General features: G+C 43.1%; 1 protein-coding gene across 1 annotated transcript; it reads left to right on the top strand.

The window, feature by feature from the left end:
* Positions 1–22,611: 22,611 nt before the first annotated feature.
* Positions 22,612–43,905, top strand: cxcl12a (chemokine (C-X-C motif) ligand 12a (stromal cell-derived factor 1)). Its single transcript, XM_046359106.1, has 4 exons — positions 22,612–22,765; positions 29,890–30,007; positions 31,134–31,217; positions 40,999–43,905. The coding sequence occupies exons 1-4, from the start codon at positions 22,699–22,701 to the stop codon at positions 41,024–41,026; spliced, it is 297 nt and encodes a 98-aa protein (XP_046215062.1). The 5' UTR covers positions 22,612–22,698; the 3' UTR covers positions 41,027–43,905.
* The last annotated feature ends 28,184 nt before the right edge of the window (positions 43,906–72,089 follow it).

Genomic DNA, 72,089 nt, shown 5'->3' with positions numbered 1-72,089 from the left:
TGTACCTAGATTATCTTCAGATTTGTTAACAAATGCTGCAAAAAAAATACAGGAAATGTAAATTACACATAAAATCAACAGTGTAATGTTTGGATTCGGTCTTGTCGGGTGAAATGTTGTTTCCTCACCTTAGGTCTAATAATCTCTAAACTATTCAATTTAAACTGCTACCATGGTTATGCATATGCTTTCCATATATCTTCTGTCAGAAACATTTCAATTTAGCCCTAATCATTTAAGCCAATTCCAATGAGTGTAAGGGGACTGTAACGGTTTTCTAGGTGTGGTGAAGGAGAGTCGGACCAAAATGCAGCGTGTAGATTGCGATCCATGTTTAATGGAAAAAACACACGTAAAACACGAATCAATACAAAACACTACAAAAACAATAAACGTAACAAAAACCGAAAACAGCCTATACTTGTGTCAACTAACACAGAACAAGGACATCAGGAAAACTAAGGACAATCACCCACAACACAACCAAAGAATATGGCTGCCTAAATATGGTTCCCAATCAGAGACAACGATAAACACCTGACTGATTGAGAACCACTCCAGACAGCCATAGACTCTGCTAGATCACCCCACTAGCTACAATCCCACTATATACCAAAACCCCAAGACAAAACACACCACAATACAAAAACCCCATGCCACACCCTGGCCTGACCCAATACATAAAGATAAACAAAATACTTTGACCAGGGCGTGACAGAACCCCCCTAAGGTGCAGACTCCCGAACGCACCTCAAAACAACAGGGAGGGTCCGGGTGGGCGTCTGTCCATGGTGGCGGCTCCGGCGCAGGACGCGGACCCCACTCAAACAGTGTCTTAGTCCCTCCTCCTCGCGTCCCTGGATAGTCCACCCTCGCCGCCGACCATGGCCTAGTAGTCCTCACCCAGAACTCCACTGGACTGAGGAGCAGATCGGGACTGAGGGGCAGCTCGGGACTGAAGCTCGGGACTGAGGGGCAGCTCAGGAGTGAAAGGAAGCTCAGGAGTCAAAGGAAGCTCAGGAGTGAAAGGAAGCTCAGGCAGGTAGATAGATCTACCAGATCCTGGCTGGCTGGTGGTCTCAGCAGATCCTGGCTGACTGGCAGATACTGGCTGACTGGCGGATCTGGCAGATCCTGGCCGACTTACAGTTCTGGCAGATCTGGAAGAGTCTGGTTGACTGGCAGATCTGGAAGAGCCTGGTTGACTGGCAGATCTGGAAGAGCCTGGTTGACTGGCAGATCTGGAAGAGCCTGGTGACTGATCTGGCAGATCTGGAAAGATTCTGGAAGAGCCTGGTTGACTGGCAGATCTGGAAGAATCTGGCTGACTGGCAGATCTGGAAGAATCTGGCTGACTGGCAGATCTGGAAGAATCTGGCTGACTGGCAGATCTGGAAGAATCTGGCTGACTGGCAGATCTGGAAGATCCTGGCTGACTGGTAGATCCTGGCTGACTGGCGGATCCTGGCTGACTGGCGGATCCTGGCTGACTGGCGGATCCTGGCTGACTGGCGGATCCTGGCTGACTGGCGGATCCTGGCGGATCCTGGCAGACTGGCGGATCCTGGCAGACTGGCGGATCCTGGCCTGGCAGTTCAGGCGGCGCTGGGCAGACTGGCGGCACTGACGGCGCTGGGCAGACTGGCGGCGCTGGGCAGACGGGGGGCACTGGCGGCGCTGGGCAGACGGGGGGCACTGGGCAGACTGGGGGCACTGGCGGCGCTGGGCAGACTGGGGGCACTGGCGGCGCTGGGCAGACGGGGGCACTGGGCAGACTGGGGGCTCTGGCGCTGGGCAGACTGGGGGCGCAGGGCAGACTGGGGGCACTGGCGGCGCTGGGCAGACTGGGGGCACTGGGGCAGACTGGGGCACTGGCGCGCTCATGCAGACTGGGGGCACTGGCGGCGCTGGCAGACTCCATGCAGCGCTGGGCAGACTGGGGGCTGCTCCATGCAGACTGACAGCTCTGGCTGCTCCATGCAGACTGACATCTCTGACTGCTCCATGTGGGCTGACAGCTCTGGCGGCTTCTTACCGACTGACAGCTCCTTGCAGACTGGCAGCTCCTTGCAGACTGGCAGCTCCTTGCAGACTGGCAGCTCCTTGCAGACTGGCAGCTCCTTGCAGACTGGCAGTTATGGCTGCTTCATGCAGACTGACAGTTCTGGCTGCTTCATGCAGACTGACGGCTCTGGTTGCTCCATGCAGACTGACGGCTCTGGTTGCTCCATGCAGACTGACGGCTCTGGTTGCTCCATGCAGACTGACATCTCTGGCTGCTCCATGCAGACTGACATATCTGGCTGCGCTGAACAGACAGGAGACTCCAGCAGCGCTGTAGAGGAAGAAGGCTCTAGCTGCGCTGAACAGGCGAGAGACTCCGGTAGCGCAGGAGAGGAGAAAGCACTGAACAGGCGGGAGGCTCCGGCAGCGCAGGAGAGGCGAGGCGCACTGTAGGCCTGATGCGTGGTGCTGGCACTGGTGGTACTGGGCCGAGGACACGCACAGGAAGCCTGGTGCGGGGAGCTGCTACCGGAGGGCTGGTGTGTTGAGGTGGCACAGGATGGGCTAGAACGTGAAGGTGTACTGGAGATCTTAAGAGCAGTGTTGGCACAGGACATGCAAGGCTAGGGATGTGCACAGGAAGCCTGATGCGTGAGGCTGGCACCAACTTCACCAGCCGACTAACACGCACCTCAGGACGAGTATGGAACGCTGACCCAGGTGCCATCAAATCCCTGACACGTTCCATCAGGCGAATTCCATGCAAAAAGCACCAACACAGCAACTCCCTCATTTCTCTCTCCTCCAATTTCCCCATTAACTCCTTCACGGTCTCTGCTTCGCTCACCTCCAACACCGGCTCTGGTTCTGGTCTCCTCCTTGGCTCCTCACGATAAACAGGGAGAGTTGGCTCAGGTCTGACTCCTGACTCTGCCACACCCTCCCTGAGCCCCCTCCCCCCAAATACATTTTTGGGGCTGACTCTCACGCTTCCTTGCCAACCGTGTTCCCTCTTATCGCCGGCTCCTCTCTCCGGCTGACTTTGCTCTCCTCGCTGCCTCCACCTGTTCCACCTTTGGGCGGCTACACTCCCCTGGTTTAGTTAGCCCAGGGTCCTCTCCCGTCGAGGATTTCCTCCCATGTCCAGAAATCCTTATTTCGTATCTCCTCTTTGGGCTGCTCCTGCCTGTTGACACGCTGCTTGGTCCGTTTACGGTGGGTGATTCTGTAACGGTTTTCTACGTGTGGTGAAGGAGAGTCGGACCAAAATGCAGCGTGTAGATTGTGATCCTTGTTTAAAGGAAAAAACACACGTAAAACGAATCAATACAAAACACTACAAAAACAATAAACGTAATGAAAACCGAAAACAGCCTATACTTGTGTCAACTAACACAGAACAAGGACATCAGTACACTAAGGACAATCACCCACAACAGAACCAAAGAATATGGCTGCCTAAATATGGTTCCCAATCAGAGACAACGATAAACACCTGACTCTGATTGAGAACCACTCCAGACAGCCATAGACTCTGCTAGATCACCGCACTAGCTACAATCCCACTATATACCAAAACCCCAAGACAAAACACACCACAATACAAAAACCCCATGCCACACCCTGGCCTGACCCAATACATAAAGATAAACACAAAATACTTCGACCAGGGCGTGACAGGGACAAGGTATTCTCTCTTTGATGAATTGCACACTCTAAAAAGAAAAGGTTCATGGAGTATCTGTTAGGGGTTCTTCAAATGTAAACTAATTTTGGGGGTTTGTTTTTGAACCCAATTACGCATAAAAATAACAATAACACAATATTTTAATGTTTATCTCAGTGTTTATTATGATTTTAGTGGCAAATCCCAGGACAGACCTGTGCTGGCAGGTGATAAACTTTGTAAGTCGCTCTGGATAAGAGCGTCTGCTAAATGACTTAAATGTAAATGTAAATGTAATAAACTTGGATTAGCTAACACAACGTGACATTGGATATTGGATATTATTTTAGATATTCCATAAAAGATCTGCAATTTCCAGCTACAATAGTAATTTACAACATTAACAATGTCTACACTGTATTTCTGATCAATTTCATGTTATTTTATTGGACAAAAAAAGTTTATTTTCTTTCAAAAAGAAGGACCCCAAACTTTTGAACGGTAGTATATATATATATATATATATATATATATATATATATATATATATATATATATATATATATGGGAGGCAGGCAAATACATCACTGAGTGGTGTAAAGACAGATTGACAGGGGTGAGACAAAAAATTGTAATTTAACTTTATGTTATTTTGTTATTTGCAGGTGCACTATCCGTCTGACCCTATGCAGCCAGGTCCCATCTACTTTTTAATCTTGCGGCTCGGTGTCCCGCTAGCATTCCACTATGACAACATCCGGTGAAATTGCAGAGTGGGAAATGGAAAATACAAAAATCGTAATATCAAACATTCATGAAAATACAAGTGTCTAACGTCATTTAAAAACTTAACTTCTTGTTAATCCAACTGCATTGTCAGATTAAAAAAAGGCTTTACGGCGAAAGCATACCATGTGATTAGGACAGCGCCACACATCAAAATACTTTTGCAAACCAGCACAGGGATCACAAAATCACAAATAGTGATAAAATAAATCCCTTACCTTTGAAGATCTTCCTCTGTTTGCAATCCCAAGGGTCCCAGCTACACAACGAATGGTCGTTTTGTTTGATAAAGTCCTTCTTTATATCCAAAAAAGTCAGCTTAGTTTGCGCCATTGATTTCAGTAATCCACTCGTTCAACATGCATACAAATGAATCCAAAAAGTTAAAGGTCATCCAAACAAGTCAAACGATGTTTCTAATTAATCCTCAGGTACTTTAATATCTAAATAAATTATAATATTTAAGACGGAGAATTGTATGTTCAATAGGGAAGATAAATAACGAAGAGCGCGCAACAAGACTACTTTTCTAATGAGGGACACCTTGGATAAATTGCTTGTTCATTTTTTAAAGAAACAAGCCTGAAACCCTGTCTAAAGACTGGTGACATCTAGTGAAAGCCATAGGAACTGCAAACTGGGTCCTATTTAATTGTATATCCCATAGGCTTGCATTGAAATGGCCTGTGTCCTCAAAAAATAATTTCCGGATGGATTTTCCTCAGGTTTTTGCCTGCCATATCAGTTCTGTTATACTCACAGACATTATTTTAACAGTTTTATAAACTCAGTGTTTTCTATCCAATTCTACCAATTATATGCATATCCTAGCTTCTGGGCCTGAGTAACAGGCAGTTTACTTTGGGCACGTCAGTCATCCGAACCTCGAACACTGCCCCCTAGCTCTTAACTCCTTGTTTGGTGTCTGCTGTGAAGGAATACCACAACAAGTCAACTACTTGATTGATGAAGGCAGCAGCGCAGTCATCAACTACATGCACCATTTCTTCACCAACTACAGAGTTTGGGAAACACATGTGGACCTGAATTGTGATAACTGCAGTGGCCAAAACAGGGACAAGTGTGTGCTCTGGTATTGTGCCTGGTGGACCATGGACAAGCTCCACCACAGTCTGGCCACACTAAGTTTGCTCCGGACTTGTGCTTCAGCCTCATCAAGCAGCGCTTCAGAAAAACCAGAGTGAACACTTTGTCTGAGATTGTTGGTGTTGTGAACGACAGCACTGTGATAGGGGTCAACATCCCACAGCTGGTTGGACTGGAGGATGGTATGGTGCTGGTGGAAATCTATGGCTGGCAACAACACCTGACTCCGTACTTCAGGCCGCTGCCACAGATCAGTACCAGCACTTCAGGTGAATATCATATTCACTGCATTGTATGAGGTTATTCTTCTTATCTAAACTTGGAAGGTGAATTGATGTTGTGCAAGGTTGTAATGTCTTCAAGTTGTTTTTTAATTTCCGGTTTTACAGCTTCGATGCTCTGGAGTCTGGTGTTGTTGTCGCCAAGGAGCGATCGGACTCAGTCGCGACGAGGTTTCAGCTGCTGCGCAACGCTGACATCCTTCCTCCCATAAATGGTCTGCCTGTACAAGCACCACCTGGAATGGACACAGCTAGACAAACCTTTCTTTTTGAGAAGATTAGGGAGTTTTGCGACGAAGAGGCTATGGACATCACATGCCCTGCACCAAAGTCAAGGGCAGGACAGAAACAGGCTCTCTGAATATAGATTCCTTTGTTCATGCGTGGTTTGGACAGACCAGTCATCAGCACTATCTGCAGTGCCTCTATTCAAATGACTCTCTCCTAACACGCACGCCATACGATGCTGCTACTATATATTTTTTTAATCATGCTGCTCAGCCACTTTACCCAATTGTATGCATGCAACTACCTCGTCTATCACTATCGTTATTGCACATCTGGACACTTTCCGTTTACCTGGGATGTTTCATTATTGTAGGCTTCTACAACTGTTAGTCTTAATCTTTACTGCACCACTCACTGTTTAGCACATGATCTCACATGTGAAACCTTAAAGAGATGGGTGGAGTGGGCTTAAGAGGGTGTGAACAATGCTGAATGGGTGTAGACAAAGGAGTGCTCTCCAGTAGGTACCAAACTATTCAAAGGCCCTTTTCTCAAAAGTGAGTATACATGTGTATCATACATGTGTACCATTTGGGCAGTTAAGTTCTTGCAAGAACCCCCACCAACTAAGGAGGTTCTTCGATGAACCACACCTCCTATGGGGTTCTTGGAAAAATCTTTCGTGGGCCATTTTCAGTGCCAAGAACCATACGGTTCTTCAAAGAACTTTAAGGATCGTTGAAGAACCCTTGTTAAACCTCTAATTTTTTAAGTGCAGTTTGATTACCATCATACCTTCCTTGTAGGCTAGATAGAGTCCAGATGAACTACAAGCTCAAGTCAAAATGTAACTCCAATTTTACAACATTCATTTGTTGCATGCTTCGTCAACAAGAGGTCTAGACTAACAGTGAAATACTTACTTATGGGTCCTTTTCCAACAATGCAGAGTTAAAGATAAACAATAAAACATCTATTGAAATAGTGACATGAGGAATAAATCCAAAGTGAATAACAACAAGTTTTTTAAAAACATGGCTATATACAGGGAGTACCAGTACCGAGTCGATGTGCAGGGGTACGAGGTAATTGAGGTAGCTACAAGGCCTACATTCACACCCCTTGACTTTTTTCACATTTTGTCACATTACAATGTGGGATTAAAATGGATTGAAACATATTTTTGTTGGTTAACAATATTCACAAAATATTATTTTGTGTCAAAGTGGAAGAAAAATTCTGAGATTTGCACAAAAATATGATAAATAAGACAGTAATGCTTCTTGATAAGATAAGAATTAAATTGGATTTGGATTTATTTGTATTTTTATTCTGTACAGGCTTTTCATTCTGTCAATTAGATTAGTATTGTGGAGTAACTACAATGTTGTTGATCCAGCCTCAGTTTCCTCCTATCACAGCTATTAAACACTGTAACTGTTTTAAAGTCAACATTGACCTCTCCGACAACTGAGTTAGCAAGGACGCCTGTATCTTTGTAGTGACTAGATGTATTGATCAGTGTTTAATTAGTAAATTTGGAGGTGCCAGAAGAAAAAATGATATGCAAAATATCAAATGCTTTCTTATAGAGAAGATTTGTTGTCATGCGTTCTGGTACCTCAGAGCACCCCAGGTCACTTTCCTCTAGGGCTACATTTTAGATCCGGCACCTCCAAACACGGGGAACGTTTTTTATAGCCTAGGGTTCGGGACAAATGTGGCCGTTATAAACACATTTCATGCATTTCTACATCATTTTAGATGACTGGACACTAGCAGAATATTTTTTAATACCTCACAAATTATCGAAATGACAGGCTACTTTGACATTGACAAACAGAATCTGAGATCAATAACACAACCTTGTCTTCAATCCGTCAATAGCCTAGATCTAGGTGTGTGGAGACACATATTGTACAAAGTTTGGAGGAATTTATATTCCTAAAAAACCTTTCCAGTTTCATTGACTCATCCAATGATGCTCAGCTCACTCACCGGCCTATTTTGGCTGCATAATGCTCACTGACAGATTTGCTGCGTGTTCCCGACTGTAGGCATGCCTCGTTGTTGGACCACACACAATCCACAGTAAGGCAATTATTTTTTAAATAAACTATTGATCATCTGTGGATAAATTATAGGCCTACTCCTGGTGTAGTATTCAGAATTAATTCATTTATTTATGAACAGACAGTAGTAATTCTATAACTTTGACAAATGTATTTCAATTCATCAGAAGTGCAGCAGCACCTCCAGAACCCTTCGCGGAGCTATGATTCTATAAGGGAAAAAATGATGAGAAATAAAGTGCAACGCTGGAAAGATGAGAAAAACCAACACTACATGACCAGGAGTATGTGGACACCTTCTCGTTGAACATCTCATTCCAAAATCATGGGCATTAATATGGAGCTGGTTTACCATTTGCTGTTATAACAGCCTCCACTCTTCTGGGGAGGATTTCCACTAGATTTTGGAACATTGCTGCATGGACTTACTTCCTTCCATTCAGTTATAAGAGCATTAGTGAAGTCTGGCACTGTTTTTGGGCAATTAGGCCTGGCTCACAGTCAGCATTCCAATTCATCTATAAAGTGTTCAATGGGGTTGAGTTCAGGGCTCTGTGCAGGCCAGTCAAGTTCTTCCACACCGATCGTGAAAAACCATTTCCGCTTTGTGCACGGGGGCATTGTCATTCTAAAACAGGAAAGGGCCTTCTCCAAACTGTTACCACAAAGTTGGAAGCACAGAATCATCTAGAATGTCATTGTATGGTGTAGCATTAAGATTTACCTTCACTGTAACAAAGGGGCCTAGCCGAACCATGAAAAACAGACCCAGACCATTATTCCTCCTCCACCAAACATAGTTGGCACTATGCATTGGGGCAGGTAGAGTTCTCCTGAACCCAGATTCGCTCTTTGGACTGCCAGATGGTGAAGCGTGATTCATCACTCCTGAGAATGCGTTTCCACTGCTCCAATGACGGTGAGTTTAAGACCACTCCAGCCGACGCTTGGTATTGCACATGGTGATCTTAGGCTTGTGTGTGGCTGCTCGGCCACGGAAACCCATTTCAAGAAGCTCCCGACGAACACTTCTTGACATTGCTTCCAGAGGCAGTTTTGAACTCGGCAGTGATCGTTGGAACCAAGGACAGGCGATTTTTACGCGCGACATGCTTCAGCACTCTGCGGCCCCTTTCTGTGAGCTTGTGTGGCCTAACACTTCGTGGCTGAGCCGTTGTTGCTCCTAGACGATAGGAGAGTCTCGAACAGAGCTCAATCCAGTTGGTTATCCAGTGATTGCACGTTCATCAATAGAACAGAGGGCAAAGGCGGTCTATTTGTTTGCCGACGTAGTGTCGTCAGGATGCCGGCTCGCCTGCCTCTTTCGCCGCCGCTTCCTCTTTTGAGTCGCGGGGATTCGGGCCGGGTCCAGAGTAAGGATAACATCCAGAGCTCCCAACTCTTTGAAGTAGACATGTTCATCCAAATCGAGGTTAGTGATAGGTGTTCTGATGTCCAGAAGCTGTTTTCCGTCATAGGAAATGATGGCGGAGACATTATGTAAATAAAAAGGGACGATCAGTGTAAAAAAAAAACTAATCCATGTGTTGAAGTAACCTTGCCTGAGACCTCAAGACTTGTGTTAGCTTCCATGCCAAGGTTTTAGCTCAATGGCTTAACATCGTTTCAAATCGTGCCAACGATTCAGGTTTGATACACAGTCAATCACACTACAAATAACAACATGCATCCTCAACCCCAGTCCTAACAGCTGTGGGAAAGAGTGACAGCTGCTGTCCTGAGTATGAAGCGCCTGTCACTCTGGGTTTATGTGGTTCAGTTTAAAGGCTCTTTAAATGTTTAATGGTGACTTGAACCCTGTTCACGCAGTAAAGCAAAGGCAGCTGTGATGTGTTTGTGGCTGTAGGGAAGAACTGAGCGTCAGATAGGGGACAAAGATGGGCAATAGGGATGTAAACCTCAATAACTGTCCAATATAATATAGTACACTCATAGGCAACGCAACGCAATATACCAAATAGAGGATAATACAGTGGAGAGTTTGGTTACAGTAGGTTACTCCCCCATTTCTACATTGTGGAGAAAAACCAAGAATATCTGGCATATCTGAATATTACAAATCATGTGGAAGTTGGAAAAAATATACAACAGATTTGGTTACACAATACACCAGTCGTCGGCTGGCCTTATTATACACTATTACACGCCATCTTATGAATAGATTCTTAAAAATAATGTGTCAGACTCGGCAATATAGTCCGCACAGCTAGTTTGTCTTTCTGAGGTCTCTGATCAAATCCCAAATCATGAACATGTCAATCAGATTAAACCTGCCAATAAGCCGGAGGAGGGAGTTGGTTACTGCGGATCTCAGACCAGCTAGGAGTCATGAGGAGGGAATCTACCTCCACTCACTTTCTGTCTGCTAGGGCTAATCTGAGAAAGATTGAGAGAGCGAGAGAGCGATTGTTTGTTATTGTTTGTGTCGAGGTTTTAGGTTTCAGTGACAAGATAAACTTCTGTCTTAGCAGTTAGTTGTTTATTCATACTTGAGTGGGAGAATGTGTGTGTGTGTGTGTGTGTGCGCGCGTGTGTGTGTGTGTGTGGATGCATGCAAGTGTGTGTGTGTTTGTAATGTCCCTACTTCTGTTATTACAAATATATTGGAAGTTCACCAAAAAAACTCCATTCTTCCAGATGCAAATAATCATGAAAAAGAAAACTCACACACGATGGTCTTCCTGAGAAGAACACTACTGTCGCTCTCTGCCAGACTCCTTTACTGCACATATAAATCATTCTTTACCAGATAGATTTCAACAAAACAACAAGCGACAGGCAAACAACCCACACAGACTGAGTAACAATTAGCCAAAAGGCAGAGTAGCTGTGAAACATCGGAAAATGAAAGGACACACATTTCAACATTTGCATCATTGTTTAGATATGAACTTTCTTTCAACAGGAATTGAGAAAACACGGTATACCAGTTTAACTAACGCATCATGAAAGATTAACTTTCGGTGTCTTCTACAGTCACATCAGAGCAACAGCTGATAAACACAGGGTTGTGTTCCCGTGCCCCAGTAAACACCAGAACACGAGGGTCCTGTCATACCGCTGCAACACTTACTGAGCCTAAACGATGCCTTTGACCACTGTAGTGGTGGTCCATATGGTGGTGCGTGTGTTTGTGTATTGTTCTGTAAGGTTAGGTCGCATTACTTTCCAGAGGATGCAGAGAGGAAGAGAGACAAAGACACAGCAGAGCCACTATGGAGCCCTGTAAGAGAGCCCACTGGGCCAGTTGCCTGAGTGCTCCCTAACACAGGGCTGCTCTATGGAAACTGGCCTCCCTGCTACAATATGTGCAGTCATCCATAAATCAGTCATCTGAATCACATGGGCACTTTAATTAAGAAAATACAGACAGGTATGATAAGGAATGGTTTGAAATGGTTAAGCATGAGACATTCTCTCTTTATTTGTCAGGAAATACAGAACGTTTTGATGTGACATGAAGTTCATGTGGTAAGATTGACCTCAATGAATGTTTCAAATATTTAGGCGAAGTAGTCATTTCTGAGATGAAATACAAGGAATCCACATGTCTGTTTGATGTGTGTGTGTGTGAGTCATTTGTCTGTCGATTAACGATTGGTCGGCAGTGTTTAAGCTACAAGAGGGCAGTAAATCTGTGTGTGTGTGTGTCTGCTAAGTCATTTGTTACAGTTTTCTTCAAAGACATGACAGACGCTGTACCTCTGCCCCGCTGTTAAACATGCAGAGATTTACTTCCATCTGACACACACACACACACACACACACACACACACACACACACACACACACACACACACACACACACACACACACACACACACACACACACACACACACACACACACACACACACACACACACACACACACACACACACACACACACACACACACACACACACACACACACACACACACACACACACACACACACACACACACACACACACACACACACACACACACACACACACACACACACACACACACACAATTCAGTCCCATTCAAAATCCTATTTTCCCTAACCTTAACCCTAACCCCAAAACCTAACTTTAACCATAACTCTAAACCTTACCCTAGCTCCTAACCCTAACCTTAATTCTGATCTTAACCCTAAACCCCCTAGAAATAGCATTTGAAATTGTGGGTGTAGCGGGGTAAGCGCTAATAGCGTTTCAATCGGTGACGTCACTCACTCCGAGACCTTGAAGTAGTTGTTCCCCTTGCTCTGCAAGAGCTGTGGCTTTTGTGGAGTGATGGGTAACGGTGCTTTGAGGGTGACTGTTGTCGATGTGTGTTAGAGGGTCCCTGGTTCGAGCACAGGTAGGGGCGAGGAGAGGGATGGAAGCAAAACTGTTACATGGGAACTAACAAAATGTCCCCAGTTGGTAAAAATGTTGTTCTGCTCCCCACAAGTATAGTTAAAGAATCCACACACACACACACACACACTCAAAGGAGATGTGTCTGTCATGTAATATGAAAGCACCGTGAATAACGACTCACACTAAGAGGAAGAGTTGGACCCCTGGAGTGAGAAATACCACAGAACACACATACCGACCGACCGCAAGACACACTGACACCCCATCAAACACACACCCTGATCTCTAGACAGTGACACGTGGTGCAGATAAAACACAGACCTGTAGCGTTACTCATCTGCTCAGAGTTAAGCACAGTGTGGCAAACACGTGCAGATACGCACACGCATACCCACACAAACACACGCACACACACCACACACACACCTCATTGAAACATCTGTCCTCGCTAGTAATACAAATACGTACAAATATATCCCGTCCATGAGTTTACAAGTTTAATGATGAGCTCTTGTTCCATCTTTCATCACTCTCTCCTTTTCCTCTTCTCCAGTCATCTGTTCATCTCTCTCTACTGTTCCGAAAAGCTTGTTTTATGTAAGCTTCTGGTGAACCTGGCTAACTACCAGAGACACGGCACTGACTGATGTACACATCTTGTGCCAACCTGTGTAAACGTATCATTTGTAGACCTCTATCAACATTCTCACAGAACCTTAGGGCACTAGTCTCACATCAGGGTGTGTGTGTGACACTTGTGTCACATTAGACAATGCCAGCGTGATTTCCTGGCATCGGGTCGGGTATCCACCCACTCTGCCCAGAGAGGCGATGACATTTCACTTTCTCATGCTATAAAATACATTTTACCAAGACAAATATGATTCTTCAAGTTCTGAATCGATAACATATCATAAACATTACATGAAAAAATTTGGAATTTCGTAATCTTATACATCCAATAATGACAGAGTTTAGTGAACAGAGCGGTGCCGCTTTCTCGCACGACTTTTGAGGATTTTACATGTGGTAGCGGCCTTCTTGCAAAAAAAATTCCGCAGGTCGCAAAAACCAAAACTAAAATGACATGAGCTGAGCTGAGTTAAATTTAAAATACTTTGAAAATAAAAATATTGCGGTATGCACAGTGCTCCGTTGACATTTCACACAGATACACTTGTATTTGTGGAAAAGTCTTCGAAAAAGGACAGGACTTTCGCATTGACTATGAATAGCGTATACTAAAATATGGAAATACTACATCTCAAAATCGATATCTATCTTACCTCAATATTGTCTTACGTCCTCCAGATATTTGGACAAAATATCTAATTGCGAATGTTTGTCCGGATATTGCAATTGCGATTAGGAATTGCGATTTTCAAAACTTGGTAATTCCACCAGACATGGTGAAAGATGAGTTCAACGGTGAGCATGTCAGTTAGCCTTTATTCTCTCACAGAATCCAGCCTAGCTGACGTAATGCTATTTTCCTGATTTTTGAAGAAGAAAAAAATCTGTCCCTTTCTCTCTTTTAGTCATCCTAATGTTGGCCACACTACAAGTGTAAAAACTCCAATAAACTTTTGAACAGATTATGATAGAGACATGAGGTTTGGACCATTTGTTTTCGTAGAGGAGTATCAACACCCACTGGTCAAAATATGCATTTTGTATTAGACACCCTACTGAATGTTTTGTTTTGGGAAGTATTATACCTCTAGTTACAGCACAGAAAGAATGCTCTGTAACAATTGAGTTAGGAGACAAAGTTGATAACGTAACCTATACCAAATATAATATAATAATATAATATATGCCATTTAGCAGACGCTTTTATCCAAAGCGACTTACAGTCATGTGTGCATACATTCTACGTATGGTTGGTCCCGGGGATCGAACCCACTACCCTGGCGTTACAAGCACCATGCTCTACCAACTGAGCTACAGAAGGACCACAAATATATTAAAATATATTTAAACAGAAGTCCATTCACCTTTAGGATTACACTAAATTCTAATTGCTTGGAAGATGTTGAATGATTTAGATGTGCCATTGGGAAATGTTGTCATATTTCCTCCTCATAATTTAATGAACATGTCAAGGTTTTAGAGTTCAGAACCAGCTGCATTGGGTTGAGTGGAATGTGTTATCTTAGATTAGTTTAGTGTGTGTGTTAGAGGTCGACAGATTATGATATTTCAACGCCGATACCGATAACAATTATTGGAGGACCAAAAAAGCCGATACCGATTAATCGGACGATTTTATTATTTATTTATTTGTAATAATGACAATTACAACAATACTGAATGAACACTTATTTTAACTTAATATAATGCATCAATAAAATCAATTTAGCCTCAAGTAAATAATGAAACATGTTCAATTTGGTTTAAATAACGCAAAAACAAAGTGTTGGAGAAGAAAGTAAAAGTGCAATTTGTGCTATGTAAGAAAGCTAACGTTTCAGTTCCTTGCTCAGAACATGAGAATATATGAAAGCTGGTGGTTCCTTTTAACATGAGTCTTCAACATTCCCAGGTAAGAAGTTTTAGGTTGTAGTTACTATAGGAATTATAGGACTATTTCTCTCTATTATACCATTTGTATTTCATATACCTTTGACTATTGGATGTTCTTATAGGCACTTTAGTATTGACAGTGTAACAGTATAGCTTCCGTCCCTCTCCTCGCTCCTCCCTGGACTCGAACCAGCAACACAACGACAACAGCCACCATCGAAGCAGAGTTACCCATGCAGAGCAAGGGGAACAACTACTAGAAGGCTCAGAGCGAGTGACGTTTGAAACGCTATTAGCGCGCTCTAACTAGCTAGCCATTTCATCTCGGGAGTTGATAGGCTTGAAGTCATAAACAGTGCAATGCTTGATGCACAACAAAGAGCTGCTGGCAAAACGCACGAAAGTGCTGTTTGAATGAATGTTTACACGCCTGCTTCTGCCTACCACCGCTCAGTCAGATATTTAGATACTTATATGCTTGTATGCTTAGTCAGATTATATGCAACGCAGGACACGCTAGATAATATCTAGTAATATCATCAACCATGTGTAGGAAACTAGTGATTATGATTGATTGTTCAATGCTACAAGCTATTTAGTCATTGTTAGTTTTTTTAACCTGGATAACACTCGCCAGTCCAGCTTCCCTGCCCCATCCACCGCTGCCCCCTGGACACTGATCACTTGGATACATAGCTGATGCATGCTGGACTGTCCATTAGTCACGGTACTCCATTCTGCTTGTTTATGTTTTATCTGTCGGCCCCAGCCACACTCAGGCTCTGTGTGTAGTTAATCCGACCCTCCCTGCCTAGTCAACGCCATTTTACCTGCTGTTGTTGTGCTAGCTGATTAGCTGTTGTTGTCTCACCTACTGTTTTAGCTAGCTCTCCCAATTCAACACCTGTGATTACTGTATGGCTCGCTGTATGTCTCTCTCAAATGTCAATATGCCTTGTATACTGTTGTTCAGGTTAGTTATCATTGTTTTAGTTTACAATGGAGCCCTTAGTTCCACTCTTCATACCCCTGATACCTCCTTTGTCCCACCTCCCACACATGCGGTGACCTCATCCATTACAACCAGCATGTCCAGAGATACAACCTCTCTCATCATCACCCAGTGCCTGGGCGTACCTCCGCTGTACCCGCACCCCACCATACCCCTGTCTGTGCATTATGCCCTGAATATATTCTACCATGCCCAGAAACCTGCTCCTCTTATTCTCTGTCCCCAACGCTCTAGGCGACCAGTTTTGATAGCCTTCAGCCGCACCCTCATACTACTCCTCCTCTGTTCCGCGGGTGATTTGGAGGTAAACCCAGGCCCTTCATGTCCCCAGGCACCCTCATTTGTTGACTTCTGTGATTGAAAAAGCCTTGGTTTCATGCATGTCAACATCAGAAGCCTCCTCCCTAAGTTTGTTTTACTCACTGCTTTAGCACACTCTGCTAACCCTGATGTCCTTGCCATGTCTGAATCCTGGCTCAGGAAGGCCACCAAAAATTCAGAGATTTCCATACCCAACTATAACATCTTCCGTCAAGATAGAACTGCCAAAGTGGGAGGAGTTGCAGTCTACTGCAGAGATAGCCTGCAAAGTAATGTCATACTTTCCAGGTCCATACGCAAACAGTTCAAACTACTCATTTTGAAAATGACTCTCTCCAGAAATAAGTCTCTCACTGTTGCCGCCTTTTACCGACCCCCCTCAGCTCCCAGCTGTGCCCTGGACACCATTTGTGAATGCATCGTCCCATCATCGCCCCCCATCTAGCTTCAGAGTTTGTTCTGTTAGGTGACCTATACTGGGATATGCTTAACACCCCGGCAGTCCTACAATCTAAGCTAGATGCCCTCAATCTCACACAAATCATCAAGGAACCAACCAGGTACAACCCTAACGCTGTAAACAAGGGCACCCACATAGACGTCATCCTGACCAACTGGCCCTCCAAATACACCTCCGCTGTCTTCAACCGGATCTCAGCGATCACTGCCTCATTGCCTGTATCCGCTACGGAGCCGCAGTCAAACGACCACCCCTCATCACTATCAAACGCTCCCTAAAACACTTCTGTGAGCAGGCCTTTCTAATCGACCTGGCCCGGGTATCCTGGAAGGACATTGACCTCATTCCGTCAGTTGAGGATGCCTAGTCATTCTTTAAAAGTAACTTCCTCACCATTTTAGATAAGCATGCTCCGTTCAAAAAATGCAGAACTAAGAACAGATATAGCCCTTGGTTCACTCCAGACCTGACTGCCCTCGACCAGCACAAAAACATCCTGTGGCAGACTGCAATCGAATAGTCCCCGCGATATGCAACTGTTCAGGGAAGTCAGGAACTACTGTGAAGTCCATGGAGAACAAGAGCACCTCCTCCCAGCTGTCCACTGCACTGAGGCTAGGTAACACGGTCAACACCGATAAATCCATGATTATCGAAAACTTCAACAAGCATTTCTCAACGGCTGGCCATGCCTTCCGCCTGGCTACTCCAACCTCGGCCAACAGCTCCGCCCCCCCCGCAGCTACTCGCCCAAGCCTCTCCAGGTTCTCCTTTACCCAAATCCAGATAGCAGATGTTCTGAAAGAGCTGCAAAACCTGGACCCGTACAAATCAGCTGGGCTTGACAATCTGGACCCTCTATTTCTGAAACTATCCGCCGCCATTGTCACAACCCCTATTACCAGCCTGTTCAACCTCTCTTTCATATCGTCTGAGATCCCCAAGGATTGGAAAGCTGCCGCAGTCATCCCCCTCTTCAAAGGGGGAGACACCCTGGACCCAAACTGTTACAGACCTATATCCATCCTGCCCTGCCTATCTAAGGTCTTCGAAAGCCAAGTCAACAAACAGGTCACAAACAGGTCACTGACCATCTCGAATCCCACCGTACCTTATCCGCTGTGCAATCTGGTTTCCGAGCCGGTCACGGGTGCACCTCAGCCACGCTCAAGGTACTAAACGATATCATAACCGCCATCGAAAAAAGACAGTACTGTGCAGCCGTCTTCATCGACCTTGCCAAGGCTTTCGACTCTGCCAATCACCATATTCTTAACGGCAGACTCAGTAGCCTCGGTTTTTCGGATGACTGCCTTGCCTGGTTCACCAATTACTTTGCAGACAGAGTTCAGTGTGTCAAATCGGAGGGCATGTTGTCCAGGCCTCTGGCAGTCTCTATGGGGTGCCACAGGGTTCAATTCTCGGGCCGACTCTTTTCTCTGTATATATCAATGATGTTGCTCTTGCTGCGGGCGATTCCCTGATCCACCTCTACGCAGACGACACCATTCTATATACTTCCGGCCCGTCCTTGGACACTGTGCTATCTAACCTCCAAACGAGCTTCAATGCCATACAACACTTGAAAGATTAGTGGAATCTGTGTGGGTTGCTGGACAGGTAGGATGACTGACAGTGAAGGTGAACAGGTGGTCACGTGTCAGGTGACAGAGGAATGTATGAGACTGAGGCAGGAATTCCTTTAACCATAAAGTGGTATATTTACTGAGTAGTCTGTGCTGCATCACAAAGGAAACAAATAACATGTATACAATCAAATTCATAATCAAAGATCAAATCATATCAGTCATTATTAACATAAGTTAAGGAATTCAACAGTCCAGTTCATTAAGATGTCAATAGTAATCATCCGAGAGTCATTTAGGCTCATAACTATTTATCATAAATCATGAAAGAATGCAAACAGTGAATGTTTATACAATCTATAATCCCCATGATCAAAGTCAATCAGTTAGCAAACAATGACGTTTCTCATTTCACGCTTTCAATAGTCTTCATGTGTACATATAATTAATTTCAATACACATGAACCATATCGATTGTGTAATTGGCCTATGAGGATCTGTAGGGCCGTGATCATTGACAATTCACATTACACAATATGTTTGAAGCGTGCGCTCCAAGCCGCGCTCCGCGGTGATAACTATAAACAATAATTGAATGGCCCACTCTCCCGATCACCACAGATCATTCAGATGAAAGGTAAGAGTTGGTGGACTTACGTGGATTCATGGACGCACAGAACTTCTGGATCAGATGGAGTTAGGGAAGAGAAAGCAGCGAGATCAGGCGATGGCAATTTCCTCCTTTTATGGAGTTGAGATCTGTAGGACATTTCCACCTGACCTAATTAAAGCGCCCCTGGCCCAGCTGAGTAAATGGCAATGAATTAAAGGAGTATTCCACCAACTCCATGGGCCTTTTCTACAACACTCTTTCCGTGGCCTCCAACTGCTCTTAAAAGCTAGTAAAACCAAATGCATGCTTTTCAACCATTCGCTGGCTGCACCCGCACGCCTGACCAGCATCACCACCCTGGATGGTTCCGACCTTGAATATGTGGACATCTATAAGTACCTAGGTGTCTGGCTAGACTGTAAACTCTCCTTCCAGACTCATATCAAACATCTCCAATCGAAAATCAAATCAAGAGTCGGCTTTCTATTCCGCAACAAAACCTCCTTCACTCACGGCGCCAAACTTACCCTAGTAAAACTGACTATCCTTCCGATCCTCGACTTCGGCGATGTCATCTACAAAATTGCTTCCAACACTCTACTCAGCAAACTGGATGCAGTTTATCACAGTGCCATCCGTTTTGTCACTAAAGCACCTTATACCACCCACCACTGCGACTTGTATGCTCTAGTCGGCTGGCCCTCGCTACATATTCGTCGCCAGACCCACTGGCTCCAGGTCATCTACAAGTCCATGCTAGGTAAAGCTCCGCCTTATCTCAGTTCACTGGTCACGATGGCAACACCCATCCGTAGCACGCGCTCCAGCAGGTGTATCTCACTGATCATCCCTAAAGCCAACACCTCATTTGGCTGCCTTTCGTTCCAGTTCTCTGCTGCCTATGACTGGAACGAATTGCAAAAATCGCTGAAGTTGGAGACTTTTATCTCCCTCACCAACTTCAAACATCTGCTATCTGAGCAGCTAACTGATCGCTGCAGCTGTACATAATCTATTGGTAAATAGCCCACCCATTTTCACCTACCTCATCCCCATACTGTTTTTATTTATTTACTTTTCTGCTCTTTTGCACACCAATATCTCTACCTGTACATGACCATCTGATCATTTATCACTCCAGTGTTAATCTGCAAAGTTGTAATTATTCGCCTACCTCCTCATGCCTTTTGCACAGAATGTATATTGACTCCCCTTTTTCTACTGTGTTATTGACTTGTTAATTGTTTACTCCATGTGTAACTCTGTGTTGTCTGTTCACACTGCTATGCTTTATCTTGGCCAGGTCGCAGTTGCAAATGAGAACTTGTTCTCAACTAGCCTACCTGGTTAAATAAAGGTATTATTTTTTTTTTTAATTATTATTATTTTTTTTTTTTTAAAAAATAATAATTTATCGACAAATCGCGCCCAAAAATACAGATTTCTGATTGTTATGAAAACTTTAAATGGCCCTAATTAATAAGCCATTCCGATTAATCGGTCGACCTCCAGTGTGTGTGCGTAAATGTACGTTTTTGCATAGAATGACAATACACGTTAATGTATTCAGAGAGAGATGTTAGGTCTATAACAGACACTGGTCATTATATGATAAACACAGTCACTCCAAAGAGACACAACAACAGCCCATGGACTCAGGACAGATAATGGAAAGCCCCTATCTGACATCACAGAAGTGTTCAGGTCTAGTTAGAAGCCATCAATTGCTCCTCCAATGACTGCTTCATCAATGGTCAGACATAAAAACTAAAAAGTGGTCAAACCACAAAGACATCACACACACATCACACTAACTGCACACACAGCATCTTCACACTTTACACCGCACACACACTGCACCCACTGGCTTTCACACATACCACAGTCCCTCTTGCTCAGCTCTCGCCTTTCCGTCTCCACTCAAAACTCACAGACAAACGCACATTAAATAGACATACTCTCCCCCCTCCTCTCTCCCATTCTCTCTCTCGCTCAGTGTCCATCTGTGTGAGATAAGTCAACATGAGAATGCGTGATATTGCTCTCTCTGTATTCAGATCTCAGTGTACACAGCACTCCATGGCCTCCCTGGTTCAATTTCACAGCCCAAAAAAATCTAGTGCCGATTCAGACAGGAAACCCGAGTATTGGCATAAGCTGATTTTGCAGCAATTAGATGAATCACTCTACCACTCATCATCACTCTTCATCACCATCATCATTCATCACTATTGCAGACTATTTAGTCAATCAGGTTCTGCACACACATTCCCTAATGGCTACCGTGCGCAAGCTATGCGCTGGTGTTCCTGGTGACATGATATTGCTGTGACATGCGCTACTCATCATGCATGTCTGTTTTCTGCTTCCCACCACCCACCCCAGCCTTCACCTGTTTGGTCTCTGCTTTAGTTTTGGTCAGGGGGATTTGTACAGCGTACCTTGCTCACTGCCTGTAGTTATGATGCATGAAAGAGTAGAGCCTAATGCCAAGACTAATGTATTGCAAGTATTGTAATATTTTTCTAATAAATGGTTAAACTAATACATAGTGTTTCCTTTCTGACCCTCCACATGCACACACACTCTATCACACAGATCACACACACATACTGTACATACTGCTGTCTCCATGGTACCACTGAGAGTTCTGGGGTCAAGGGAACTCAAACACACAAATAAATGTGCACACACACACACACACACACACACACACACACACACACACACACACACACACACACACACACACACACACACACACACACACACACACACACACACACACACACACACACACACACACACACACACACACACACACACACACACACACACACTTGCTCTGGTGGGCTAAAGCCAAATGTCTGAAAGTGGACTTCACATCTGCATCCTGTTAAAACTCACTAATAAAACACCTCCAAACACAACACAAGAAACACACACACACACATTCTCACCTCAACCCTAACTGGAAGTAGTTCCAGGCTGAGGTTGTTTAGGGATTGTTTAGGGATTAAATTAAACTGAGAATAGCCCAGATATTTCCTTTCTAACATGACCATGTGTTCTTTCTGTGGTTACTATATCTTCTCTGTCTATTCACTGGCACACGTGTTGTAATATAAGTCTCGGGCTTGGTGTGTTTTCCATCTCCATGTTTTGTCTGTTAGTTAAATTGGGGTGATGCAGGCCTCTGGGAGAAGTTAACTCACCATGACCAAATATAAACGTGTAGAATTAATCCTGCCATTGCTCTGAACGCAGCGACCATATAAAAGTCAGAGCAGAATGCATAGCTAATTTATGAGTCACTTTTTTAAATTCTCTGTATCCCACTAGGCTTAACAAATGCACTGTCCCACTAAACACTATCAATTCCAGTTCCCAAAGTCAAAGATCCAGAATTTGCCATCGTGCCACCGGCCTTAAGGCAGAGGAAGTTTGCCCAGATTTCCCGTACCACTTTGATTTAGATCCAGAGATCTAGAGGAAACTCGGTTTTCAGGAGGTCATATATCAAATCCACATTCATTTCCACTTAATTTGTTCATCGTCAGACACTCCCACTTTCCCGTTGTCCCCATTGCACCATACATAAATTCAACAATCCGACACACTCGCCCACTGTCACAGTGTGCTCTGGACTCTACACTGAACGGATTACCGGTATCGTTATCGTTCATCATGGATTTGAAACTCTTGGCGGTTATGTCTGTGCTTGCTGTGGCGACATACGTTCCTTTCGCACAAGGTAGGCTACTTTGGACGAGTTTAGCTATGATATATGTTATTCGTTATTCAAATAAAGCATTGTGTGGAGGTTTTCTATAGCCCCGCGGGGCGGTTCTGTGTGTGTGTCCATGTTCTGCGGCTGTTTTAGTGAGACGGTGCAGCTGCTGATTTCTGCTAAATTTGTCACTCATAATAATAATAATAATACGTTGTTCAATCGGTCTGCCTAGTTTACACCATGCTTGAGCTACATCGAATTCGATAATGCATGTTATGGGGGTGTTCACAAACGCGCTTTGGTGATGAAATGTTCCTTATGTTATCAAATTCATTTTACATATACAAATATTGTTATTCATGTTCTGAATAGTTCAGTGTGGTCTTTCTCTAACATTGCATTAACAGTGTATCCCAAAAAGTCGGATTTCGTAAGCTATTACAACCGTGCAACTTTATTACAGCAACTTCTTACGTGTTGTGGTGGTTGTCTTCAAAGTTTCACGTGTCGCAAAAAAAAAACTAAATTAGCATGACATGAGCTGAACTAAATGTATAAGTCTTTGAAAATAAAAAGCTTGCTGTACGCTCAATGCTCCGTTGACATTTCACAGAGATATTCTTGTTTTTGTGGGAGATCTTCAAAAAAGAACAGAAATTTCGCATTAATATGAAATGCATATACTAAAATATGAAAATACTACATGTCATGTCTCAAAATCGATATCTATCTTGTGCCTCTATATTGTTTTATGTCCTGCGGATTCTAGAAAAAAAGGACAAATTTAACAGGAAAGTAAAGCCTGCCAAGTAGCCTTTATTCTCGCACAGCCTCCAGCTAGGGCTCCACGATTTGGACAAAATATGTAATTACGATTTTTTTTTGGCCAGATATTGCAATTGCGATTATGAATTTGGATTTTCAAAAACTTGGGTGAAAATGTTGTAATTCCTTCAGACAAGTGTCAGGGTAGAGAACATCACTTCTAAAATTAGATCATATGAATGAATACATGCTGTGCTAACTGAATACACAACCAAATTAAACAAATCATTTCTAACATTTTTATAGGCTACATATGATAATATATAGAATTATTACACTTACATCCTAACAAACATACATTTTTAACTTGATCATCAAAATATAGAGTGCTATAAACGCAGCAGTTGTTCATTAATGAATGAATAACATTATGAGTTCCCATTTCCTATTTTACCATTTTGAGATCTTAAATAACCTAAGTGAATTATTTATTCAGGCAGCCATAGGCTGCAGATGCAACAAGAAGCTTATGATTGTGTAATTATGTAATTTCAATCATTATAATTGACATTTTAAGTCAAAGTGCCTTAAAAACATTTAACACGGAGCCTACCAATTTCAAGATGCAGCCTCTGTCCAAAACATTGGAATCTGGTCCAGTTATTTAACGGGATATGTTTCTACTTCACCCTCATTTATATTGTACATTGTTGGGATAGCTGCTTGGGAGAAATATGTGCAAGATGGAATCTTGTATCTCCTGTCTAGCTTGTTTATCATTCTTTTGACGCCCTCTTTGCAGACTGTGTAATAAGGACCATGTCTTTGGCTATGTGATAGGTATTAACCTCTGTGATTTCTAAATGTCTATCGGATGTTTCTCCCTACCTTACACTTGAAAACGCATTTGCAATCAATGCTTGTTTAAGGCAGGTGGTTGGTCGTGGCAGAGGGTCTTTGCTGCTGTCTGGCGTTTTTTTTTACATCATGCAATCTTCTTAATGTAGGGGATAGTTATTCTACTTCAAATGATTGAATACATTTGCCTCATGTTGCCTCTTGTTGTTACCACATATTACATGCTGACCAACGTGAGCATTGCAAAAATAAATGTACATACATGTTATTCAGTCATTGCACGCACACTGCTCCTGCACGTCAGCGTGGCCATGCGCTAAAATATAACTATTTGTGATGTTCGATGTGCCTCAAGTCCTGCCTCTCCCATCTCCTCATTGGTTTTTAGGAGCATATACCCATGTGCCATCTCCTCATTGGTTTTTAGGAGCATATACCCATGTGCCATTGGGGCGGCAGGGTAGCCTAGTGGTTAGAGCGTTGAACTAGTAACCGGAAGGTTGTAAGTTCAAACCCCCCAGCTGACAAGGTACAAATCTGTTGTTCTGCCCCTGAACAGGCAGTTAACTCACTGATCCCAGGCTGTCATTGAAAATAAGAATTTGTTCTTAACTGACTTGCCTGGTTAAATAAAGGTAAAATAAAAAAATCTCCTCATTGGTTTTTAGGAACATATACCCACATAGGTAATTAAAAGATGACCTGAGGTCCACACTCCAGTCGGTTGTGGTAATGCACCTTTTAAAGTTGGTTGCCAACCGCCATATAAAGTCCAAAGGAGAAGAAGAAGTCTGAAGGAGGAGAGATTACTAGAAACAAACTCGGTTTACCCATTTATCTGTGGATTAATTGTCAGAGTAGAGGACCTTGTGCATTTCAGGTAAAATAACAACCCAATGTTTATATCCCAGGAGAAATTAGCTAGCAACAACAAGTTAACTAGCTAAATTGCCATACATGTTTTATGCTTTTCGCCGTGTCCCCGAATTAATATAGTTGGTTTAGAGTTTGTTTTGAAATTTTAACCTGTGTGTCCTGATCTGTCTGATGTGAGTGGACAAAATGAACATGCGCGCGATGGCGCACACAGACAAACACGCTCGTGCGCCAATAATAAATGCAATTGCAAAAAGTCAAATAACTTTTATCTACAAAATTAACATGATTTACCAATTGGTCAAAATATGCATTTTTATTAGACACCCTAGCATGTATTTGATTTGTAGTGGCCCTAGCACAATTATTTTATTCCTGATCACATGGTGCAATTAATAATAGAATGTCAACTATTTTATTTTATTTATTACATCTAGTTTAAAATCATTGAAAGAGTGTTTCCGGTTAAACATGCTTTATTTGGATGATTCATTGGCTAGTTCCACATTCACTTTCAAATAGCATATGAAAATCATTTTATTTTCAAATAAACTGTTCAAATGAATGGCCCTTTTGAATTTATCTTTAGTGTCATATTCCCCATGAGCAGCAATAACAAGTAGCCTAGGCATTTATAAAGCATTTATAGTCTACTCATTGTGCGTAAAGCAACACCACCAGGGCACGCCAACTCCAGCCAGTGCGTGCATGTGGGTCTATTTATAAACATGGTTTCCATTGAGGATTTCCTACACTGGACCACCAATAATCTGCCATTTTTTTCCATGTAATTACATTAAGATATAAGCTATAGTCATAAAAATTAACAAGTTGATTTAAAAACCTGTGTTTAACCCTTTATTATGGTTGGTGTCTTGACGGATTTGTTTACAATCGTGTGGCATAAAAAGTGTCAGTTGTCGATATATCATATATTAAGCATTAATGGTTATATTTTACAATAACTCGAACCCTGTAAGAATCCTAGATCTAGCTGTCTGAGGTTTTGTTTGTACAGCACTCTCAGAAATGCAGTGTAACTAAGTAACATTTCATGTCTCCTTATGTTATGGGTGGGAAAACAACCCTAATAAATGTGATTTCAAAATGGAATGCTTAAAACCAAAAGAGTCACTTTACCTTGATGCTTAAAACCTAAATAAACACTGTTCTTAACGTGGTTCTTCAATAATTAGTGTAATACTTGTTGGATGCGCATTTGGTGTCCAGGTGATTAGTTACGCCGTGATATTTTCACACATCATTATCTGATCCAGGAAGGCTGAATGTCAGTCAAGTGACCAACAGCTGTTGTGATATCGCATGCGATGCATTACAGTCCAAGTGCTGGACAAAAAGGTGTTTGGATATTTTGGCGTCTCATTCGTTAATGCCGGTGAAGACAGTTGTGCCTGGATTCACGTTGGATTTCATATCCCTAGCGAATATTATTCCAATGTTTTGTTATTTTTTAAACATTTGCTCAGCACATTTATTGCATTATTACCTACAGCCGAAAATAACTTTGGGATATTAGATCAGTCAATCAGTCACCAGCATTTCGACCAGAAATGAGATTGCCTTAAAATGTGGAGGTGTATGTTTCATGCTGACACCACGATATCTCTCAAGGAACTACACTGACCTTTGTGCAACCTGGAAACCCATATCTGAGAATAAAATGTACGTATACACTGAGTCAGTGACAGAGTTCATTTAGAAAGTGCATAGAGGATGTTGTTCACACTGTGATGATTGTAACTTAATCCTAACAGAAAACCATGGATAGATGGCAACATTCTCACAAAAAGGAATGAGCGAACTACAGCAAGTTGACTGGGAACATGGATGAATACAAACAGTCCAGCTATGCCCTCGGTAAGGCAATCAAACAGGCAAAACGTCAGTAGAGAGACAGTGGAGTCACAATTCTTAAGCTCATACACGAGAAGTATGTGGCAGGGATTCCAGACAATAACAGATTCTAAACGTTGCGGACACTGACGCCTTGCTCCCAGACAAGCTAAACACCTTCTTCGCCCATTTTGAGGAAAACACAGTGCCGCCGAAGCAGGACACCGCCTGCGAGCACGAGGCCTGCGAGCTCTCGTTCTCAATGGCCAACCTGAGTAAGATATTTAAGCGTGTTAACCCTCGCAAGGCTGCCGGCCCAAACGACATCCCTGGCCACGTCCTCAGATCATGTGCAGACCAGCTGGCTGGAGTGTTTGCGGTCATATTCTATCTCTCCCTATTCCAGTCTGCTGTCCCAACTTGCTTCAAGGTGTCCACCATTGTTCCTGTACCCAAGATAGCGAAGGTAATTTAACTAAAATCATGTCATCAAGAGGTGCTTTGAGAGGCTAGTTAAGGCTCATATCACCTCCACCTTACACAATACCCTAGACCCACTACAATCTGCATACCGCCTCAACAGATCCACGGATGACGCAATCACCATCACATTGCACACTGCCCTATACCATCTGGACAAGAGGAATACCTATGCAAGAATGCTGTTTATTAACTACAGCTTAACCTTCTCCATAGTGCCTTTCAAGCTCATCACTAAGCTCGGGGCCCTGGGTCTGAGCCCGCCCTTTGCAACTGGGTCCTGAACTTCCTGACGGGCCAACCCCAGGTGATGAAGGTATGCAACAACACCTTCTCTACGCTGATCCGCAACATGTGCTCAGGCCCCTCCTGTACACCCTTGTTCACCCATGACTGCTTGAGTCTCCAACTCAATCATCAAGTTTTCAGACGACACAACAGTGGTAGGCCTGATTACCAACAATGGCGAGACGGCCTACAGGAGTGGAGACGGTAAACGTCTGCAAATTCCTCAGTCCATCAGTGCAGCAATATCTAACAATACACACAAATCCAAAAAGAAAAGAATGAAAAAAATATAGACATTTTAGGAGTAATGTCAGAGTCCAGAATATATATACACTGAATGTACTAAACATTAGGAACACGTTCTCTTTCCAAGACAGACTGACCAAGTGAATCCAGGTGAAAGCTATGATCCCTTATTGATGTCACCTGTTAAATCCACTTCAATCAGCGTAGAGACAGGTTAAAGAAGGATGTTTAAGCCTTGAGACAATTGAGACATGGATTGTGTATGTGTGCCATTCAGAGTGTAAATGGGCAAGACACAATATTTAAGTGCCTTTGAACAGGGTATGGTAGTAGGTGCCAGGTGTACCAGTTTGAATGTGCCAAGAACTGCAATGCTGCTGGGTTTTTCACGCTCAACAGTTTCCTGTGTGTATCAAGAATGGTCCACCACCCAAAAGGACATCCAGCCAACTTGACACAACTGTGGGATGCATTGGAGTCAACATGGGCCAGCATCCCTGTTCAACACTTTCGACACCTTGTAGAATTAACACCCCAACTAATTGAGGCTGTACATATCTAACTCAACTACTCCAGTATCCCTGCACACAGTACATTTGGCTCTGACCATATATATATAAGGTGCATTCGGAAACTAATCAGACCCCTCGACTTTCTCCACATTTTGTTACATTACAGCCTTATTCTAAAATGGATGAAATTGTTTTTCCACCCCGCAGAAATCCTCCCCCCCCCCAAAAAAAAGAATGTGGAAAAAAACACATTTACGGGGTGACTTTTATAAAATATTCTACTTCTATGTTTATCATTACAATAAAATAAGTTCCAAATGGAAAGGAAACACATTGTTTGTCATCTGTAGCCCCATGAAATCAGCCAAAATAAGCTCAATAAGTTAATGCATGCACACACACCTATTTATTATACAATCACCTGTATTGTGAATAGGCCTAGGCTACATAGAGATGTACTTTTCTAATAAACACTTACCATTGTTATTATGCAGTTAGATTGGTGAAAACAAAGTCAAATTGGAAATGTAAAATAAAATAATAATGTGATGATAATGAACTGTCTCAAATGATGCCCAACGATTATGATGCCCAAACTCAAATGATGCCCAACGATTAACCAGAGCAGTAGCTGAGTTTAAAGGCTTCCAAACTTGCAGTGAGCACAAGCCAAAACAGACCAAAGACATGGCAAATACTCAACCATTAAAGGTTTGAGACTTGCTGCCACTCCAATCTGTCCCCTGTACACATGTAATTGTGGGGACACTACCACTTATCAGTTAAATTGGTACAGCACTCTCACTCACGGGTGCAACAAATTGAGCCTCTTACAAGGCACATCTCAAAATATGTTAATGAGCCAGAAACAACAATACCGCCAGTATTGGTTAAAAGGTTTTAGGAGCTCCATAAATACTGTAGAGTACTGTATTCAATTTGCTTTTAGTTTTATTGTATAACACTGTAAAATGTAGTGCAATATATAGCATCAATTCTGTTAAACACATTCAAGGTATTTTACAGTGCATTCTACAGTGTTTTACTGTTGAAATTACCGAAAAGTCTTACAGTGTAGGATAATATCAATGTTGTTCCTGTTCTACTTGACAGTGGGGGCCTTGCTCCTCTCTGACAGTATTTTTCACTTGGCCTTGTGTTCTCTCCTGGTTTCTGACAAAATGAGGTGGGGTTTTCATGTTCTCCACTTGTCTCTTAATGATACTGTATATTATATTCATGTTCTCTGTTCTACCCCCTCTTCAGCTAAGCCCATCAGTATGATGGAGAGGTGCTGGTGTCGTTCTACAGTTAACACCGTCCCCCAGCGCAACATCCGAGAACTGAAGTTCCTACACACACCCAACTGCCCCTTCCAAGTGATGTGAGTACCTCGCCAACACAAACATGCACCGGTTATAGGCAAGATCATGCAGTAAAAGGGGTGACAGGTCTCTCCTGCTGGTCGGACATTTCACACCATCAATCTCATGGAGCTGACAGCCAGTGAAAGGAGCTCCTGAGGCGCACACACACTCACGCACACACACAAATACACACACACACTCTCGCTCTCTCTTCTCTCACACACACTCTCTCCACACACACACACACACTCAATCGCTCTCTCTCACACACACACACACACACACACACACACACACACACACACACACACACACACACACACACACACACACACACACACACACACACACACACACACACACACACACACACACACACACACACACACACACAGGACCTTTAAAAGTGGTGACAGGTCTCTCCTTCTTTTTTGGACATTCCACACCATCAATCCCATGGAGCTGACGGCCAGTGAACGGAGCCCCTGAGGGGCGCGCACACACACACACACACACACACACACACACACACACACACACACACACACACACACACACACACACACACACACACACACACACACACACACACACACACACACACACACACACACACACACACACACACACACACACACACACACACACACACACACTTCTGATAGCCTTCTCATTGTCTATTCTGTAAGCCATGCACACATAATTAGACACATCCATAGGAAGCGTATCGTGAAAAATTGTGTGTGTGGGGGGTTGGGAATTGGATGCAGTTTTGTTTTCAACAGGAAAACATTAATAGCAGCTCTAAATAATTGGCCTGTCTTTCCTCTTACTCCTAACTGATAGGGTCTGATACTGCTCAACATTATGAGATCTGTGTGTGTGTGTGTGTGTGTGTGTGTGTGTGTGTGTGTGTGTGTGTGTGTGTGTGTGTGTGTGTGTGTGTGTGTGTGTGTGTGTGTGTGTGTGTGTGTGTGTGTGTGTGTGTGTGTGTGTGTGTGTGTGTGCGTGCGTGCGTGTGTGTGTGTGTGTGATTAATTAGGTATTCCAGTGTGCTGGAATGGAACAGGGCACCAGAAGCTATCAATCTCATTCTTTCTTCTTTCTCAATTAATCTTATCCCTCTATTTTCTCTTTTTGCAGTGCCAAGCTGAAGAACCACAAGGAGGTGTGTATCAACCCCGAGACCAAGTGGCTGCAGCAGTACCTGAAGAATGCCCTCAACAAGTAAGGGACCCTTTAAGAGAATCTACAACCTAAAACACATTCATGTCTACACAGAAACACGGTATCATTCTCCTCAGAAAATGACATTTTCTCTATTCTCCACTTCATCAGGACATACAGTACAGTAGTAAAGTAGTACACGCTCAGGGCCAAATCTGAACTTGATCTGCATGTGTGCATAACTTTTCATGAACGTCTGCCAGTGACATTCATAGGCTACATGATTTAGGGGAAAGTCAAGGTTATGCGTGCAGAAATTAAATGATAAGGATAAGCCTGGATAGCGCTACAAAAAGTGATACATTTTTATTTAACTAAATCAGATGGACTGGGCATATTCAGGATAGCCTGAACACAGATGCAACATAACATTGATGGGTAGCACTTTAGTATACAGTGCTGAAATAAGAGTTTAACATCCGGAAAGTACCAGGAAACAACAGCGACGTAAGTCAGAAACAACCAGGTGAGAACGTGGTAGTTACTCATTAAAAGTGAGTTTGTTGCTGCTAAATATTGATATAAAGAGTGATGAATCCCTTTGTATTTGTCACATGCGCACAATAGAACAAGTGTAGACCTTACTGTGAAATGCTAACTTACAAGTCGTTAACTTACACGTCGTTCCAGTTAAGAGAAATAAGAGTTTAAGAAAATATTAACTAAATAAACTAAAGTGAAAAAAATAACAATAACGAGGATATATCCAGGGGGTACCGGCACCGAGTCAATGTGCGGGGGTACAGGCTAGTCAAGGTAATTGAGGCAACATGTACATGTACAGTGCATTCGGAAAGTATTCAGACCCCTTGTCTTTTTCCACATTTTGTTATGTTAAAGCCTTATTCTAAAATGTATTAAACATTTTTTCCCCCCTCATGAGTCTACACACAATAGCCCATAATGACAACGCAAAACAGATTTTTTGAAATGTATAAAAAAACACTGTAAATAACTTATTTACATAAGTATTCAGACCCTTTACTCAGTTATTTGTTGAAGCACCTTTGGCTGCAATTATAAGTCCCTCTGGATAAGAGCGTCTGCTAAATGACTTAAATGTAAATGTAAATGAGTCTTCTTGGCTATGACGCTACAAGCTTGGCAAACCTGTATTTGGCCAGTTTCTCCCGTTCTTCTCTGCAGAGTCTCTCAAGCTCTGTCAGGTTGGATGGGGAGCGTCGCTGTACAGGTATTTTCAGGTCTCTCCAGAGATGTTCTGTCGGGTTCATGTAGAGATCTGGAGCAGGATTTCATCAAGGATCTCTCTGTTCTTTGCTCCTTTCATCTTTCCCTCGATCCTGATTAGTCTCCCAGTCCCTGCCGCTGAAAAACATCCCCACAGCATGATGCTGCCACCACCATGCTTTACCATAGGGATGGTGCCAGGTTTCCTTCAGATGTGATGCTTGCCATTCAGGCCAAAAAGTTCAATATTGGTTTCATCAGACCAGAGAGTCTTGTTTCTCATGGTCTGGGTCATAGAGGTGCCTTTTGGCAAACTCCAAGCGGGCTGTCATGTTCCTTTTACTGAGGAGTGGCTTCCGTCTGGCCACTCTACCATAGAAGCCAGATTGGCAGAGTACTGCAGAGATGGTTGTCCTTCTGGAAGGTTCTCCCATCTCCACATAGGAACACTGGAGCTCTGTCAGAGTGACCATTGGGTTCTTGGTCAACTCCCTGAACAAGGCCCTTCTCGCCAGATTGCTCAGTCAGGCCAGCTCTAGGAAGAGTCTTGGTGGTTCCAAACTTCTTACATTTAAGATTGATGGAGGCCTCTGTGTTCCTGGGGACCTTCAAGGATGCAGACATTTTTTGGTACCCTTCCCCAGATCTGTGCCTCGACACAATCTTATCTCGACGCTCTACTGACAAGTCCTTCGACCTCATGGCTTGGTTTTTGCTCTGACATGCACTGTCAACTGTGGGACCTTAAATAGACAGGTGTGTGACTTTCCAAATCATGCCCAATCAATTGAGTTTACCACAGGTGGACTCAAGTTGTAGAAACATCTCAAGGATGATCAGTGGAAACAGGATGCACCTGGGCTCAATTTCGAGACTCATAGCAAAGGGTCTGAATACTTTGTAAATAAGGTATTTCTGTTCCAACATAAAAAAAAACTGTTTTCACTTTCTAATTATGGGGTATTGTGTGTAGATTGAAGAGGGGGAAATAAAATAAAAATATCTATTTTAGAATCAGACTGAAATGTCCACATTGAATACATGAATACTTTCCAAATGCACTGTAGGTAGGGGAAAATTTACAATACATAGATAATAAACAGTGGGTAGCAGCAGAATATAAAAAGTCTAGGTCAATGCTAATAGTCCAGGAAACCATTTGTTTAACTTTTCAGCAGTCTTATGGTTTGGGGGTAGAAGCTGCTAAGGAACCTTTTGGAGCTAGACTTGGCGCTCTGGTAGTGCTTACCATGCGGCAGCAGAGAGAACAGTCTATAACTAGGGTGTCTGGAGTCTTTGACAATTTTAGGGCCTTCTTTTGACACCTCCTGGTATAGAAGTCCCGGATGGCAGGAAGCTTGGTCCCGGTGATGTACCCTCTGTAACTCCTTGTGGTCTGCTGCCGAGCAGTTGCCATACCATGCAACCGGTCAGGATGCTCCCGATGGTGCAGCTGTAGAATGTTTTGTCGTTGTCGTGCCCTCTTCACGACTGTCTTGGTGTGTATGGACCATGATAGTGTCGTGACATGACTATCATTAATGTGTTGATGGCTATTTTATCAAATCAATTAACTGTGTTGAATTAATACATTATTAACAATGAACATGTAACAATGAACTCATTAGTAAGTTGGGGCACCATGGCAAAAGTTTGTTTTATGAGTTACTGTTTCCCGAATTAACTGAAGAATATATTAGAATATGTCATACCAGTCACCCATTAATAATTATTTCCTCATATCAGTCTCATTCTAACATTGCAAAATTATTTGATATCTGCAGGAACCTGAGTCTAAATAAGGATTCAGAGATGCACAAATCGGTTTAATTATTTATTTACTAACTAAATGATCACACAGACATACACAAACAGTATAGGTTGAATTCATTTCGAACATAATGCAATGAAAAGTTCCCTAGTGGACTAACTTGATATGATGGCTTGTTACACCGTGAAAGGGGTGGGGACAGAAAGAGTGGGAGAGACAGAGATTTGGAAAAATATGCTCATGGGAATGTGAATACATTTCACATGAATGACTGCTCATTCGAAAATAATTGCAATGTATATATTTATGCTTGTATGGTTTTGTCGTTGTTCTCTGTTGACATCGCCCAGTCCGTCTATGGGGAGTCGTTCGACAGAAGTCTCTGGTTTGTCCACCAGAGGTAACAATGTCTTTTGTAGTTGTAGTAGGCTTTCTTTGTCTCTGAGTGTTCGTTAGACTGGATCCTTCAGATATACACACGCGGTGGTCTTTGGGTTGAGTTTACTAGACTAACAGTACTTAAACAGCTGCAGACTGAATGTTCCGATGTAGTATTTATTTCTAAATATTTCATAACGTTCAGCTCACGCCGTTGGTCACGCTGGTCTATATTTAAATTGCAACCATTTCAACGTTTTCAACCCGCGCTCCATGCTTTCTGGTCTGTATGTTAATTCTTCAGCAAGTCCTTTTAAGCACTCGCCTTGGAGGGCGGTTCCATCATGTTGCCATAATGTTGCCACAAAATCACATTTAATCTTTTCACAAATAGTTTCATATTTAATCATATAAAGTTGGTTGAAGACGAATGTTCTGAATGGACTCTAAAATTGGAGTGGAGGATACGTGTGTGAATGATAAGGAATCGCTTCTAGTTGGGATGCTTTTGTTGAGTAAGGGTGCAAATGTGGGAGACCCGTTTGAGGTGTCAGAAATGGTGAAGTATGCACTGGGAAAAGTGGAGTTTGTCAGAGTGACCTGGAATTGTTTAATATGGATTAATTGTATTTATGAAGAACAGAGATTGCAGTGAGCCTTAAAATAATCTGGACAGGGCCTCCTGAGTGGCGCAGCGGTCTAAAGCTAAGGCTTCATCGGTTTCAAAGTTATTGAAGGAAGCCCTCAAATTGAATAAAGACATCCTCGTAGTCCTCTCAAGCAGGGAAGCCTGGCGGAAAACCTTGCTTCATTGTAGCTAAACTGCACTACTATCAGCATTGTATGATGTTCGTCGGCGTGTCAGAGAATTTGTCCCACTTCGATGCAACTGAGCACACATAATCTATCTTCCTGGACTATGCCCCCAGCTTTGCTTGTGACCGTGTTGCTTTCAATGATGTCAAGAGTCTGCTCCGTGGACAGACCAACGTTGGGTAAGGTGTGGCTTTTCCTACCCGGCTCTGTATAACATACAATGGCATTGAAGGCTATGGCCGTCCTAAAGACGAACATTCTACCATGGACAGATGAAGCAAATGGCTGAATGTTCACCTATTTGGCAATTAGGGTAATGGACGAATGTGTTTAGCTCTGAAGACTCAGTCTCTCTTTTGTAGATACTGTATAGTGTTGCCAATGGTGTCAGTTGATATTGTTATTATTAGTGCCTTAGTTCTGGTGAGTTAATTTTCCTTTTGTTTTAATGTTTCATTTTATTACCATGAAGCTGCTTGTTTCTATTTTTCTTGACGGTACTCGTATCCAGGGTAGATAAAGCACAGTTCTATTATTAGGTCACGTAATTTCATTAAAGAGGTTGCTGCTAACTTAGTGGTATTGCTGTAAGATGTCAGTTGAGCTATTTCTCTAGCTTAATCAAACCCCTAGAATGTCTCCTACGGCAGTATGGGAATCAACGAAGGCTTATCTAAGGGATCAAATTATTTAGTACAGCGCAGGATTAAGGAAGTGCAATGTTCAACGCCTAGGGGAACCTACAAATTAAATCTTGGAATTTGGATATGACATATTCACACTATTCATCCGTAGATTTACGAAAAACAACATTTGACACTTCAGACAGAGTTTGATCTTCTTTCAATTCGACAAAGCTGAAAATCGAATTAATAAATCTCGACACAAAAATGATGAACATGGAGAGAAATCAGGGAAATTGCAAGCACACCAGCTGCGTCAGAGAACCTCAAATCAAATCATACCCGAGATAACTGACGAGCTGGGTATCAAATGTATTGATCATTTAGAGGTCAATTCATGCTTTCATAACATTTACTCACAATTATACACTTCGGAATCCGCTGGTAATGGTACCTTACTCGACACCCTCTTTGAGAACTTGAGCATGGGGGGTTGGTGGGTTTGATTTGGTAGGGGATCCGTGTGTGTTCTGCCATCTACCTGCTCTGTCTGTTATCTGTATAATCATAAAAAATGCAGAAATGTAAAAAAATATATATATTAATAATAATAATAATAAAAACAATTTAGAAAGGAAGTATGTTTTGAAGTGTCTGTCTTAAATCTGAGAGATATAATACTTTTTTTTAGCCATATTTGTCTGCTTTTTTGTTGGCACTAAAGTACCTCCACACTTCCATTCATTTTTAAAACTGGTACCGGGTTACCTTCAGATATGTCTTGTGAGTGTTGTAGAGCATGTACGTGTTTGTGAGACTATCTGCTTTCGATTAGTTTATAGCCCAAACCGTTCGGACAGAAGTTGACACATCAGTGGTACCGACTTCAGACGAGTCCCGTGAAGCCTGTGAGGGTCGTAGAGCAAAACAACTGACAGGTAACCTTTGCTACAGAAGTTTTAGTGAGAAAACCGGAATCCTGACTAGAGACGCATCACATAATTCAAACTTCCTCAAACATCTTGCACTGTTATCAGTGCATGATTTATGCAAAATGTAGCCCATGGAGATATTGACTCATTTCAAAGGGAATGCACGCATCCGGCTAAAACTGGTATCCCATGTGGACTGGTTCGTACATAAAACATTCACTATTCAGGCTGCAAAGGTGTTGATTTCCACATACTTTTGGTCATGTAGTGTAGTTCACTTAAGGCAACTTTGGTATTACTATGGGGAGTCGCACCATAGCGACTTCAGTTGAAGTATCTACAATCACGCCTGACAAGGCCAATGAAATCCGTGCCTCGCTGGAAGCCCCGTCTTCCACAGGTGATAAGCGTGAGGCTTGGAGTCATACCTACAATTATTTCACTCTTCATTTTGGTGTGAACAGGAACGATTCACGCTACTAAAATAAAACATTTGGAAACGAGACTGTTGTACGTTGCGCCAACTAAACTGTCCCGTAGTGGTAGAGCGTGCTCACAATATGGACTTTGTGTGCTAAAGGTTCTACTTGTTCTCATAAGTTTTCTAATCACAAATAATTTGTTATTCTTTCATTTACTGGTATGAGTAAGATGACTGAGAAAACGACTGAGACTACGGTGGCTAAGCCGGGCTCGGGGTCGAGATCATTCCCCAGTCATACGGTTATAGCATTTCTCTGAAAGATACACCGCAAGATCTTCAGTTTCTTGGCAATTTCTCGCATGGAATAGCCTTCATTTCTCAGAACACGAATAGCCTGACGAGTTTCAGAAGAAAGTCTTTGTTTCTGGCCATTTTGAGCCTGTAATCGAACCCACAAATACTGATGCTCCAGACACTTAACTAGTCTAAACTACGTACGTTTTATTGCTTCTTAAATGAGCACGTCAGTTTTCAGCTATGCTAACATAATTGCAAAATGGTTTACTAATGATCAATTACTCTTTTAAAGTGATAAACTTGGATTAGCTAACACAACCTGCCATTGGAACACAGGAGTGATGGTTGCTGATGGGCCTCTGTACGCCCATGTAGATATTCCATTTTAAAAATCTGCTTTTTCCAGCTACAATTGTCATTTACAACATTAACAATGTCTACACTGTATTTCTGATCATTTTGATGTGATTTTAATAGACAAAAAATTGCTTTTCTTTAAAAAAACAAGGACGTTTCTATATGTATATACATATAAAATATTTTTGACCACTACAGTAGTTACTTCACAATAGTATCATAATTAACAGAGTGAAAAGAAGGAAGCCTGTACATAATACAACTATTCCAAAGCATGCATCCTGTTTGCAAGAAAAATGTGGCAAAGAAATCAACTTTTTGTCCTGAATATAAAGTGTTATGTTTGGGGCAAATCCAATACAACACATTACTGAGTACCACTCTCCATATTGTCAAGCATAGTGGTGGCTGCATCATGTTATGTGTATGCTTGTAATCGGTAAGGGATAGGGAGTTTTTCAGGATAAAAAAGAAACAGATTGGAGCTAAGCACAGGCAAAATCCTAGAGGAAAACCAGTCTGCTTTCCACCAGACACTGGGAGATGAATTCACCTTAGTTAAACGTTTTACTTAAATCTACTTGAAAATCTATGGCAATACCTGCAAATAGTTGTCGAGCGATGATCAACAACCAATTTAACAGAGCTTGATGAACTTTGAAAATAATAATGGGCAAGTGTGGCACAATCCAGCTGTGGAAAGCTCTTAGAGACTTACCCAGAAAGACTCAAAGCTGTAATCGCTGCCAAAGTTGCTTCTGTAAAAGTATTTAGTAAGCGGTGTGAATACCTATGTAAATGAGATATTTCTGTAGTTAATTTTCAATAAATGTGCAAACATTTCTAAAAAAAATGCTTTTTATATTGTCATTATGGGGTGTGTAGATGGGTGAGAGAAAATAATATTTCATACATTTTGAATTCAGGCTGTAACAAAACCAAAATGTGAAATAAGTCAAGGGGTATGAATACTTTCTGATGGCACTGTAGCTGCCAGACACAGATCAGCATACTGTACTATACAAACAGAGAGGCAGACAGTGTACAGCTCTTCCACGCCGTTGTGGGTGTGCTGGAGAACTGGACTGCTCAACTCCTTGAGAATGCCTTCGTTCGAGAACAATTGGATCACTAAAAATCGAATGAACTCTGCAGGTGTTTCTCTGTTGTGTGGGTATTGAAAAAAGAAGGTTAGATAGACTATTTTCTCCCATGCTTCTGGTGCATGTGTGCGCTCTTGGCCAATTGTGAAGAGCTACTTGTAGTGGGTACGCCAGTCAAAACAACGTATATGTCCAGAGTATCTAGTCATTCTATGGAGTTAACTGACTACAGAGAGAGCTATTTAACTGGGTCCTGAGCAGTAATGGTGCATTGATAAAATCCCTGGAAAGCCAAACCAGGAAATAAATTGCCATACTACATCCTATGTGGCAATAATTGCGTAACCTGTCAGTTCATATGCCTTGCCGCCATGATAGCCAAGAACAAGATACAATTCAACCACACCTATGTTTCCTCACAAAACCAGAGAGCAACATCTGTCTGTTGAAGTCTAGAAAGCACATTGCATGTAACATGTTACATGACCTACAGCATGGTCAAGTAAGTCAATGTTTCCGATATTTTCGGACACCTAAACAACTATTGATTTACAACAGAGTTACCGCAAGTAGCAAAGAAAACAGTAGCTGCCTCCACTATTCCAGCACCAGTTTCAACTTTAACATTTCAACATTTCATTTCATCATATTATCTTTGCTTAGTCTAATACAGTGACAACTAAAATATACCAAAAACTATTTAGTCCAATCAACATAAGCTAAAGTAGCAGTCCATGGTACTGATTTCTGTGTGTGCACGCGCATTCAAGTAGAAAAACATGTTCACTCACCCTACTTGTAGAGAAACGCCAAAACCATCCGCCTTTCTTTCATGTTATACTAGCCTAGTACATCTAACTACATATTGAACTTCCATCCTCTCAGGCAAGGAGCACAATGTATGAATTAATGGTTGGATCAGAATCACCATGATAATCATTGGCCAGTATGGAGAATTAAGTAAAACCACAAGTCAAAATCCCTATCTCCATCCATGGCTAATTTATGAAAGGGACATTTTTAGCTAGCTAGCTAGCCCCCTTAGGACAACAACATTACACGATGCAACAATTCATTTCTTCTGTCAATGACGTTTGGCTTTTGATGTGATTGGTGTGAAGCCAAATCCAAACGGGCTTCCCTTCACACTTTTTGGGTGCGCCAGGACCATTCACAGTTTCGCTCACTCAGTTTCGCTCAACACTGTTTGGCTATTTATTCATTTTTATTATCAAGGGAGGCCAAATACTATTTTTTTGACAGGACAGCATGAAATAGATGGGCTTCACATACAGAGACAGAGGGGCGCTGTTTCGCTCGCTCGGATACTTTCTCCTGTGAGATACATTCAGCCTCTTGCGAGTTGAAGGAAAATTATGAAACACAGACAGGCAAAAGATAAATAATTGTATATGTTTTTTTCTTGGTACATTTTTTGGGGACACCTGGCTTCCCTTGAACTCCCTGAATACCCGCCACTGGTCCTGATAGAGAGACTTAAGATGGATAATCATTGTGTTGAATGTGTTTTGCACCATTAGTCTCGTTGACCCATGTGTTACTAACAGCTACAACTGTCTGGAAAATACAGAGAGTATTACTGCAGGGGACAGACACACACAAACACACAGGAGGAGTGTTTCACTGTGGACCCCAGTAGCAGTAGTTATCACAGGGGGAGGTTTGGCAAAGTGAGGTAGTACATTCCAGTGTCTCTAACACTGCAGGAGAGACTCGGGACTAAACCAAATAGTAATTCATCTCAATATGGTGTTTAATCAAAGTGTTTTTGCTGGCGGAACAGTCAAGTGGTTGACCTGAACACACAAGGACGATATCCATATGTCTATGTTAACGGTCGTATATTCATACTGGGCGTCTCTCTGTTTCAGGATGAAGAAAGCCAAGCAGACCAACTAGAGAGCCTGCAGGAAGACCGCCCAACAGAAACAGTGCCAAGTGAAGGTTACACTCCTCTTGCACAGTCTTCACATTTTAATACCTTAAATTTTTATCTAAAAAGGGATCATATTAAAAACATGTTTTTTACAGATCTACACAACCTACATTTTCAAAGTGAAAGTTATATAAAAAAATTAAAAAGCGAAGATGTCTTCACACCACAGAGATAATACTTGGTGGAAGCACCTTTGTCAGCTATTACAGCTGTGAATCATTTTGAATAATATTCTACTAACTTTGCACAACTCGTAGGACAACATACTGTATGCCATTGTTTTTGTCAAAATAGCTCTAAGTCAATACATTTGGTTGGGGATCATTTATGGACAGAAATATTCAAACATTGTCTCTGATTTTCAAGAAAACATAAGTCAGGTCTAGAGCACTCAGGAACACTCAACACCTCTTGGAAAGCAATTCTGATGTCTGACATAAAACATTGTTGTAATTGTCTTTCTGAAAAATACTGAGGTAGGTTTTCCTTTAACTTTTTACCTGGGGTTTACTCCTTTCATATTTGTTTTGACTTTGATTCCTTCTTTTCGCTTTGTCATACAGGCCAGTAATGTAAATGTAAATGTAAATGTAATATGAAGGGAATACACTGTTGTTGATCCCTTTGTTTTTTTGTATTGTGGCGGCAGCATCATGGTATGGGTATGCTTGTCATCGGCAAGGACTGGGGAGTTTGTCAGGATCAAAATAAATATGAAAGAAGCAAGGTCCAGGTAAAATGTTAGAGGAAAACCTAAATCGGTCTTCTGAAAACCCAATCCTTGGATAGTTTTATTTTTCTGTGGGTCAGTTACACAATTTGTTATGCCAAACACACACTATAATGGCTTTCTAAGAGGTGTTGAATGTTCCTGAATGGTCCATTCTCTCCTGACTTAAATGTGCTTTAAACTTATGAGACCAGGTTTGAATATTGCTGTCCATCAATGATTCCCACGCAAATGCATTGAGCTTGAGCAATTTTGACAAAAACAATGGATATATGTTGCCCTAAGAGTTGTGAAAGGTTGGTAGAATCTCATTCAAAATATTTACATCTGTAATCGCTGCCAAAGGTGCTTCCACCAATTATTTACTTTGGGGTGGGAAAACACACAATCAATACATCCTCATTTTGTGTTTTTCAGTATTTTTTTATATTTTTATATCAAATGTGGAGTAGGTTCAGTAGGAAACAAATCTAATGTAATCCCTTTTTTAGATGTAATTTTAAGGAAAATTGTGAAGGGGTGTGTAGACTTTCACTAGCGGCTGTATGTAATGTGAGGCGTATAGCGTGTAACATCTACTCACCTGGCACGCACGCTGAACAGCACTTATCCTGTCCATCACGGAACCTTCCAACCCATGGCTTGCCAAAACCACCACCTCTGTTACCTATGCTACCATAACCACCTGTACCCCTTATAGAATCCACCCCTATTAGCGCCAAGTGAAATTATATCTGTGCATGTATGTTTTTATCTATGATGTATATACCGTTTTTTTTACTATCCTATTTGATTGGTAAAGATTTTTGGAGTTGTTTTGGCCCCTGGCTTCTCTGTCATTTAGGAATTAGAACTGTTCTTTAGGTAGGTATTGATGGGGCTGAGATGTGGAGAGGAAGGAAAGGAAGAGATAATGCGGGAGGATTCATGACAGAATTCACAACTCTCAACCCAAGTCTATCAGCTTGTCCTGGAGAGTGTACAAGGTTCAGCAATGCAAAACAAAAGATCCAAGAGGCATGGGGATGTTCACGTGTGCAGGGCAGCGCCACTAGAACACACTTACAGTATGTCTGCTTAAGAACACACAGGAGTGAATGGACATCCCTGTCTAGTACCGACTCAACCAATATTTTTGTTTTGTGTTGTATCCAGCCATGCTGGATGTTGAAGTATTTTATATAAAGAGTATTAATGTGAAGCATAGTCTGTGATGTTATTCTCTGAGCAACTTTCGTAATTAGCAACATTTAGACTCAGAACTCTGCTTATTGAGCGACCAATGAAAAAGTAGTCGTCCGTAACCGCGTCATGGTTATGGAAACATTAAAGGTAGTACGTCCAGATTTTATTAAAGGAACAGTTAATCCAGACTACCATAAAGGGAAAGTTCAGTCAGATAACTAACAACCCACGGCTTGCCAACGTCGTAGTTCAGGTTCCCCTTTAATTCTGACATTGACTAGTCCCGTACAGTATGAACTAAAATCCTGGACAACACATGCAGTGGGTTAACCAACTTAAATGTGTTGTCAGGCAGACTACCACGTCAATGTGTCATGAAACATTATGGAAATGATAAAGTTTCATATTTAGCAAACCAGACACGATGAAAAGCAAATCTATCAGCAGTTTTAGTGTGCTAGCGTTAGTAGCAGTACAGTAATAGTAATAGTAGAAATGGTAATAGTAGATAGATTGGCTTGACTACCTATTGATGTCATATACTGTATGTTATTTTGGATACCGATGCACTTTACATCCAACATATTCATTCATTAACAATACGTAAGTTTAGAATGTTATAATGAGAACAAGAATATGATCCACACTGTTGGTCTGCTACAGTTAGTCAACTGTTGTACTTTTACTTAAATTTTTCATATAACAATCTTAAGCATGAGATACATCACATTTTCATTTTGAGTGAAAACAAATATTATAAGAAATATGATATTTTTGTAGTTTTTATACGTCAAACACATGTATGTATAATGTATAATGTCTCCAGATCTTTTCACATGAGCCATTTCCTCTGATGTAACGTCATTTCAATGTTAAACTAGATTGTTGAGTCAAATGTCATCTTTAAATAAAAAGTATTCATTTTTATGTTTGCATACTTTTGTTCAATACTGTAAAAAGTAATAACATAAACTATTGGCAACACTACATCAACACATCAACACAACACAGGGGTGGCAGGTAGCCCCTGGTTAGAGGGTTGGGCCTGTAACCGAAAAGTTGCTGGATCGAATCCCTGAGCTGACAAAGTAAAATTATGTCGTTCTGCCCCTGAACAAGGCAGTTAACCTACTGTAGGCCGTCATTGTAAATAAGAGTTCTTTACTGACTTGCCTGTTGAAATAAAATATTTTTTTTTTCTCAGGTTAAGTTGCCTTTATGTCATGGTTAATCTACAGCTATAGCTATTGCAGATCAGACCCCACAAACCCCGTTAAAGGAAACTAGCGTAGTGTGTGCATGGGCCCTAACCCCTGCCAAATCTACAGTTTTAATATGGGACAATTAACACACACACATGCACACGCACACACACACAAATACACACACAAGGGAACACATACATACACACTGCGCCAAGCAGGCCTCTCTTTTCTCATGCCTCCCTCAGGCATTACAAAGGGGAAACAGAGAGGGTCTGTCTCAGAGCTGCTAACAGACAGTTTACTAATGTCTGTACATACAGACCCCTGCAGTAACAAACCATGGCACTTATGAATTAGAACACAGAATGGCTCAGATGAACCACTCAGAACTATGAAAAGAAGAACTTACGGTCTCACACAGGGTCAATGGAAAACCAGTCCCCATACAGTTAGAATTAGTCATTCAAATTGCATAGCTGCTTTCCAGTGTGTGTGTGTGTTTGGTTAATTGTTCACCCATACTGTAGCTCCCATACTTTAACAATATGCATACAGCCTTAGGGTCAGTCTGTGTTTGATGTCTCACACACACACACACACACACACACACACACACACACACACACACACACACACACACACACACACACACACACACACACACACACACACACACACACACACACACACACACACACACACACACCCCCCCCCCACACACACACACACACACACTAGAGATTAAAGGAGAGAATGGTCGTAGTTATTTAGCCGTTAACTGAACCACTGGTCATTATAGGAACACATTACAGTAAACAGGTTTGACCTTTGCACTTTGCTGCATGGGGGAACTGATGCAGAACTATAGTCTCTGTGATGAGAGAGATTCTTGACGGAACAAGTAGTTGCAGATCTATCAGAAGATTAGGGCCTATCAGATGCTGTTCTATTCACTCCGTTTCTATCTTCAACAAACCAGCTTTGTAGGTCCATTCGCAGGTAAAACACACAGGTATTTCACAACCTTTGATGACCAACAGGCAGGTACTCAGGCATGCATGCATTAACCTATTACATGTTGAACTTCCATTCTCTCAGGGTAGGGGCACAATGTATGAATTTATGGTTGGAACAGAATCGCCATTATAATCATTGGCCAGTATGGAGTATTAGTGTGGCGAATCGCATCTCTGCATGTCTGGCAGACATATCAGTGTGGATGACGGATCACCACCTCAAGCTGTTCGGCAAGACGGAGCTGCTCTTCCTCCCGGGGACCATCACGGTTGACAACTCCATTGTGTCCTCCTCCCAGAGCGCTAAGAACCTTGGCGTGATCCTGGACAACAAACTGTCGTTCTCAACTAACATCAAGGCGGTGGCCCGTTCCTGTAGGTTCATGCTCTACAACATCCGCAGAGTACGACCCTGCCTCACACAGGAAGCGGCGCAGGTCCTAATCCAGGCACTTGTCATCTCCCGTCTGGATTACTGCACTCGCTGTTGGCTGGGCTCCCTGCCTGTGCCATTAAACCCCTACAACTCATCCAGAACGCCGCAGCCCGTCTAGTGTTCAACCTTCCCAAGTTCTCTCACGTCACCCCGCTCCTCCGCTCTCTCCATGCATCCGCTACAAGACCATGGTGCTTGCCTACGGAGCTGTGAGGGGAACGGCACCTCAGTACCTCCAGGCTCTGATCAGGCCCTACACCCAAATAAGGGCACTGCGTTCATCCACCTCTGGCCTGCTCGCCTCCCTACCACTGAGGAAGTACAGTTCCCGCTCAGCTCAGTCAAAACTGTTCGCTGCTCTGGCTCCCCAATGGTGGAACAAACTCCCTCACGACGCCAGGACAGCGGAGTCAATCACCACCTTCCGGAGACACCTGAAACCCCACCTCTTTAAGGAATACCTAGGATAGGATAAAGTAATCCTTCTCACCCCCTCCCCCTTAAAATATTTAGATGCACTATTGTAAAGTGGTTGTTCCACTGGATGTCATAAGGTGAATGCACCAATTTGTAAGTCGCTCTGGATAAGAGCGTCTGCTAAATGACTTAAATGTAAATGTAAATGTAAATGTATTAAGTAAAACCACAAGTCCAAATCTCTATCACCATCCATGGGAAGTTTATGAAATATGCAACAATTGAAGTTTTTTTCTTTCAATGACGTTTGGCTTCTGATGTGATTGGTGTGAAGCAAAATCCAAACTGGCTTCCCTTGACATTTTTTTTGTGCCAGGACCATTCACTGCTGAGCTCACTCAGTTTAGCTGATTAAAATTATTATTTTTTTTATCAAGGGAGGCCAAATGCTGGCCAAGCACGACTCCAACACCATCATTAAGTTTGCCGACGACACACAGGCCTGATCACCGACAACAATGAGACATCCTATAGCTGGCGGTCAGAAACCTGGCCGTGTGGTTCCAGGACAACAACCTCTCCCTCAATGTGAGCAAGACAAAGGAGGTGATCGTGGACTACAGGAAAAAGAGAGCAGGACACGCCCCCTTTCACATCGACGGGGCTATAGTGGAGCGGGTAGAGTGTGTAAAGTTCCTTGGTGTCCACTCCACCAACAAACTATCATGGTCGAAACACACCAAGACAGTTGTAAATAGGGTACAACACCTTTTCCCCCTCATGATACTGAAAAAAGTTAAACAGCTGCACTATCAAGAGTGTCCTGACCGATTACATCACCGCCTGGTATGGCAACTGCTCTGCATCCGATCGTAACACAGAACCCAAACCGGCTGCGCGCGTTCGCCATCGTGCACCATCGTGCATAAATGTATTTGGTCCCCCCACACCAAACGCGATCACGACACGTAGGTTAAATTATCAAAACAAACTCTGAACCAATTATATTAATTTGGGGACAGGTCGAAAAGCATTAAACATTTATGGCAATTTGGCTAGTTAGCTTGCAATTGCTAGCTAATTTGTCTTATTGAGTTGTTATTTTACCTGAAATGCACAAGGTCGTCTACTCCACCAATTAATCCACACATAAAACGGTCAACCGAATCGTTACCAGTCATCTCTCCTCCTTCCAGGCTTTTTCTTCTCTTGACTTTATAATGCAATTGGCAACCTTCATAAATGAGGTGCATTACCGCCACTGACCTATTTTGTCTTTCAGTCACCCACGTGGGTATAACCAATGAGGAGATAGCACGTGGGTACCCGCTTCTATAAACCAATGAGGAGATGGTAGAGGCAGGACTTGCAGCGCGATCTGCGTCAGAAATAGAACTGACTTCCATTTTAGCACTTAGCAATGCAGACGCTCATTGGCGCACGCGAGCAGTGTGGGTGCAATAATTGAATATTCTAGATTTCAAAATGTATTTTGCAATGCACGCGATGCGAGTGGTGTAGTCAGCCTGTAAGGCGCTACAGATGGTAATGCGTATGGTCCAGAATATCACTGGGGCCAAGCTTCCTGCCATTCATGACCTACAGTTGGAGTCAGAAGTTTACACACACTTAGGTTGGAGTCATTAAAACTTGTTTTTCAACAACTCCACAAATGTCTTGTTAACAAACTATAGTTTTGGCAAGTCGGTTAGGAAATCTACTTTGTGCATGACACAAGTCATTTTTCCAACAATTGTTTACAGATTATTTCACTTATAATTCATTGTATCACAATTCCAGTGGGTCACTAGTTTACATACACTAAGAGAACTGTGCCTTTAAACAGCTTGAAACATTCCAGAAAATGACGTGATGGCTTTAGCAGCTTCTGATAGGCTAATTGACATCATTTGAGTCAATTGGAGGTGTGCCTGTGGATGTTTTTCAAGGTCTACCTTCAAACTCAGTGCCTCTTTGCTTGACATCATGGGAAAATTTAAATGTTTAAATGTTAAGCCCTTTCAAGCTTAACATCCTTATCATTTATCGCCCTCCAGGTCCCCTCGGAGAGTTCATCAATGAGCTTGATGCCTTGATAAGCTCCTTTCCTGAGGACGGCTCACCTCTCACAGTTCTGGGCGACTTTAACCTCCCCACGTCTACCTTTGACTCATTCCTCTCTGCCTCCTTCTTTCCACTCCTCTCCTCTTTTGACCTCACCCTCTCACCTTCCCCCCCTACTCACAAGGCAGGCAATATGCTCGACCTCATCTTTACTAGATGCTGTTTTTCCACTAACCTCATTGCAACTCCCCTCCAAGTCTCCGACCACTACCTTGTATCCTTTTCCCTCTCGCTCTCATCCAACACTTCCCACACTGCCCCTACTCGGATGGTATCACGCCGTCCCAACCTTCGCTCTCTCTCCCCCGCTACTCTCTCCTCTTCCATCCTATCATCTCTTCCCTCTGCTCAAACCTTCTCCAACCTATCTCCTGATTCTGCCTCCTCAACCCTCCTCTCCTCCCTTTCTGCATCCTTTGACTCTCTATGTCCCCTATCTTCCAGGCCGGCTCGGTCCTCCCCTCCCGCTCCGTGGCTTGACGACTCATTGCGAGCTCACAGAACAGGGCTCCGGGCAGCCCAGCGGAAATGGAGGAAAACTCGCCTCCCTGCGGACCTGGCATCCTTTCACTCCCTCCTCTCTACATTTTCCTCCTCTGTCTCTGCTGCTAAAGCCACTTTCTACCACTCTAAATTCCAAGCATCTGCCTCTAACCCTAGGAAGCTCTTTGCCACCTTCTCCTCCCTCCTGAATCCTCCTCCCCCCCCTCCTCCCTCTCTGCAGATGACTTCGTCAACCATTTTGAAAAGAAGGTCGACGACATCCGATCCTCGTTTGCTAAGTCAAACGACACCGCTGGTTCTGCTCACAGTGCCCTACCCTGTGCTCTGACCTCTTTCTCCCCTCTCTCTCCAGATGAAATCTCGCGTCTTGTGACGGCCGGCCGCCCAACAACCTGCCCGCTTGACCCTATCCCCTCCTCTCTTCTCCAGACCATTTCCGGAGACCTTCTCCCTTACCTCACCTCGCTCATCAACTTATCCCTGACCGCTGGCTACGTCCCTTCCGTCTTCAAGAGAGCGAGAGTTGCACCCCTTCTGAAAAAACCTACACTCGATCCCTCCGATGTCAACAACTACAGACCAGTATCCCTTCTTTCTTTTCTCTCCAAAACTCTTGAACGTGCCGTCCTTGGTCAGCTCTCCCGCTATCTCTCTCAGAATGACCTTCTTGATCCAAATCAGTCAGGTTTCAAGACTAGTCATTCAACTGAGACTGCTCTTCTCTGTATCACGGAGGCGCTCCGCACCGCTAAAGCTAACTCTCTCTCCTCTGCTCTCATCCTTCTAGACCTATCGGCTGCCTTCGATACTGTGAACCATCAGATCCTCCTCTCCACCCTCTCCGAGTTGGGCATCTCCGGCGTGGCCCACGCTTGGATTGCGTCCTACCTGACAGGTCGCTCCTACCAGGTGGCGTGGCGAGAATCTGTCTCCTCACCATGCGCTCTCACCACTGGTGTCCCCCAGGGCTCTGTTCTAGGCCCTCTCCTATTCTCGCTATACACCAAGTCACTTGGCTCTGTCATAACCTCACATGGTCTCTCCTATCATTGCTATGCAGACGACACACAATTAATCTTCTCCTTTCCCCCTTCTGATGACCAGGTGGCGAATCGCATCTCTGCATGTCTGGCAGACATATCAGTGTGGATGACGGATCACCACCTCAAGCTGAACTTCGGCAAGACGGAGCTGCTCTTCCTCCCGGGGAAGGACTGCCCGTTCCATGATCTCGCCATCACGGTTGACAACTCCATTGTGTCCTCCTCCCAGAGCGCTAAGAACCTTGGCGTGATCCTGGACAACACCCTGTCGTTCTCAACTAACATCAAGGCGGTGGCCCGTTCCTGTAGGTTCATGCTCTACAACATCCGCAGAGTACGACCCTGCCTCACACAGGAAGCGGCGCAGGTCCTAATCCAGGCACTTGTCATCTCCCGTCTGGATTACTGCAACTCGCTGTTGGCTGGGCTCCCTGCCTGTGCCATTAAACCCCTACAACTCATCCAGAACGCCGCAGCCCGTCTAGTGTTCAACCTTCCCAAGTTCTCTCACGTCACCCCGCTCCTCCGCTCTCTCCACTGGCTTCCAGTTGAAGCTCGCATCCGCTACAAGACCATGGTGCTTGCCTACGGAGCTGTGAGGGGAACGGCACCTCAGTACCTCCAGGCTCTGATCAGGCCCTACACCCAAATAAGGGCACTGCGTTCATCCACCTCTGGCCTGCTCGCCTCCCTACCACTGAGGAAGTACAGTTCCCGCTCAGCCCAGTCAAAACTGTTCGCTGCTCTGGCTCCCCAATGGTGGAAAAAACTCCCTCACGACGCCAGGACAGCGGAGTCAATCACCACCTTCCGGAGACACCTGAAACCCCACCTCTTTAAGGAATACCTAGGATAGGATAAAGTAATCCTTCTCACCCCCCCCCCCCCTTAAAATATGTAGATGCACTATTGTAAAGTGGCTGTTCCACTGGATGTCATAAGGTGAATGCACCAATTTGTAAGTCGCTCTGGATAAGAGCGTCTGCTAAATGACTTAAATGTAATGTAAATGGAAAATCAAAAGAAATCAGCCAAGACCTCAGAAAAAAACATTGTAGACCTCCACAAGTCTGGTTCATCCTTGGGAGCAATTTCCAAATGCCTGAAGGTATCACGTTCATCTGTACAAACAATAGTGTATGTAAACCTCTGACCCACTGGGAATGTGTTGAAGGAAATAAAAGCTGAAATAAATAATTCTCTCTGCTATTATTCTGACATTTCACATTCTTAAAATAAAGTGGAGATCCTAACTGACCTAAGACACAGACTTTTTACTAGGATTAAATGTCAGGAATTGTGAAAAACTGAGAGTAAATGTAGTTGGCTAAGGTGTATGTGAACTTCTGACTTCAACTGTATATACTAGGCGTGTCAGAGGAAGGCCCAAAAAATGGTCAACGACTCCAGTCACCCAAGTCTCCTTAACAGCTTCTACCCCCAAGCCATAGGTGTCACGCCCTGATCTGGTTCACCTGTCCTTGTGATTGTCTCCACCTCCAGGTGTCGCTTATTTTACCCAGTGTATTTATCCCTGTTGTTTCCTGTCTCTCTGTGACAGTTCGTCTTGTATGTTCATGTCAACCAGCATGTTTTCCCCGTGCTCCTGCTTTTCTATTCTCTTTTACTAGTCTTCTCAGTTTTGACCTTTGCCTGTTTTTCTGGACTCCATTCCCCGCCTGCCTGACTATTCTGCTTGCCCTGACCTCGAGCCAGCCTGCCATTTTGTACCTCTGGAACTCTGAACTGGTTTTGATCTTTTGCCTGTCCTTGACCATTCTCTTGCCTACCCCTTTTGGATTGCTAATAAACATCTTGGACTTTAACCATCTGCCTCCTGTATCTGCATCTAGGGTCTTGCATTGTGCCCTTCTAATAGGACTGCTGAGCAATTAATCAAATGACCCCCCCCACCCATTTATATTGCTGCTAATTGCTGTTAATTATCTATACATAGTCACTTTACCCCTACCTACATTTTAAAAATGACCTTTACTAACCTGTACTCCTGCACATTGATATAGCCCCTGTATATAGCTTTGTTATTATTTTATTGTGTTACTTTAATTAAGTTTATTTAGTAAATATCTTTTTAACCCTACTTCTTGAACTGCATTGTTGGTTAGGGACTTGTAAGTAAGCATTTAACGGTAAGGTCTACTACACCTGTTGTATTCGACGCATGTGACAACTAAAATTTGATTAGCACTAAATAAATGAATAGGGAGATTTTTGTTTGGGAACCACTGCCCTAAGTATTTTCAGCTCCAAGCCAGCACACAGACACAGAGAGGGGTTGTGTGAAAAACTGACACCCCATACGTATTGCAACAACCAGGATGGGGGGGGGGTCTGGTGTTTCATAGAGCACTGTTTGTATAATTACCTCACATAATTTGTTAGATAATGGTGTGTAGTGAGAGTCATCCTACACGCTATTCCTCAGTCCAGCAGGACATATTTCCTAGGTAATATAAAATTTGATTTCCCCAGTTGGTGAAAGATGTGCATCAATAGAGGTGCTGTATGTAGGCTATTCTCATTCTGTTCCTATGCGTGTAGCTTCCTGGACGTGAGGGGAGTCTCTTTTAAAATCCTACACACTGTGAAAGGCAAAAGTATAAGAAATAGATTGGACTTTATTTTCTATTTTCTACAGCGTAGAACAGTATCCAGGAACTAAATCTCATGGTGATACATGCTTGGCGGAAGGTATAATATCCTTTACAGAGTGTAACTGTTGTCCTGCTACAGCCCAGCAGGTGTCTTCACAATTAACTGTTACTACCACCCTTGTGACCCACATCTGGGTTTGTGGAGGTGAGATGGCTGCTTCGAGATGTTTCTGAGCCAGAGGCCAGAGTTCCAAATAGTCCTTTCTAAATAAATGGAGAACAGTTGATTCCTAAACGTCCTAAAGCCACCCCATACAGACTAATCTCCGTTATCCTTGCAGTGTGATTTAACCTTCACAGTATTTCCAATAGCCTAATGTTCATTATTACTTGAACAGGTGAGAAACAGGTTGTTTTGACTGTTTTTAAAATGTTCAATATTAAACCGGGTCGTTACGGTTTCTACAATCTGGGTTTCAATGAATTCCATCCTTTGCTAATAATCGTCTCTCAGTTTTTAAGAGAGCAATGTCCCCCTTAGACGAGTTCAATTGTTCATCTCAGTGCGAGGTACCACTTTGGTTCCAGTTGGGAAGGTGTCTGTCTGACTCCGAGTCACCAGCAGCAGTAATATCAGGTTTACTTGGGAGCATCTGTTTCCGGAAGGCAGAATATTTTCTGAGTGTAAATATTACACTGACAATTCTCTGGTGTGTAGAGAGATGAGACACAGATGCGTGTTCAGTATTTAAGTTTCTCCTTTGTCATTCTAATATTTTCCTCTCCTTCTGCTCGTCAGTGATTTTCTGGTGAGTTTGTGAGTGTTTAAAGTGCTAATTTTGCAGACATAACTCTCTAAGAAACGATTGTACATAATGTCCTTCCATCACATTTTCAGTTCCCTCTTCCCACTTCCCATCTCCCCTGGCTACCCTCCAGGACAGCTTTCTCTCTCTCTCTCTCTCTCTCTGTCTCTCTCTCTCTCTCTCTCTCTGTCTCTCTCTGTCCATCTCTCTGTGTCTCTCTCTGTCCATCTCTCTGTGTCTCTCTGTCTCTTTCCATCTCTCTGTCCATCTCTCTGTGTCTCTCTATCTCTCTCTTTCCATCTCTCTGTCTCTCTCTGTCTCTCTCTGTCCATCTCTCTGTGTCTCTCTGTCTCTCTCTATCCATCTCTCTGTCCATCTCTCTGTGTTTCTCTGTCTCTCTCTTTCCATCTCTCTGTGTCTCTCTCTCTGTGTCTCTCTCTTTCCATCTCTCTGTGTCTCTCTCTCTCTGTCTCTCTCTTTCCATCTCTCTGTCTCTCTCTCTGTCTCTCTCTTTCCATCTCTCTGTGTCTCTCTCTCTCTGTCTCTCAGTGTCTCTCTCTTTCCATCTCTCTAAGTCTCTCTCTCTCTCTCTGTCTCTCTCCATCTCTCTCTGTCTCTCTCTTTCCATCTCTCTGTGTCTCTCTCTCTCTCTCTCTCTCCAATCTTGTCATGGACAAGGATGCTTGGAATCTGGGGATGTTGGGGATCTCCACTCGCTATCAGTACATCCTTCCTGTGTGGAGTTTGCGCCTGACGACTCCAAAGTGATGTTACGTCCTAATTCATACTTGTGCTCCCACGGTTATGCCAATGTCTTACTGGCTTTCGAGCTGTTCCCTTTCTCTCCTCCTCTGTATGCTTCCAGTGAACAATGGAGGTTGCATGGCCTGTAACCGCTGCGCCCTTTACGCATGTATATGGATAGGACCCAGCATATCTGTGTTTGTGACCATGTTTTTGTCTGTTTCGCTAATCCAGCTCGGGGTAGGGCACTTTTTTAAGCAGCGTCTTTCTCGTTGGATTGTGGAGGCTATCTCCCTGGAGTATGACAGCAAAGGAGAAGGCTTGTGTAGCGGTGTGTTGGGATTGCCCACAGGCCTTTTTGAGGTTTTCTCGCTTGGATGTACCAGCGCATTTATCCCGGGTTACCACAGTTCCCCTGTGGGATTTAGAATTGGGCTGCCTTGGTGTCCAGAAGCGCGCATATTTCACATTTATCCAGGTTGTTGTTTTGGACTTGCTGTTCTGGTGAATTCTGGAATTGCAGACTCATTGGGTCTCTGTGTGAGCCTAATTGGAGCCAGTAAGATCTATGGACTTCGGCCGCCGTGGGCGATGTTAGGCAGTGTTCTGTCCGGGTTACCACAGTTTCGCTGTGGGTTTGAGCCTCGATGGGTGGCACGGCGCAGAGTGTGCATTTATCATTGATACCACAGTTTACTGTGAGTTTGAGTCTTGGGCTGCTGTGGCTGCGCAATGCTATGCAGTGCGAGTGTGCACTTCACCAAGTTACGACAGGTGTTCTGTTGTATTGAACTTGCGGATCCTTGTATGAGTTCTGCCATGTCAGGCTCACAAAATAAGTATTGTTCTTGGAACCGTGGAGTCTACGGACTTGAACTGCAGTGGGTCAGTACACAAATCAAAATTGCAGCAGGTTCTGGTTCCCTATATTGGGCTCTGACAGTTCAGGCTTCTCGGGAAAAAGTTGGCTTCTGTAACCCCGTTTTGGATCCGGCGAAACCTGTGTGGGCTTGGGCTGCCATGGGCCTCCTAGTTTGGTACCCTTTGAGCCGGCTTGGGGCATTATTGTATGTCCCCATAGTATGTTAGACCGAGTGACTGACTGAAAGGGAACGTACATTTATGAATATAACTACTGTTCCCTGAAGGAGGGAACGAGGCATTACACATTTTGGCCCCGTTCTGTTGGGGAGTTTGGACTCGCTAAAGAGCGGTACTGAATTGAGGAAATGTTTGCGAGCCCAGGTATTATAGCCAGGAAGGCGGGGCTTTCGAGGGCGGGCACGGCATCCATTGGCCTGTTGGGTGTGATTTCAGTTTGCTTCAGGTCAATAGGATTGGTCGTTGACTCCCCATAGTATGTTATACCTCGTTCCCTCCTTCAGGGAACAGTAGTTATATTCATAACTGTACATTATGTGTGTATGTGTGTGTGTCTGTTTGCATGCACGTATGTATGTGTGCGTGTGTGAGTGCATGTGTGAACCACTTGAATATTAAGAGGTTTTTAGGTAAATATAATGGAATCCTCCTCCTCTATGGCCTAGAGATTCTTAACTCTCCCTCTATCTCCATGGATAATTAACTTATTTCGGATCATTGGGACGCTAGCGTCCCACCTCGACAACATCCGGTAAAATTGCAGACCGCGAAATTTAAAAAACAAAAGTAGTAATATTTAACACTCATAAAAATACAAGAGTTAAACATCATTCTTTAGCTTAGAATCTTGGGAATCGATACGCTTTGTCCGATTTACAATAGGCTTTACGTCGAAAGCATGGCATTTGATCGTCTGAGGACAGCGCCTAACCCATTTCCTGCATTAACATCAATTACCTTTGAAGATCACGTACATTTGAAGATATTCATCTTGTTGCAATCCAAAGGGTCCCAGTTACACAATGAATGGTAATTTTGTTCGATAAAGTCCTTCTTTTTATCACCAAAAAGTCAGTGTATTTGGCACGCTTCATTCAATAATTCACCGGTTTCCCCTCGTTCAAAATGCATGCAAAATTAATCCCAAACATTACCAATATACTTCGTCCAAACAAGTCAAACAACATTCCTCATCAATCCTCAGGTACCCTAATATGTAAATAAACAATAACATTTAAGATTGAATAAACTGTGTTCAATACCGGAGAAAAAGAATGAGGAGCGAGCATTCATTCACGTGAGCCAAAGGACTAGAGTCCTTCTGAGGGATACGTCGAAAGAATACGAATAGTTCTTTATTTTTCAAAAAACAAGCATGAAACAATTTATAAAGACTGTTGACATCTAGTGGAAGCCACAGGAACTACAATCTGCGTCCTAATTATTAGACTTTCCCATAGAAAAGCATCGAAAAGTCCAATGACCTCAAAATAAAAAATCCTGGATGGATTGTCCTCTGGGTTTCGCCTGCCAAATCAGTTCTGTTATACTCACAGACATTATTTTAACAGTTTCAGAAACTATAGAGTGTTTTCTATCCAATGTTACCATGCATATGCATATCCTAGCTTCTGGGCCTGAGTAACAGGCAGTTTACTTTGGGCACCTCAGTCATCCAAACTTCCGAATACTGCCCCCTAGCCTTAAAAAGTTAACTTCTACAGGATCGGTGTCCCTAAATTGAGACAGTTGTTGCTCAATATGCGATAATGTCCCTAGAATGACGTAAACAACAGCCAACTTTCCCGAGACATAGACATGTCTTAAATGGGCAGAAAGCTTAAATTATTGTTAATCTGGTTTGATACATTCACCTATGAAGGTAAATAATGTACTTAGATTCAGTAAACTTGCTCTGATTTGTCATCCTGAGGGTCCCAGAGATAAAATGCAGCGTAGTTTTGCTTGATAAAATCTATTCTAATATTAAAACGTAGGACCTCGGTTCTACAGTTTGACCCCACCTCTGTCTCTGGCTCCACACCCACCCCACCCGGCCATCTAGATGTGAAGTTTAGTGTGTTTTCTTAAAGAGAAGCTAATGATCCATCATGTATGACATTTCTGGGAGTGAGTAAACTTACATTTTTTATTACCATTGCATTTTGTATGTTCTCTATAGTTATGTGCATGAAAATGTATCAACTAACCAATTCGGCACATTTGGGCAAACTCGTGTAGGACACCTGGCAGACTTGATACAAAATATTGTGTTGTGATGTAATTCTTCAATGGATCAGTCTGAAACTCGCTCAGTCGCAAAGTGGTACGTCGGACAAGCTCACAGAATGTGACGGCTGAGGGCTGAAGCGCATAGCATGTAAAAATAATTTGTCCTCGATTGCAACACTCACTACCGAGTTCCAAACTGCCTCTGGAAGCAACTTCAGCACAATAACTGTTAGTCGAGAGCTTCATGAAATGGGTTTCCATGGCCGAGTAGCAGCACACATTAGATCACCATGCGCAATGCAAGTGTCGGCTGGAGTGGTGTAAAGCTCGCCGCCATAGGACTCTGAAGCAGTGTAAACACATTCTCTAGAGTGATGACAGTGCTTAGTGCCAACGGTAAAGTTTGGTGGAGGATGAATAATGGTCTGGGGCTGTTATTCATGGTTAGTACTAGGCCCCTTAGTTCCAGTGAAGGTGAATCTTAACGCCACAGCATACAATGACATTCTAAACGATTGTGGCACCGGTTTGGGCCCTTTCCTGTTTCAGCATGACAATGTCCCCATGCACATAGCTAGGTCTATACAGAAATGGTTTGTCAAGATTGGGGTGAAAGAACTTGGCTGGCCTGCACAGAGCCCTGACCTCAACCCCATCAAACACCTTTGGAACGCCGACTGCAAGCCAGGCCTTAATCACCCAATATCAGTGCCCGACGTCACTAATGCTCGTGGCTGAATGGAAGCAAGTCCTTGCAGAAATGTTCCAACATCTAGTGTAAAGCCTTCCCAGAAGAGTGGGGGCTGTTACAGCAGTAAAAGGGGGACCAACTCCATATTAATGCCCATGATTTTGGAATCAGATGTTTGACGAGTAGGTATCCACATGCTTTTGGCCATGTAGTGTATGTACAGTGAGGTATCCCTCAGGGTGGTTGCCTTGGGCCGTTACTCTTCTTTATTTTTATGACTATGACTATGTACGCTGATGATAGCACACTTAACACCTATAGCAGTGAGTTCACTGAGACTCTTAGCAAGGAGTTACAGTCAGTCAGAATAGGTCATTAACAATGAACACATCTAAAACCAAAAGCATTGTATTTGGTTCAAAGCATTCTCTTAGACCTAAACCTCAACTGCAGTTGTGCATAAAGGGTGTGACCACTGAACAAGTTGAAAGAGCTAATTTCCTAGGAGTAAAATTAGATGGTCAGTTAACATGGTCAAGTTATATTGACAAAGTTGGTGTGAAGATCAGGAAAGGTATGTCTGTTATTTTGAAATCTGCATTTTTGACACAAACATCAACTGTACTAGTTGATCAGGCTCTGATCTTGTCCCATCTTAATTACTGTCCAGTAATATGGTCAAGTGAAGAAAAGAAAGACCTAGCAAAGCTGCAGCTGGCTCAAAACAAAGAACTAACATCAACAACATGCATGATAGTCTTTCATGGTTGAGGGTTGAGGAGAATTGACAACTTGTCTTCTACTGTATACGGACCGCTGCATGTGCTGAAGCAAATGGGAAACCTAATAAACAAAATGAAAACTACAATGCTTGTTTTTACCCCCACTTCAACTTCCTTCACTACAATAAATACTTCAAGCCAAGCAAGCACACACATTTTCTACAGGGAATGTTATTTTCTAGTTGACACATTTTTTTTCTACAGTGACCTTGTTGTCCTACAGTTGAATAGTTATAGTACACTTACCAAGGCAGCTACACTGTAGTAGTAAAAGGGAAGCCAAAAGTAAAGTATTGCAGATTTCTTACTATAAAATGTCAGGCTTCACTGTGTTTTTCAAGAGGGGATAAGTATGGTATTATTTACAGAAATTGTTGAGACAGCTGTTTGCGTTGAGTTAACTAGTAATTCAACATTATGTTGGTGTAAGAGAAGAACTGCTGTCACAACATCCGCCTAAGTCGTCCCTTCTTGTTCGGGTTGTATTCGGTGGTGACGTCACCGGCTTTCTAGTCACCACCGATCCATGTTTCAGTTTCATTTCGTTTTGTCTGTATTACACACACACCTGGTTTCAATTCCCATATCAAATTCCTTATTTAACCCTCTGGCATACATTTCTGTTCTGTCCGTGATTGTTTATTGTCGTTAGTGGTTGTGTTTTGTGCGAGTGTATTTTGTATGTTCCTATTTGGAATTTTGCTTGATTCGTTGAGTAAACTCAGTTGTGTTACTCAATACCTGTGTCCTGCGCCTGACTCTACTATAACTCTGCACCAAAGCGCTGACAGAATCACGGACCTGTTCAAATGGAGTCAGCAGGTGCAGCCAGCCCTTCTCTCCCAGTAGAGGAGCAGGTTCAACAGCACACGACCATGTTAAACAGGCTAGGGACAGCCATGGATCGCGTGTTGCAAACTATGGACAGATGGGAGAGAGGAGGTTTTCCTGTCAATCCTACTACATCACCTCCACCTCCACCCGCACCTCAACCTACACCAATGTCCATCCCTCCTTTGTCAGGGGAGCGTATGACGGATCAGTTGCCCGGTGCCAGGAGTTCCTACTTCAGCTGGAGCTCTACCTGGCAGCTGTTCAGCCGGCTCCTTCCGGACGCGAGAGACTGAGCGCCCTCATCTCCTGCCTGACTGGAAAAGCCCTGGAGTGGGCCAATGCCATCTGGGGAAGGGAAGGCCCGACTCTGGATGACTACGAGGACTTTTCCCGCCGCTTCCATCTGGGGAAGGGTGAGTACCTCGTCATGCCGTACGGGTTAATGAATGCTCCATCAGTCTTCCAATCCTTTGTAGATTAAATTTTCAGGGACCTGCACGGGCAGGGTGTAGTGGTGTATATAGATGACATTCTAATATACTCCGCTATACGCGCCGAGCATGTGTCCCGGGTACGCAGGGTGCTTGGTAGACTGTTGGAACATGACCTGTAAGTCAAGGCTGAGAAATGTCTGTTCTTCCAACAGTCCGTCTCCTTCCTATGGTACCGCTTTTCAGCGTCAGCGGTAGAGATGGAGAATGACCGCATTTCAGCTGTGCGTAATTGGCCTACTCCAACCACGGTAAAGGAGGTGCAGCAGTTTTTAGGGTTTGCCAACTACTACCGGAGATTTATCAGGGGTTTTGGTCAGGTAGCGGCTCCCATTACCTCACTGCTGAAGGGGGGACCGGTGCGACTGCAGTGGACAGCTGGGGCGGACAGGGCTTTTGGTCACCTGAAGGCTCTGTTTACCTCGGCTCCCGTGTTGGCTCATCCTGATCCCTCCTTAGCGTTCACAGTTGAAGTGGACGCGTCCGAGGCGGGGATAGGGGCTGTGCTGTCTCAGCGCTTGGGTACGCCACTAAAGCTCCGCCCCTGTGAAATATTTTCGAAGAAGCTCAGCCCGGCGGAGCGAAACTATGATGTGGGGGACCGGGAGTTGTTGGCTGTTGTCAAGGCTCTGAAAGCGTGGAGACATTGGTTTGAGGGGGCTAGACACCCTTTTCTCATTTGGACTGACCACCGCAATCTGGAGTACATTTGAGCAGCGAGGAGACTGAACCCTTTCCAGGCAAGGTGAGCCATGTTTTTTACCCATTTTGTTTTCACCCTTTCCTACAAACCAGGTTCCCAGAACGTTAAGGCAGTCGCCGGCTGTATGATATAGAGGAGCGGTCCACGGATCCCACTCCCATAATTCCAGCTTCTCGCCTGGTGGCACCGGTGGTATGGGAGGTGGACGCGGACATCGAGTGGGCGTTACGTGCAGAGCCCACTCCCCCTGAGTGTCCAGTTGTGCGTCTGTACGTTCCGTTTGATGTCCGCGATCGTTTGATCTGTTGGGCTCACACGTCACCCTCCTCTGGTCATCCTGGCATCGGTCGGACAGTGCGCTGCCTTGCTGGGAAGTACTGGTGGCCCACTTTAGATAAGGACGTGAGGGTTTATTTTTCCTCCTGTTCGGTATGCGCACAGTGCAAGGCACCTCGACACCTGCCCAGAGGGAAATTACAACCCCTTCCTGTTCCACAACGACCGTGGTCACACCTATCGGTCGATTTCGTGGCGGATTTTTTCCCATCGCGGGGTAACACCACGATCCTGGTAGTTGTGGATCGGTTTTCTAAGTCCTGCCGCCTTCTTCCTTTGCCCGGTCTCCCTACAGCTCTACAAACTGCGGAGGCCCTGTTCACTCACGTATTCCGGCACTACGGGATGCCTGAGGATATAGTTTCTGATCGGTGTCCGCAATTCACGTCTAGAGTCTGGAGGGCATTTATGGAACGCCTGGGGGTCTCGGTCAGCCTTACCTCAGGTTTTCACCCCGAGAGTAACGGACAGGTGGAAAGAGTCAACCAGGATGTGGGTAGGTTTCTGCGGTCCTATTGCCAGGACTGACCAGGGGAGTGGGCGGTTTACATCCCCTGGGTGGAGATGGCCCAGAACTCCCTCCGCCACTCCTCTACCAACCTATCACCATTTCAGTATGTGCTGGGTTATCAGCCGGTCCTGGCACCATGGCATCAGAGCCAGATCGAGGCTCCTGCGGTGGATGAATGGTTTCGGCCCTCAGAGGAGACATCGAACGCTGCGCATGTGCAGCTACAACGGGCCGTCAGGAGGCAATAGGTGAGTGCCAACCGCCACCGCAGTGAGGCCCCGGTGTATGCACCGGGGGATCGGGTCTGGCTCTCGACCCGAAAAATGCCCCTTCACCTGCCCTGCCGGAAGCTGGGTCCATGGTTTGTGGGGCCATTTAAAATCCTGAGGAGACTGAACGAGGTTTGTTATAGGTTACAACTCCCCCTGATTATCACATTAACCCCTCGTTCCATGTGTCTCTCCTCAAGCCGGTGGTGGCTGGTCCGCTCCAGCAGTCTGAGGTGCGGGAGGTTCCTCCGCCCCCTCTGGACATCGAGGGGGCCCCGGCGTATATAGTATGAGCCATCATGGACACAAAGCGTCGGGCGAGTGGCCTTCAGTACCTGGTGGAGTGGGAGGGGTACGGCCCGGAGGAGAGATGCTGGGTACCAGTGGAGGACATCCTAGATCCTTCATTGCTACAGGAGTTTCACCATCTCCACCCGGATCGCCCTGCGTCCCGTCCTCCGGGTCATCCCCGAGGCCGGTGTCGGCGTGCTGCTGGAGTCGCGCGTCAAGGGGGGGTATCGCTGTTAGTGGGGTTCGAGTGTTGTTTAGTAGTCAGCGAATCTTGGTCAAAGTGAAAGCTTTTGAAAGGGAAAAAAAGCTGGCAGCCATTGAGCTATATACACTCAGCAGACTCTATGCTGGAGTAACATATATGTATATATATATTCACTTTGGGTTTAGGGTTTTCTTGTTGGAATCAAATAAAAGAAAGAGACACATTCATGAACAGATGTGATTTGTAAAAAAACAGAAGAGGAAGAGACACAACGGAGAAAATACAGAAGTTAGGGATTGCTCCTCTCAGGCGAATGAACTGTAACAGGAGGGAAGGAAGGATCGGAGGGATGAAAAGCTATTTATATTTCTGTTCTGGGAAATGGGGAAGTGATCACTGACAGCTTGCGTTCATTTGTGTTCTTTGTGAGGGAGCTAGATTAGGACCACAGAGATCAGATGGGGTATGCGCAAGCGCGCACACACACACACACACGCACGCACACACACACGCACGCACGCACGCACGCACGCACGCACACACACACACACACACACACACACACACACACACACACACACACACACACACACACACACACACACACACACACACACACACACACACACACACACACACACAGGTCTATACATCACCACTCGGTTAATGGCCTGTCCAACATCAAAGGATAACGCACTGTATGCCACTGTAACCCATTAGAATGACATTACGGTATGTCCATGTGTTTCCCATTGGAGAGACTCCCCACACAGTCCTTATCCCAGAGGGTCTACTCTAGTCTACAATTATCGGTAAGGGCAACATAGAAGCACCAGCTAGCAGACACCTGACCAGATCCAAGAGAGAGAATGCCAATAGTCTATAGAAAGGAAGGATGCTATACTGTAGACATGTTCTTAAAATTAAACTATTGTGTGTGTGTGGAAACTTTGTTTCTGAGGCGCCAAAAGTATGAGCTCCAAAAGTATGAGCTCCAAAAGTATGAGCTCCAAAATGATTGGGATAGGGACATCTTTTGTTGTTTTGGCTCAGTACTCCAGCACTTTAGATTTTAAAATAAATGGTAAATAACGTATTGCGTCATTTCGGAGTCACTTTAAATGTAAATAGAAGCACAAATATCATACCACCAAGACATTCTAACCTCTCACAATAACAGGGGAAGGTTAGAATTTTGGGGGGTGTATGATATTTGTGAGTCTGTAACTTTTATCACTCATCATTATTCATTCAGAATTATCCGTAATCAGGCTAGCATCCACATTAATGTGCAAGTGTTTAGAAACCTATTATATTGTTATTTACAATAACAGTGACTCCAAAACTAAAACCATGTTATTTACCATTCATTTCTATTGGGTACAAAATAATCAGAAACACAACCAAACATAACAGCAAATGCATCCAAAAAATTTGTAGAGTTACAAGCTTGATGAATATGGGACCAAATAATTAACTTTTGACTGCTTTAGTTAGGGAATTTGTTCCTATACTTTTGTTCTCCCCTTGACTTTTTCCACATGTTACATTGCAGCCTTATTCTAAAATGGATTAAATACATGTTTTTCCTCATCAATCTACAGACGATACCCCATAATGACAAAGCAAACTTATGTTGTGTAAATGTATTAAAAGAAAAACACATAAATACCTTATTTACATACAGTTGAAGTCGGAATTTGACATACACCTTAGCCAAATACAGTTAAACTCAGTTTTCACAATTCCAGACATTTAATCCGAGTAACAATTCCCTGTCTTAGGTCAGTTAGGATCCCCACTTTATTTTAAGAATGTGAAATGTCAGAATAATAGTAGAGAATGATTTATTTCAGCTTTTATTTCTTTGGTAGCATTGCCTTTAAATGGTTTAACTTGGGTCAAACGTTTCAGGTAGCCTTCAACAAGCTTCTCAGAATAAGTTGGGTGAATTCTGGTCCATTCCTCCTCACAGAGCTGGTGTAACTGTGTCAGGTTTGTAGGCCTCCTTGCTCACACACGTTTTTTCAGTTCTGCCCACACATTTCTACAGGATTGAGGTCAGAGCTTTGTGATGGCCAATCCAATACCTTGACTTTGTTGTCCTTAAGCCAGTTTGCCACAAATTTGGAAGTATGCTTGGGGTCCACTTGGGGTGCATTGTCCATTTGGAAGACCCATTTGCGACCAAGCTTTAACTTCCTGACTGATGTCTTGAGATGTTGCTTCAATATATCCATATAATTTTCCTCCCTCATGGTGCAGTCTATTTTGTGAAGTAGAAACATGACGGCTGCATGCTCCCATGGTGTTTATACTTGCGTCCCTCCAGCCGCAAAGCACCCCCACAACATGATGCTGCCACCCCCAGTGCTTCACGGTTGGGATGGTGTTCTTCAGCTTGCAAGCGTCCCCCTTTTTCCTCCAAACATAATGATGGTCATTATGGCCAAAATTGTCTATTTTTGTTTCATCAGACCAGAGGACATTTCTCCAAAAAGTACGATCTTTGTCCCCATGTGCAGTTGCAAACCTTAGTCTGGCTTTTTTTATGGCAGTTTTGGAACAGTGGCTTCTTCCTTGCTGAAGGCCTTTCATGTTATGTCGATATAGGACTCGTTTTACTGTGCATATAGATAATTTTGTACTTGTTTCCTCCAGCATCTTCACAAGGTCCTTTGCTGTTGTTCTGGGATGGATTTTCACTTTTCCCACCAAAGTACCTTCATTTCTAGGAAACAGAACACATCTCCTTCCTGAGCGATATGATCTCTGTGTGGTCCCATGGTGTTTATACTTGCCTACTATTGTTTGTACAGATGAATGTGGTACCTTCAGGCATTTGGAAATTGCTCCCAAGGATGAATCAGACTTGTGGAGGTCTACAATTCTTTTTTCTGAGGTCTTGGCTGATTTCTTTTGATTTCCCATGATGTTAAGCAACGAGGCACTGAGATTGAAGGTAGGCCATGAAATACATCCAGAGGTACACCTCCAATGGACTCAAATGATGTCAATGATCAGAATCTGCTAAAACGATGACATCATTTTCTGGAATTTTCCAAGCTGTTTAAAGCCACAACCACTTTAGTGTACTGTAAACATCTGACCCACTGGAACTGTGATACAGTGAATTAGAAGTGAAATAATCTGTCTGTTAACAAATGTTGGGAAAATCACTTGTGTCATGCACAAAGTACATTTCCTAACCAAGTTGCCAAAATTATAGTTTGTTAACAAAAATATTGGAGTGGTTGAAAACTAGTTTTAATGACTCCTACATAAGTGTATATAAACTTCAGACTTCAACTGTAAAATTGAGTTATCCGCTGATTATATATAGCTGAAGTTTTCCTCTTCAGTGTTGGGTTTTCGAGAGAAGATTAAGACCATCTCACTCCCTCACCACAGTTATACAAACCACATGCATGTATTGCCTATACACACACACACATGCGTGCACACACACACATACAGAGATCACAATTATAGGATGTCAGGGCAGTCATTATATACTTCATAGATGCAATAATAACTCTCGATACAGATTCAAAACATCTATCAGCATCTGTAAGAAAAAGCAGTGGAGCCAATCAAGATATTTCTTGATACGTATACTAGATGTGTGTTGTTGAAAAACATCGATATTTTCATGATGTATCACATTTCCCCGTCATTTGCATTTCACAGGTCTCATGAAAGAAAAACAGCTACTATGATTGCAGCTGTCTCACACCTATAGTTTGATTTCTTAGAATTTGTTTCAAAGCATTTCGCCACACTTCTCACAGCTCTATAACTATAGGACTTATGAGCCAAGGTAAACACAGGTTATAGTGTAGTATCAAAGTGAAGTATTCCAGTATATCAGAGAGGGGGCTGGAAATGTTACGTTCCTGCTCACTAGACCAGAGTGACCGCGCGATAATGATCCAGTATTTACTGTATCCTGCTCCCGACTCAGAGACGGGGAGACTGTTTGTTAGATGCCATATTTGCTGTTATTATATGTGGTATTATCTACAGATTAGAGTCAGGCACACTTGCTCAGCTCTAACACTGCTATTTGTCAGTAGATGGAAGTAGATCATACATTAACACACAGTTGGGTGAATAAAAAAAGTTTCTCCGTGCCACAAATCAGGATTGCTGTAAAGTGGATATGTCATATATAAAGGGGCAGTCTGCACTTCAAACGATAACAAAGCGGTCAAACAGCTAAGGGGTGGGACGACACCCCAGAGATGGGGTGTCACGACTCCCACCGACTGACCATCCATGAGATCAAAATGGTAGTTTTAACCATGTTTTGAAGCAATACAGTGTTTACAAACGAAGGAGTAAAACAAGCGTACACAGTGCCTTCGGAAAGTACTTATCCCCCATGACTTCTTCCACATTGTGTTGCATTACAACCTGAATTCAAAATGGATTAAATATGATTTTTTTTCTCTCTCACCCATCTACACACAATTACCCCACAATGACAAAGTGAAAACATGTTTTTAGAAATGTTTGCAAATTTATTGAAAAAGGAAATACAGATATCTCATTTACATAAGTATTAATACCCCTGAGTTAATACATGTTAGAATCACCTTTGGCACCGTTTACAGCTGTGAGTCTTTCTGGGTTAGTCTCTACCCAGGTAGCACACACGTCTGGCGCACATCTAGCCTGATTCCGGTATGCCAGATCTAAAACTGCTACCGCAGACCTGGCTGCCGGATCCGGCCCGAGTCCAAAATGAATGACTTAACAGTCTAGGCCCAAGTCAATCGGGCCAGATCTGTCAGCCTGAGCCAAAGCTGCCATTTTAGGGCCAGAATCCACTCAATTCTACCCACCCACCTCTCCCACCTCCACTAAAAAATTATTTACACTACCGGTCAAAAGTTTCAGAACATCTACTCATTCAAGGGTTTTTCTTTATTTTCTTTACTATTTTTTACATTGTAGAATAGTGAAGACATTAAAACTATGACATAACACAAATGGAATCATTTAGTAACCAAAAAAGTGTTAAAGAAATCAAAATATATTTTATATATTTGAAATTTGCACACTCTTGGCATTCTCTCAACCAGCTTCACCTGGAATACTTTTCAAGAGTCTTGAAGGAGTTCCCACATATGCTGAGCACTTGTTGGCTGCTTTACCTTCACTCTGTGGTCCAACTCATCACAAAATATCTCAATTTGGTCGGGGGATTGTGGAGGCCAGGTCATCTGATGCAGCACTCCATCACTCTCCTTCTTGCTAAAATAGCCCATACGCAGCCTGGAGGTGTGATGGTTCATTGTCCTGTTGAAAAACAGGACAATGCCTGTTTTTTTCCAGATGGGATGGCATATCACTGCAGAATGCTGTGGTAGCCATGCTGGGTTTGAAGGTAGGCCTTTAAATACAACCACAGGTACACCTCCAATTGACTCAAATTATGTCAACTAGCCTATCAGAAGCTTCTAAAACCATGACATAATTTTCTGGAATTTTCCAAGTAAACTTCTGACCCATTGAAATTGTGATACATTGAATTATAAGTGAAATAATCTGTCTGTAAACAATTGTTGGAAAAATTACTTGTGTCATGCACAAAGTAGATGTCCTAACCGACTTGCCAAGAATATAGTTTGTTTACAAGAAATGTGTGGAGTGGTTGAAAAACGAGTTTTGGATCAGTTATGGGTGTATTCTCAAAAGTTTACAAGGTCCAGAAAATTACATTAGGCCACTCATATGAAGTATTTTGTCAGCGTGTATCAGCGTTTATAGATAGCCTACGACACTGAGATCAAATCAATTAAATTGTATTTGTCACATACGCCAAATATAAATTGTCTGGGTGGCCATTTGATTAATTGTTCAGCAGTCTTCTGGCTTGGGGGTAGATGCTGTTATGGAGCCTTTTGGACCTAGATTTGGCACTCCGGTACCACTTGCCATGCGGTAGCAGAGATAACTTTTGCTATGACTATTAAAACGCAGGAGTGGCTTCGGGACAAATCTCTGAATGTCCTTGAGTGGCCCAGCCAGAGCCCGGACTTAAACCTGATCGAACATCTCTGGAGTGTCCTGAAAATAGCTGTGCAGCGACGCTCCTCATCCAATCTGACAGCGATTGAAGAGAATGAGAGAAACTCCCCAAATACAGGTTGCAAAGCTTGTAGTGTCATACCCAAGAAGACCCAAGGCTGTAATTGCTGCCAAAGGTGCTTCAACAAAGCACTGAGTACAGGGTCTGAATACTTATGTAAATGTGATATTTAAGTTTTTGGTTTTTAGTATATTAGCAAAAATATTTAAAAAAATGTTTTTGCTGTGTCGTTATGGGGTATTGTGTGTAGATTGATGGAGGAAAAAAACTATTTAATATATATTTTTGAATTAGGCAGTAGCCAAACAAAATGTGGAACAAATCCTGGTGCCTGAATACTTTCCGAATGCGCTGTGTAGCATATATTCTCTATGGTCATTCTCCATCTAATAGCCTAACAGACACAATTTTAGCTTGCAAATGACCAAGCAAATTTGACGTGAAATTATTACAGTAAAAAAAAAAATATTATTCCTCTGAATAAAAACCTCATATGGCCCTACTTCCAAAAAAGTTAATCTGGCCAGGTATGCTGAAGTGGACTTGGAACGAGTACCATTAGCCGAAACCCAGAGTAATTTGATTCTGCCCGACTCGGGAAGACCTCGGCCCATATGAAGCCCCCCCCCCCCCCCCCCGAGTCAAAGTCTACGCCGAGTTCCCCGAGTCTCAAACGGAATAACATTTACATTTAGGCCCAAACTCACCATTTTCACTGGGTAAGAGTTTTGCACACCTGGATTGTGCAATATTTGTACATTATTCTTTAAGAAAAATAGAGAATCCCAGGCGGGCTCCGGCACTCTCCCTGGGTCGACTGTCCATCTCTCTTACTCCAGATAGCGCTGCTCACCTGTCCAGGAGTCCCTTCCACGCTGCTTGGACCTTTTGTGGTGGGTAGTTCTGTAACAGTTTTCCTCCTCTTCTGAAGAGGAGTAGGAAGGATCGGACCAATATGCAGCGTGGTACGTGTCCATGTTAATATTTATTTTAACTCAGAACACTAAGACAAAATAACAAAAATAGACCAACACGAAACAGTTCTGTCTGGTGCAGACACAGAGACAGAAAACAACTACCCACAGCCCATAGTGGGAAAACAGGCTGCCTAAGTATGGTTCTCAATCAGAGACATCTGGTCTCCGAAGTATCTGTAATCTGATAACAATATTTTAGCTGTTAATATAAAGGATGACAGTTACAGTTTTTCCTGAAGCAGTTAACATTACATGTAGCTCCCCAAACCCTACCTTTGACCAATTGAAATAGGATTGTTTTCTTGGTCTTGATCTTTTAATAATAATAATAATAAACAGGAATTATATAGCGCTTTTCAAGAACACAAAATCACTTTAATAAAAAAAAAAATTTAAAAACAGAACTCAAAATGAAACAATACGACTAAACAAAAACCTGACTAAAAGTGAAAGTGAAAGAAGTTAAAGATTATGATGTATCACTGTATCACTGTATGGGGAGGGTAGAGTTGGGGTTTGGATACGAACCCGGGTAAGTGGTGGGATTGGGGTTAAGATACGAACTCGTATTAGGGTAAGGGGTAAGGGTTTGGGTTAGGTGCTGCTGAGTATGGGGAGGAGAGGACTGTCTTGGCAGTGTATTTTTTTTTAGCTTTCTTTGCTTTTATGCGTGTGTAGGCTTCAATGTTGATAAAGTAAGATGATAGATGTGTAAGGATGGTTTGACAATAGTATGAACAGAAAGTGTTAAGACAAGTAATAAAGAATACATATCAGTTTAATACAGCATGTATGGTACAAAGGATAAATGAACATGATAGGATGCTAAGGTATGGCTAGTGCTAACAAAGGCAGTAGTGGTCAAGTATATGGCAAACAAATCACTAACAAAAAAAACAGTCAAACCCAAATGTTGATATATAAATGGAAAGATAATGCTTACTTCAACCATTTATGCATCCTTTGGCTATAAGGGACTTAGATATTAGTATGTCTAATAAATCCATATAATATAGCCTACACCTACACAATAAAGCCATTATTTATTTAGACAGGTCTAAAGAAACATGATTTGAAGAAAATGTAGTCTATTTCAGAAGAACAGAATAGCATACTCTGAGTTGTTAGGTCCTGATCTGGCTATGCCAAATGACTGTGGGCTACTCTAGTGCATTTATCAGACAAGATTTGCGCAGTATTCCGTGGCATTATTTTATAGTATGAAGAATACAATTTAACAAAGATGAATTAAATAGAAGGGATATTTGCTCACATGTGGCTATTCTGTGTTGAACGGTTAACAAAGAAATATGTATTCCTATATGCTTAATTTAGAGTTATTAATGTAACTTTAGTTGTTCAACAAACATTGGGCTATATGTTTTGATTTTGAATACATTGTAAGGCTGCATGATGCGACTCTAATGATGATTTGAAAAAAGTAACTTAAAAGGCATGAGCTCTGCTCTGCTCTGCTTTGTTTTTTTTTGTTTTTTTGCGCAGGCTGTACACACTTCATCAGTCTCTCATTCACAATTTGACAAGCACTTGATAATGCCTCAGATTTCCCAGCAGCATCCCCTTTGTGTGGCCGTAATGCACCCTAAAAAAATCCTTGCCGTTGTGCCCTTGGCCTGGAGTGCTGCGTTGTGCCCTTCTCCCTGAGTGCTGCATGCTCCAAAGCACCTCTCACTCACATGATCAGGTCTTTCTCACAGGTTACAAGTGAAGACAGACACATCGGCAGTGGCGACACGTTATTCGGGGAAGGTGGGGTAGAGCCTCACCTGTTTAACATGTTTTGAATGTTATTTTGGCAATAAATACATATCAGTTTACAAACAACATATCAGTTTGCAAACAATGTAAAAAATAATCTACGGGTAGAGTTTGAAAATTCAAGACCTTCCATAGACTTACATTAGAAGTGCCCATGCAAGAAGGCTCAAGGTCATTGGCCACAGATATAATGACAATAAATCACGTTATATCTACCTTAGCTTTGATTGGACTGATCATGTCAACAGCATACTTTCAAAATGTTAGCTAGAAAGCTAGACAAGCGGTCATCATCATGCATCAAGTCGGCAATCTACTGGCAAATATTTTTTCAAACCTTGTCATATGAAGAGAAATTATAGATAAAACGTATCGGTGATCATCTGCCATTGAACAGAATCATTACAAGTTGGAAATCGCAAATTCAACAATGACTGCTAAGGTGCCACTGCAGCCCCGTATTCGATCCCATGCTGTGACACCACCGGCCCAGACCGGGAGACTGGCACACAATTGGCCCAGCTTCGCCCGGGTTAATGGAGGGTTTTGCTGGCCGGGATGTCCTTGTCTCATCATGCTCTAGCGACTTGTGGTGAGCCGGTCGGTCGACTGCTGTCGTCAGTTTGACAGTGTTTCTTCAGACACATTGGTGCGGCTGGCTTCCGGGTTAAGCAAGCTTGGCTCCTGACCTTCACCGAGTCCGTAGGGGAATTGCAGCAATGAGACAAGATGATAACTACCAATTGGATATCACAAAAAAGGGGATAACGCCATAGGCCACAAATGTTTGAATACATTGTCCATGCTGTCAAACCAGCATGACTTCTGCCATGTTCAAAACAATTGGATACTCGGATATGGGAAATTTCAGACTTTAATGAGTTCAAGACAACTGGGAACTAAAACTAGATAAAACTAGCTCCGATTGGAAAAATATAGAATATTATTTTGAATGGTCATCCAAATCTGAATTCCATGTCGGTATTTCGGGCCTCTTTCTAGAGCCTACAAGAAGGACGGCCTCGCCACCTTTCTGTTCAAATGTGCACAGCACAACAAGGTGAGTCCAAAGATGTATTGTATGCTGCTGCATAAATGATGGAATATGCCAGAGAGATATG

This window comes from Oncorhynchus gorbuscha, linkage group LG08, assembly GCF_021184085.1.
Source record: "Oncorhynchus gorbuscha isolate QuinsamMale2020 ecotype Even-year linkage group LG08, OgorEven_v1.0, whole genome shotgun sequence".
NCBI lineage: Eukaryota > Metazoa > Chordata > Actinopteri > Salmoniformes > Salmonidae > Oncorhynchus > Oncorhynchus gorbuscha.
Note: the sequence above shows the minus strand (reverse complement) of the source record. Positions and strands in the feature narration are given on the sequence as shown.

What these genes read in the sequence shown, in the direction of transcription:
- cxcl12a (XM_046359106.1), top strand. Translation starts at nt 22,699, where the DNA reads ATGGATTTGAAACTCTTGGCGGTTATGTCTGTGCTTGCTGTGGCGACA. An exon ending in ATACGTTCCTTTCGCACAAG is followed by an intron (nt 22,766 to 29,889) that starts GTAGGCTACTTT and finishes CCCCCTCTTCAG; the next exon opens with CTAAGCCCATCAGTATGATG. An exon ending in CTGAAGAATGCCCTCAACAA is followed by an intron (nt 31,218 to 40,998) that starts GTAAGGGACCCT and finishes TCTCTGTTTCAG; the next exon opens with GATGAAGAAAGCCAAGCAGA.